This window comes from Silene latifolia, chromosome 9 (assembly GCF_048544455.1).
Source record: "Silene latifolia isolate original U9 population chromosome 9, ASM4854445v1, whole genome shotgun sequence".
NCBI classification, from domain to species: Eukaryota; Viridiplantae; Streptophyta; class Magnoliopsida; order Caryophyllales; family Caryophyllaceae; genus Silene; species Silene latifolia.
In genome coordinates this window covers 89,082,732-89,154,820 of record NC_133534.1, presented here as the reverse complement: position 1 = coordinate 89,154,820, position 72,089 = coordinate 89,082,732, and the positions used below count along the sequence as shown (strand labels likewise).

Sequence of the window (72,089 nt, the reverse complement as noted above, 5' to 3'; positions counted from 1 at the left end):
TCCTCTTCTTGCCAATGCCCGACATCAATTTTGCCCACCCGGAATGATTTTTCACCGTCTTGCTTCCTCCTTCCACTTGCTCCTCCTCGTTATCCTCCTCCTCTTCCTCATCTTCATCCTCCCCTCCTTTTCCTCTACGGGCCTCCTCCTCCTATACATCATCAAGGTCCATACCTTCCGCTGCCGCGGATGTTTCCGCCTCATTCCACCTCCTTGGTAGACATTGCCAAAATAGATCCCGACATCACCCATATAGGGGTCACGTAAGTGTCCTACACCGAAAGGGATGTTGCTTTCCCAATCCGATGGTTTGATACAATTGGCTTTATAGACTCCGGTGGTGTCTCCGTGTCCTGACCAAAAGCTAGGGAGGTGGGCGGGTCGTACTCCTTGGTAATAAGTCGCCTCGTGCATGTCTCTCTACATAAGGTCGGTGTTCACTCAGTGGATTAGGTACGACATGGAATAGTTGGAGTCAAAGGCGGGTTGGTTTTAGCCGAAGTTCCCGGCATAAGTTGGGGCCATCATTGACGTAGTCATAGAATGGGGTAATGAGGTGGGAGCTTGCTCAACAGGATCACGAGGTGTGGAAGGTGGTGGAGGGGTCTCCCATTCCATGTTAACATCCTCAAGGTCAAATGTAAGGTTACTAGGGGAGGTGTACCGTTGGGCCTTGGGGGGGGGGGGGGTGATCCGTCCCTCTCCAAGGGGGAAGTCCGAGGCAGTCTCACACCGGCGAGGAGCTTCATGTGACATTGTTAATCAACTCTCCAGGAATAGGTATCCTTCTTCACCCTATCCACAACCCAATACTTACCTTCAATCACGCAAGGTCAAAATAAACAACTCCCCTAGACATGGGTGCATCCACCGTCCCCGGTTCATACGATAGAACGTTCTTGGCTAACCGAGTTACCAAGGCCCCACAATCTAAGGAGCACTTGTCCGACTCGGTCATTCTCTCAAGGGCAAGACACACCGTAGATACGACATTAAAGTAAAAACGCTCTTCACGACGGGTGTTAAGGTAATAAGAACTCAAGATCAACACCTTAGTGGAGTTCAGTTTGCTCGGGTCTTTCCTCCCATAGAGGACGTTGGTCAAGGAGCGCAAGAAAATCTTTAGGACGGGGTGTTCGATATCACTAGTCTTCATGTTACGCACACCGACTTTTTTCTTACTTGTATAGAGATGAAAATACTTCGAAGCTTTCATGTCCTTTTCAACCTTATTGTGGTAACCTATGACTCGCTTACCCACTCCCAAATGACCGGCAAAGGCATCACTACCTAGGTTGAAGGTGGTATTCTTAAGTCTAAAACTCACATCATGGGTTTCCTTATCATAGGTGAAGGAGCTCAAAAACTCGAGAGTGAGGTTATGGTAGAGTATCTCCTCTAAGTTGTACAATCCTTCCAAACCAAGAACCATACAGATGTCATATAGCTCCTTCTCTATTCCTAAGGCCCACAAGGTACTTACCGACGTGCACTATGTTGGGGCCATCCTCCTAGTGTCTAGGACCTCAAAGTTACTCCGGTGATCCTCACTCTCATATGATATGGTCGGGTAGCCCGGGAGGGTGATAGTGGGAGGTGCCTCTTGTTGTGGTGGGCGGGCAGTCCTTCCACGGCCGGTTTTAGTGTTCCTTGACATGCTACAAGAGAGAATCACACACAAGATATGGAATGGGAAAGGTAAGAAGTTGAAGTCAATCTTGAATATGGATAAAATTTTCAATACTCCTCAAGTTGGTGGGTGACAAGAAAAAAGAATCCAAATATACTTCTCTTTGTATTTTAACCAACATTTCAAACTTTTATCATGTTACAAACTCATTTACGGAAATTGAAATTCTTGTGATATAATATGGTTTAAAACATGACTTTAATCACATGCACTACTCTTGTTTATCATCCAACTATTCCAATTTGACACAACCATGAGACGCTACACTAGACTCTTACCATATTGGCGATTTGCTGAAACCTTGAAAATTTTAACACTTTAAAGTCTTAACTTAAGAGGTTACATGTTACGAAAATTAACTTAATTCGTTAAAATCGATTAAAGTAAGAATTAGCTTGGTAACATTTAAAAGAAATCTGGGCAAGTGAAATGCTTCTTTAGCCATTTTTAAAGTCCTTAGATCGGAAAAAAAAAATTAAATGTAAGGCTACTTCAAGTATCATGGGTTTGAAGTTTTGAGGAGTCATGAGTAAGCAACACAAGTAGTAAGCATAAAAATTTAAATTTTGACATGCTTAGTGTCGGGTTTTCAAGAATTTGACCACAATTTAAGAGAAAATTTTCCTTAATTCATTCCATAGCATAGTAACAACTACCAAATTTACAATCCAACAATATAGTAAAATCATCCTTAAGACACAAAAATACATTTGTTCATGGGAGTTTTTAAGAGAAGTTGGAAAATTTCACCCATGTTTTAAGACGAAATTTGTTTCATTTTGGGACCACATACTACATTATTAACCAAGAGAGGCGATTATATCATGTTTTACCCATAGAAATCGAAGTTTGGGCATGACTCACCTACAATTTGAAATTTTTAGACGAACTTTTAAGACGAAATTTGCACATATTAAACAAGATCCATCCATAACAACAAAGGTTAAGCCTTTGTTGTTCCATTAGACACAACAACAAGCACCAAAATCCCATTATTGACTCAAGAACACCATTTTCGTGTTCATCAATGGTGGACAAAATTTCATCACAAAAATTTGATTTTTATCAACAATAATGGTGTAAAAAGTTTACTAATATCGTGAATTAAGTAAAATGGGTAACTAATCAACATAACTCAAATGATTTAAGAGTAGATCTAAAGAAAACTCAAATTGGGGAAAAGATGGAAGAGGATGAATATGCCGACCTTGACAAATTAATGGAACTAGGTGAGAAAAGTGGAGTACTAAAATGAATCCCAAGCAAAATTGAACAACAATGGAGGTTTTTCGGGAATTTTGATGAGGAAAGAGATGAAGATGTGAAGATATGAAGATAAAAATGAAAAGTGAAGGAGATAAGGGCTTTTAGTCGAGTAGTCCAACCCGTGTGAACCCACTCGGTCGAGTACAACTCTACTTAGTCGAGTAGAAGGCCCACTCCGTCGAGTGACGTTTTTCACAGAATGTACCACCTCCTGGATTTAGGTCCACTCGGTCGAGTCAAGGGTCCACTCGGTCGAGCGATTGTTTACTCGGTCGAGTTGTTACTCGCACTCGGTCAAGTGATTCCGTTGGGCCCAAATTCTCAATAAAGTCCTATCGACAGATCTCCTGCAAGACAATACGAGGTTCCGGAGTCCACCGTCTATCTGTGACCAATCCCGAGTTAGCTCATGCGACATCAAAGTCGCCGTTTCTTATCTATTACTTCCATACTCGCACTTACTCTACCAAAATCGTCAGAAATTATACGCTAGCGGTAGTACTATCAGGCATTAGATAAACACACGATATGAATCAAGAGAATAAAATTTTCATCTTTCAAAATGTGCCGCGACATGTAAATCTCCTTATCCAATCTTCGGTATCTTACCACACACATGTGAAAGCTCATAATATGCAAGAATCTATCAATAACCACATCATTCATGTAATCAGATGACATTGTATATATCGTTCACCCTTACTTGTAACCACCCATGTAGTTACAAACTGAGGCAATAGGCACTAGTTTTGATATGAGGGCGCCCACTCATCCAAAAATGATCTCCTATTCTACTCATGTCTGGTTCAATTTATTAGACAAACCTAGGTTCATTTTAATTCATTGGTTTAGGTTCCCAAATCGAAGCTCTGAAAACACTTTGTAACAATCCCTTCTTAGCCGGCCGAGGTAATTGGGAGATGATACCATCTCGGTTTCCCGAGGCGGTGAATCGGAGGTACAATAAAGAAACATTTAATATAAATAAAGTATGTAATGGATTACATGACCATAAATGAATAAATGAAAGAATACAACTTATGACTACTATCTAGGTTATCTACCAATTATCCAAGTACAGGACTCCAAGTCAAAAGCGTGTCCCGTCTCCCGCGTGACACCAAACAACATGTACTCAACCTGCTCCCCATATGATCGGAAATATGATATGGATCGAATCAGGCCATACCGGAAATAGGTAAGAATTACAGGGACACACAACACGTCAGTTTCAATAATTAAACATACGACACAACATGATAGGGAAATATGCAATATGCCAATAACATGAATGAGATACTTCAAACAACCACCACGGTACCGTGACACGCCCAGACATACCGACAACTGAACTGGTACCAGGACACTCCCAGACATACCAACAACCACAAATAGGTACCGGGTCTAGAAGCCAACTAGATCCCCTGCCAGACGTCGTGTTTTAACCACACGAGTCCTTCCGTAACTCAAGCCATTAACGTGCACATCCTTCTTGGAGTGGAAAACTCCAAGAGGCGACTCAAGTGTAAGATGGTCTCCCAAACATCTTATGTCTCCTTAATAACCAAGTAATACCACCAATGATCTCCAACACAACAGAACAATGACCATACATGGAAAATGCAACACAACACTAATTATATGACTCATCATAAATTCAATCCAAACATATCATGGATAAAACATCCTCAAATATCATAATGTTAACCCCACCGACTCCTACATAAAAGGATGATGCAAGGCACACAAATATGCATACAAAATATTGAAATCGAGTTGGATGAACCTACCTTTTCGCATTCTTCACAAGCTACTTGGTTCCGACTCTACTACGTCTCATAAAACCATCTCATAAGACCGTCTTACCCTAAACAATTACACAACACTATCACAATTCATTTTATGCTTATCATAATATGAAACCCTTTATTATTAGTCACTAATTACTGACATTATATTAGCTAAAACTTAATTAATCTCTCTTACTAAACCCTAACTTGAGATTAACATAAGACAAAGGGGAAAAGGCGAGATTTTGACTTACAAAGGTAGATCGGGGATTAGGAGAGGTGTTCCATCATCAATCCAAGCTTGAAGGCCAAGGGGGAAGGTTAAGGGAGAATTTAGAGAGAGCGGAGAGTGTTTTAGAGTAAGAAGGAAGGAGAAGAAGAATGAAGAGGATAAGGGTTTGGATAAGATGGAATTCCGAAATATCATTTCTCGGGTACAACACAGTGCCACTTGACCGAGTGACCGGTTCACTCGACCGAGTGACACTAACTCGGTCGAGTATACTCTTTACTCGACCGAGTGTCACTCACTTGATCTGCTAGAGATTCTACTCGGTCTACTGGAAGTCTACTAGGTCTAGTTTAGGTCTTACTTGGTCTCGTCGAAGGGGTGATCTGTTACTTCCGAGTATACGTGGGTCCCCTCATGTGTCTCTAGGTCCTTTTGTGGATCCCAAAATATCTGATTATTACATCTATGAAAATCAATTCCCATTTCCATTCGGGCACCACAAGTGACTGAATCTTACCTTTTGATCTATGCTGCTCCCCTTTGACTCTCTGGCAAGTCAAACACCTAGCCACAAACTCCGCTACCTCTTTCTTCATACCGCACCAACAAAACGTCTTCTTCGAGTCCTTATAGAGCTTGTCACCTCCCGGATGTATCGAATAAGGAGTGCAATGATCCTCCGTCATAATGAGTTTCTTTAACTTGGCATCATTAGGTACACACCACATCCCATCGAATTGGACACTCCAACCTGTATTGATCAAAAATCTTGAAACAGTACTCTTCCCTACCCTAGTCTTCCACTCCTTAATCTTGGGATCAAGCACCTATTTCCTTTTGATGTCATCATAAAGTTTAGTCTCGATATTCGAATCCCTAATGGCATCTCCATTGTGAATCATATGAATCCTCATCTTTTCCATTTCGTCTTTCAATATCATCAATGATATGGCAGTGCTTAACGAATGCACACTCTTCCTACTCAAGGCATCTAGAACCACATTAGCCTTCCCCTCATGATATATGATCTCCATATCATACTCCCTGTGGACATGGCCACCTACACACCGAGTCGATCTGTCGGACGTATATCGGTCTCTTGAAAGCCACGCTCGGCCGCGTAAAAATGCTTTCGATCAGATCGATTAGAGATGTTCGGAGTCACCACCAAGCATTTGTGGGATGCTTGGAACCCGTTCAAAACCACTTTATACCTCGAACAAACGAAGCACAAAGCAGTGTTTGACATAGGTACTAAAGATAAGGAATCGTCCCTCTTTAGCATCCTATCTCTAGAATGACTCTCGTACGCCCTGAATAAGGTCGTCCACTATCCAATGTTTCTGAGTAAGAGGTGAAGTTATGTATTGGGAAGCCCTTTAATCAGACACCCAATCCCGCCCGCGGTAGCGGCCTCTACTGATCGATCTTGGTTGGTTGAATGCAAAAGCTGATAAAACGGTTTAAATGCATGAATGTACATCCAATAATTTAAACCTAACATGTGAGAGCTTTCTAAGTCGGTTGATTTAATCCAAGTATCAAGTATAAGATGTCGAGTTGGATTTATGATTGATTTTCAAGCAAGACGGAAATTAAACATCCATTCACCGTATCAAGTTTATGGTGCATAACGTGATCCATTTGTCTTAGTAAGGCGTTTTGCAACTATGATTTTTGAATGAGCAAATTAGTCGTCGGATCCGTTCTATATCCGGGTTAACCGGAGTCGGGACCGTCCTAGACTAATGCTGGAAAGGGAACAGACCCTGCACCAGGGAGTCAGATGAGGCGCGAGCCTATTGGCGATGTAAGGGGGTCTCCCCTGGTTTGAAAATAGGAAAAGAAACGACCTGTTTAGGCGCGGGTCAGTCAACGTTATAAGACGCATTCTGACCATTGAAAAACATTTATAAAACGTGTTGAAAAATGGGTATTTGAACCCGTTTTGGTTTGAAAGGGTCGTTTAGACTGTATTTGTTGATTTGAGGAACGAGACTCGAATAATCATCATTATTTTGATGATATTCGGTGTCGGGTTCGACTTGACAAGCTTGACATGAATAGTTTTGAAAATAATTATGAACTAATTGTTTTAAGTTTGTTTGAATATAATTAGTCAATACTCATCATCGTACTTTGGTTAAAATCTGACATGGTATGTAGAACCAAGGATGACTTTGTGTTGGTGACTAATACATTTATTTTGGAAATGTAAAGAAATGAAATAAAAGGCTTTAAATTACCTTTTAAATGTAATTAACCAAATATTATCACCGAAACACGGATTCAACGGTCATGGTATTAAGAACCAAGGGTGAAAAATGTTTTATGGTTAAAACTTGTAAAAAGGAAATAAAATGGGTTTGAAAATATTTGAAATGGTAAAAACTGATTACAAATGTGAAAATAAATTAAAGAGGAAAGACGAGAACAAACACGGTTGAGTCTGACCTGGACACCCCATTGAGGCGCGAGCCTCTACGCATAACAAGGGGCTTATGTCTCAGGCCAAAACTCAGTTTTGGCTCGTCTAACCTATATTTGGATCATGTTTTGCGTGATATAACATGTTGTAGTCATTAAACAAGTAAAGACATGATAAAAGAAGGATTTTTACACCCTCATACTTACATGCTTGGTTATGGCGAGAAACCGACGTAAGTGTATCAACTCGTTTGGTTGGAAAAGACTCGGTTTAAAACCGTTTCAGTAAGTAAAAAAGAGTGTTTTATTAAGTTTAGTGCTGGTGAGTGGTCGAGATGGTCGGTCAAGTGATTTAATGCACGATGACGGTACCAAACAATGTGTAAGGCTTGTATTCACGATCGGTAGGTCGAGACTAGAATTTTAAGGGAGAAAGAGGGGGCGGACACTCGCGTAAGTTCTCAAATGGTGGCATTTGAGGGATATTTATAGGAAATGGGTGGTTGTGTGAGTTTTGAGCTATGTGGCCACCTGGGCTGCTCAAAGAGGCGCGACCAACGTCGCGGGTCTTCGAGGTGTCTTGTCGCTTTCACACAAATACAATCATGATTTGTTCTATCCTAGGTTTTGTATGCACATGTTTGGTATTTGACCATACATGAATCCGGGAAATCATAACATGGAAGAATTTGAATGGTTTTTTTTTTTTTTTTGTGTTTGACTCGGTTTGACTCGTTGTTGGAGTCGGGATTTGAATTTTTGAGTCGGTTTTTGGTCCTGTGTCGGTTTTGACTCTAGTTAGTGTCATTGCGACCCCATCGTCATGCATTAAACACTCCATGTACTTTTGAAAAGTTTTGAAATTTTTTATTATCGAAATCGTTTTAAGTTTTCCGACGTTAAGTTGTACACGAACTGTCGATATAACGCCGCGATTCCAAAGCATGTTGTAGTCCGATAATCATCGGGTGTTTGTTAGAGTCTCAACAGATAATGGGTATCTATAGAGCCCCCACCTTTACTGAGGCTTCGATAGGGCGAAAGTCAAAGTAGAGCCCTTAGGTCAATCGAAGATTACAACCTGGAGACCCGAGCGACGTCGAGGCGGCTCAAAAGGATTCGGGCCAAGGACCTGTCGTCGGAAAGGGCGACGCCAAGGCGACTTGAGGGTATGAGCTAAGGACCTATCGTCGGGAACAGTTTAGAGTCTGTCGACTATCTGTATGGGTCGTTTAAAGTTCGTTAGACTACGTACAAAGGCTCGCCAGCCATAAGAAGGAGTCATACCTGAGGCATCTTCGGATATGTCCTTGCGCGTTTGCAGACAAAGGCTCGCCAGCCATAAGAAGGAGTCAAACCTGAGGCATCTTCGGATATGTCCTTGCGCGTTTGCAGACAAAGGCTCGCCAGCTAGGGTGCGTTGTAAGGCTCGCCAGCCATGGTGCGTAAATGAGGAGGGCTCGCCAGTCGCGGTGCGTTGTAAGGCTCGCCAGCCATGGTGCGTACATGAGGAGGGCTCACCAGCCGCGGTGCGTTGTAAGGCTCGCCTGCCATGGTGCATATATGAGGAGGGCTCGCCAGCCACGGTGCTTTGTACGGCTCGCCAGCCATGGTGCATATATGAGGAGGGCTCGCCAGCCGCGGTGCGTTGTAAGGCGCGCCAGCCATGGTGCGTACATGAGGAGGGCTCGCCAGCCGCGGTGCGTTGTAAGGCTCGCCAGCTGTGGTACGTATATATGGAGGGCTCGCCAGCCGCAGTGCTTTATAAGGCTCGCCAGCCATGGTGCGTACAAGAGGAGAGCTCGCCAGCCGCGGTGCGTTGTAAGGTTCGCCAGCCATGGTGCGTATATTAGGAGGGCTCGCCAGCCGCGGTGCGTTATAAGGCTCGCTAGCCATGGTGCGTATATGAGGAGGGCTCGCCAGCCGCGGTGCGTTGTAAGGCTCCCCAGTCATGGTGCGTATATGAGGAGGGCTCGCCAGCCGCGGTGCGTTGTAAGGCTCGCCAGCCATGGTGGGGTCGGTTGATCGACCGTGAGAATAGCCGCGTTGGATGGGCTTGTTTTGAAATAGCAGACTCTTAATGCCTCCGTGGAAATAGTGAATTTTTAATTTCACTATTATGCTTTTGAAGTGACGGTTTATGTTGCCGCCATTGACATTTGAAGAAATAGTGAATTTGAATTTTCACTATTATTTTTGAAGTGACGGTTTATGTTGCCACTGTTGACATGTGAAGGAAATAGTGAATTTTAAATTTTCACTATTAATTTTGAAGTTGAAATGGCGGTTTCCATCGACGTTTTTTGAAATTTGAAGGAAACGTGAATTTTGAATTTTCACTATTATTGTTGAAATGACGGTTTGAATTGTCGTCGCTTGAATAGTGAATTTTGAATTTTCACTATTATTGTTGAAGTTGAAAGGGCAGTTTCAATCGCCATTTTTTTGAATTTTGAAGGAATAGTGAATTTTAAATTTTCACTATTATTGTTGAAATGACTGTTTGAATTGCGGTCGTTTGAATAGTGAATTTTGAATTTTCACTGTTATTGTTGAAGTTGAAAGGGCGGATTCAATCGCCGTTTTTTTGAATTTTGAAGGAATAGTGAATTTTGAATTTTCACTATTATTTCGAGATGACGGTTTTAGTTGCCGTCGTTTGAATTTCAGGTTTGATATAAGAAATTGGGCCAAAACCCAAAATTTCGCTGAATAAAGCAGGGAGCACCCTATTGAGGCGCGAGCTATTTGGCGAGGTAAAGGCGGTTTCCCTATTTTTCTGTAAAAGACGCGAGATTGGTTTGCTCGCCATTCTCATTTCGCCTTCTTCATCCTCTCGACAAAACAAACAAAAACCGCCATTGTTGGTCTTCTTGCTTGTTCCAGTCCGTGCCATCGTCAACATGTCATCTCAAGGTTTGTATTTCCTCTTGAATCCATTTGAATTTGTTGGTCTTTTGATTGATTGAATTAGGGCGGAATTTGATACCCTTAAAATCGATTTGGGCGTTTTTGTTTGAGCCTATTTCGAGTGAAATTGATGATTGCATTAGGTTAGAAACCTGTTTAGGATTATAGGGGTGCTTTTAGTTTGCATTTTGGTCCATATTCTCGCTCCCTATGCTCGAAAAACGTGAGTGAGGCGAAGAAACCGTCTCATTTCACAAAATAAGCGCCTGTTTGGGCTTGAATTGAGTCAGTTTGCCTTGAAATTGACCTCATTGGTAGTTTAGGTCGCTTTGAGGCGTGATAAAATCACGTTGCCTTGTCGTGATCGTATTTTGAAATTTTGACCGGTTTCTGCTCAAATTGGCGTAGGAATTGCCTTTTTGAGTGGTAGGAAAATACCCCATTGTATCAGGAATGGATTTTGGTTTGTTGGCGGACCTTGTCTGGGTTTTGAGGTGCCGTTTTTGTTGTGGTTGTTTTGACTCGTCGTTTTTTTTGTGCGTTTTTGTAAATTGTTTTGTTTGGTTGGGTTCGGGCGGGATTGCCCATGTTCTGCTTTGGAGTTTTTTTTTCCCTTTTTTTTTTTGGATTTGTCCATTTCATGCCGTCGTAATGCCGAAATTTTGGCTGACGTTCTTTGGTTGCAGGAGAGTGTTCGGGACAGGCTGCGTCCCTTGCTGTGAATTTTGAGGAGCTGTTTTGGACAGGGCCGGTTAGTACTCCGGCCAGTGCGCCTGCCGTGACAGTGGAGGACGCCTCCGAGGAGGAGGGACCCCTCGAGGAGACTGTTGAAGCTGAGAGGACCATTGAGGAGCCCGTTGTTGGGGCTGCTAGTGCTGAGAGAGCCGATAGGGCTCGGGAGGAGCCTGTTGTTGAGGCTGCTCACGCTGAGAGAGCTCAGACAGGGTCTGAGGCTGGTACCTCTGGGAGGAGGGTTACCAAGAGGAGGCGGGTTCCTCGACCGACCAGACGGACGTTGCAGAACGTCACTAGGGTCGTTGAGATGCCTCCCATCTGTCACGTTAAGTCACGTGGTCAGAAGAGACGGAGGGCGGAGATGGTTGAGGACGATGCTCACGTCGCGGGTTGGGAGGCCAGACGTGTTACAGCCCCGCGGGGGTTGAACCTGCGGGCGGCGCCTACTTGGGCCGAGGGTTTCGACGGTAGCCAGTTGCTGCTTCGATTGGACAGGCACATCTCCTACCGTGCTCATGAGGGCTTGGTGAGTCGTGTCACCTGATTGAACTTTCGTCACTTTTTCGATGTATCAGACCTGGATAGGTGTTCTGACGTTTTTGGTTTTTAATTTCAGGAGATCGACAACATGAGGACTTTCTCGGGCTTTACTATGTGCCTAGGTTTTTACGACGTTCTCCGAGCCGGTAAGAGGGCGTTGATAGAGAGGTCGGCTTTTGGACCGTTGGTGGCCGCTTGGCGGGACATTCATCGGTCTTCGATTAGGTCGAACCAGTGTCTGATCTGCGCCATGTTGGATCGGTACTGGGATACGACGTTGTCGTTTCACATAGAGTTTGGGGAGGTCGGTGTGACCTTAGAGGATTTTGCCATGATATCCTTCCTCCCTTGTGGCGAGACACCTGTTGAGTTTGGAGAGGGGGTCTTCTCTTGCGGTTACTCGTCTGATCGGTACTGTTTTGCCTGAGCCTTCAGACGTTACTCCGTACCTGATAGCGAGCTCGTACGTGAGAGACCACTTCTGAGGGAGGGTGGTGGGTTATGCTCCGCCGCCGTTGGCGAGTCTGGAGGCTGAGGCTAGAGCTGACGCACAGGAGGCGCGGTTGTGGCTGTGGTACTTCTTGGGTGCCACGTACTTTGGTGACAAGGGTGAGCGCTTGTCGACCAAGGTACTTCCTCTTCTTGCTGGCCTTGACACTTTGGGTCAGTTCGACTGGGTCACGCCGGCTTTGGCGAGTTTTATCCGGTATATGCACGCGGCGGTACGTCCGAAGGCAGTGGGGGATGGTAGTGCCCCTGCTCTGGTTGGTCCCGGCCACATCCTGGAGGTACGAGCGTTTCTTGTAGTTTTGAGTTTGAATTTGATTTTGATTTTGATTTTGATTTTGGCAATTTTTGAGAGATTGATTGATTTGTGTTTGCTGTGTTTGGTTACAGGCTTGTTTGTACGCTTACTTCGTCCCTTTGCGTCCGGGGACTACATGTGGTGTCCCCTCGACTTACCCTGCCATGAGGGCTTAGACGGTGGCTCGGAAGAATTCGATTAAGTCGACATACGAGTGGTGTAGGCGTCGTGTGAACGTCCTTCGAGTTGCTGACGTAAGTTGTTGTTCCTTCTTCCTTCTTCTTTATAGAAATAGATAGAGATAGGATGACCAGGTAGCTTAGGAAGCCCCCAATCGATTGAGTAGCTTTGTCTTGAATGCGGTTTGTCGGGTGGCCTTGGGAGCACTACACGGAGGTGTCGGCCGCTGTCAGGGAGCGTTAACGGCCTTGCAGCTCCGAGCGTTTGTACCTGGAGACGGCGATCGAGCCGGTTTGGTACCTGGGCGAGCGTTTTGCTCGTTAGTGCCTTACTCAGACTTTCGTGGTGTCGGTCGACCCGCCTAGGGTGTTGTTCCAGGAGTCGACCCCCGACGAGGTTGAGGAGCACCTTCACGGTCAGGGACGTGAGGATCTGTTGCTACGGGATGTCGACTACGACACCTTTCGGTTGTCGAGGCTTGCATGGTACCCGATCAAGGTATGTTTTCCTCTGTTCTTTTGTTTTCATTGCCTCTTTTAATTGTAGGGTTTGTTACCTTTGATGCGGACCCGAATTGAAGGGAGTATGCGGATGAGGACTCAGCCCCCAGTTTTCCCGGCGGAGACCACCTTTCAGGGGCCGGGTGGCGAGGAGCTACAGCTGCACTTCCCAGAGCATGCGGTTACTGAGGTGACCGACGTTCGCATGGAGTTGAGGTTGGTCATTCTGAGGGTGAGTTCATGACCTGAACATTTTTCCTTATTTATGTTTTGCCTTGCATTGTATTGAAGGACCTTTTTGGCTGTAGGTAACGACCGCTAGTCATCAGGCTTTGTGGCAGATGGCTAACCGCTGGAGGGCGCAAGCAGGTGACCTGGCTACGAGGGAGGCTCGGCTTACTCAGGTACTTTTTGTGTGTTGTTTTTGTGTATTTTGTGTTGCATTTTACGTTTTTAGACCTTAATGATCTGTATTGTGTTTTGCAGGGTACTGCGGATCCGACGGAGCTTGCTCGGGTCCGTGCTGAGTTGGATACAACCAGGTCGATGATCGAGGCCCAGGAGTTGAGGCGTCATGAGGACGTGCTGCGGAGCCGAGATGCGGAGATTGCCTCTCTCTGGGCTCAGTTGGCTGCGGCTAAGGGTGGGCATAATCCGGTCCGGACCGGAAAAATGGACCGGTCCGGACCGGAATCTAGTGGACCGGAACCGGAATTAAAAATTCCGGTCCGGTCTCTGGTCCACCATTTTCCAAGATTCCGGTTTCCGGTCCGGTCCGGTATTTTCCGGTCCGGACCGGTTTGGACCAGAATGCCCGGAATTATTGTTATTTGCATTTTTTTTCTTAAAATTGTATTTTTATTCCGGTCCAACCGGTCCAATCCGGTCCAATGGACCGGAATTTTTTGACCGGAATTTGAAAAAGTGGGTAATTCCGGTCCAATCGGTCCGGTCCGGTCTTGGACCAGAATTTTTCTGGTCCGGTCCCGGTCCGGAATTTTTGTAATCCGGTCCGGTCCCGGTCCATGAATTTTGTCGATTCCGGTTCCGGTCCGGTCCGGTTTTGGACCGGTGCCCACCCCTAGCTGCGGCGGAGGAGCTTCACCTCGAGATGGAGCACGAGACGCTGGAGAGTTCTCCGGAGAGGGAGTCTGAGCAGATGGTAGTGTCTGCCTTGGCTGCGACTCCTCGCGAGACCGGGACTGGTCCGACGGGAGGCGCTAAGTAGTTGTAGTAGCTTGTCTGTGTCTTGGACTCTTGTTTGTACACATTTATATTTTGCATGAGGCGGTTTGTATATATTTGTTTTTGGATTGTGGTTCATTTTGTGATTTTTGGCTTTTTTTGTGTTGTGTTTCGGAGGAGCGCTATCGGTTGTCAATTCCCCCTTTGCATTACACTAGTTCCTGCATCGTTAGTGTAGAAAACAGGCAATAGGTAGCACGTATGCGTAAACGTAAACACGTAACAAGCACTTGATTTAACCGCGATGACACGAAGTTAAAAATTGAAAATCGAAATTTGAAATGACATTTTGAAAAATTCCACGACGAGTCGTCGTGTTTGGATTTCAAAAGGAATTAATTTGAAAATTGAGCAATTAACTCGTGTCGTGAATTAAATTGCATCGAAATTGATTTGTGACTCGAAATATTCAAACTCAGACCGTCAGGGATGAATTTTAGAATAGATTTTTGCGTGTGTATTTGATTTTATTTTTGTGAGAACAAGACTCAGATTTGTGAATGCTTGAAATTTTGAGGAAAACTGACGCCGTGTTATCAATTTTCGATTTTTATTTTTGCTGGGAAAATTGCGAAAGAGGTAAAAATTTTCGGAATTTCGACTGACATGTAAAATAATTGGAATTTCGACTGACATGGAAACGATCCATTGCGGATCGGGGCGACTAGCCCTTCCTCCTTTAAAAAAGAAAGAAAAATCCGTATGTTTAAAGCTGCGTCATGGAAACCGCGTCGGATTTCGTAAAACGCGAAAGCAAGAAAATGTCAGCGTGAGGAAACACAAAATATCCTGGACCATCCCGAAGAGGCGCGAGCATTCCGGCGGGAGGTTTGAGGTGTGAGGAGAAAACATAACTTGAAAAGGACAATTCAAGGTAGGAATCCTGAAAACAAGCCCAAAGAGGCGCGAGCAGCTTGGCGATAGAAGCCAGCTCTCCCTTTTTTCTGAAAAACACGCTGATTGTTTTGTATAAATAGGGATGTTTGTGCTTCATTGTTTCATCATCCGAAACACAAAAACATCTCTAAAAAACTCTCCTTCCTCTTCCACAAAAATATTTCATGGATGCCTTTGAGAATGCGTTGCAACAATGGTGCCGGGATTTGTCACCTCCCGAAAAGTATGAACTCATTTGCATGGGACTTGGTCAATTTTTTGTGCTCTGTCAAGTTAAGGTGCAATCCTCATTTCTTGAAGCATGCTCCCGGTTTTGGGATTCGAAACATCAAGTTTTTGTTTTCCCGAAAAGTGAAATTTGTCCACTAGCCGAAGAAGTTGGAGCCATTGGTGGGTGGCCGGGTTGTGTTCCGGTGCTTCCTCCAACTCGGTTGTGCTACAAGGCGAAATTTCGTTCAATGTTGGGTTTGTCGACAAGTCAAGTCAACTTCCTTCTTGTTCCACATGGTGTGGATATGTAAGCTCTTATCAACATCTTTTCAAACCGATTAGATTCCAATGTTTCGGAGGTGGCTAGGAGAAGGGCTCTTTCCTTTTGCCTTGTCCATGTATACCTCTTTGTTGATGCTTTGAAGAAGGAGGGGCCGAAATGCTATGGTAGCATGACCCTTGTATATGTGGTTGAGCAAATGGAGCAAGGTAGAGATCCATCATGGTTGGTGTTTGGCGAGATCATCCAAGCTTTGGACAAGGAAGGCTCTTGTGGAGAAGATCCCTCATTTGGATCCCCAAGGTCCTCCAAGTGTGGCTATTGGTGAGGCTAAGGTACGTACAGCCTCTAGTTGATTCTTCTTCTTATTCCTTCCGTCACCTTACTATGAGGAAGAAGTTGTACTCGGATAGTTTTGCTTCCACCGAGGCTTATTGGGCCGCAAGATTGGCGGAAGAGGGTGGTCCTCATATCCATTGGGTGGTGCCATGATGGCACTTGAGGTCCTTAATAGGGTTGCCCGCTTCGGGTGCTAGTCCTCGTTCTTTGATGGTGGTGGGTTTGAAGGTTGCTTCTTTCATTTATCCCGAAAGGCTCATGAGGCAAATGGGGCGTCAACAAAAGGTGCTCGCTCAAGATACCTTTGTCCAAGAGAATGTTTTCCGGAACTCCGAGCTTGTGGAGGTCTTCGAAAGATGGTGGGCCACTCGGCCACTTTGGGAGGTACCAAACCCCGTTGCCACGACATGGGTGACTCCTACTTATGTCAAGTGGTTAAGAGCTTCGTCCTTGGAAGAGAGGTCCAAATACAGTAAGGACGAGGTTTTCGACTTGAAGTATCGAGAGGTTGGCAAGGCCAACCGTGCCTTCTTTGAGGATTATGTTGATGGAGTTAGCCCGGATGTGATGAGGCTACCAAAGAGGAGAAGCTCGGGTCCCAAAAATGTAGTGGGCCATGCATAGGCTCGTTTCGGGCCGAATATGCGGTCTTGCACTAGACCAGAGGCCGTTGCCATCGTAGATCCGTTGAGGATCCATCCCGAAGAGGGGGCTTAAGCTAGGCGGGCCAACAAGAAGAACAAGGGGAAAATGTATCCCGAGGGAAAAGGCGAAAAGGCAAGGGTAGAATGGAAGAGTGAAGACCTCCATTACCCATTTTATTATTATGTTGTATTAGTGTTGTGAGTTTTTATTATGTTGTACTAGCTATGTTTTGTGTGTTTTGTGCTAGTTTTATTATGTGAGGTGTTTTAGTCGACACCTTTGTTTTGACATGTTGTAGACTCGTCGAGCTTTATTTGTTGTTGAATTTGTAATCCCTCCCATTATTAATTAAATAAGAGGATTGCTCGTGTCAAAAATTGTGATCACTTGTTTCTTTCATCCATTTTGTAAAGGCAATTCGGTTTGAATCATCCTAAACGTTTGCAGTTGGGAAAGTGGGATTTTTGTAGTAAGGGAGAAAGGCTTATTTTTTGTATTTTGTGGGGAAAAGGGAATGTCATTCCGTCTCCCTTTTTTGATGGGGATGTTTTTCGTATGTGGGTTTTTTTTTAATATGGGGATGGTTGTATCCTTCTTGTATAATAAAGGACTGCCTACGTATCCACCTGAAGAGGTAAAATCAAACCATAATCGTAGTTTGAAATGTTTTATAAATTTGATCGGGTTTTGTGGTTGTATCCCTCATGTATAAGAGGGACTGCCTACGTATCCACCTGAAGAGGTGAAATCAAACCATGCTCGTAGTTCAGGGTGTTTTGGGAATTTAATTGGGTTTTGTGGTTGTATCCCTCATGTATAAGAGGGGCTGCCTATGTATCCACCTGAAGAGGTAAAATCCAACCATGCTCGTAGTTGAGGGGTTTTTGTTTTAGTGCAAATGGATATTGCCTTTGGCAGATTAAAGGACATTCGAAACGGGCAAGGTGCCGCAACTTAGACTCGATAAAACATGCAATTTCAAATCAGAACGCGTTGACGAACTTGACTTTAAAAGGGTTAGGCGGACGCTAGTTGTAAAACTAGGGTTAGGTCGTTGGCTGCTACGGTTCAAGGGTAGTATTTCTTGAGTTTGTCCAGGTTGGTCGGGTTTGTAAAATCCTCCCTTTCTGGGTCACTTAGTCTTCCCCCCCCCCCGAAAGTATTTTCTTGACCGGGTATGGCCCGGCTCAGTTGGGTTTGAATTTTCCCCTCGGATCGATGGGGTAATGGTTCTCGGACCGACTTGAGGACCAAGTCGCCTTCTCGGATATTCCTGGGTTTAACCTTCTTGTTGAATGCCCGTTGTATATGTCGTTGGCATAGCTGAACGTTGTGCAAGGCGTTGAGCCGCCGCTCGTCTTGAAGAGTGTGTTGCTCGTACTTTCGACGGGTCCATTCCGCCTCAGGGACCTGACTCTCTAGTAGGATGCGTAGAGAAGGGACCTGTAACTCTACCAGTTGAACCGCCTCCATACCGTATGTTAGTTAGAAGGGTGTGGCGCCTGTCGGTGTTCGAATGGAGGTTCGGTATCCCCAGAGTGCGAATAGGAGTTTGCTTAGCTAATCGCGGTAGTTGTCTTGCATTTTCTTGATAATGGTGACAAGAGTTTTGTTAGCTGCCTCCACCACTCCGGTGGTTTGGGGACGGTAGGGGGATGATCGATGTCGTTTGATCTTGTATTTGTCCAGCAAGCCCTGAGTTTCCGCCCGGAAGTGAGAGCCTTGATCGCTGATGATTTCATGAGGTACCCCATAACGGCAGATGATGTTGTTGTGGATGAACTTGGCCACTCGTTTGGCGCTCAAGACTGCATATGACTGCGCTTCCACCCATTTGGTGAAGTAGTCGATGGCGACGAGGACGAAGCAATGCCCCTTAGTGCCTATCGGGTTGACTTTCCCGATGATGGCGATGCCCCAGGTTGAGAAAGGCCAGGGTGATGTCATGGTATATAAAAGGGATGGTGGTATGTGTTGTATGTTGGTGAAGATTTCGCAATTGTGGCAATGTTTGACGTAGTTATGGCAATCGGCTTCCATGGTGGTGCAATAGTAGCCTAGCCGCATGATCTTCCGGGTAAGCATCATTGCGCTCCTTTGAGGGCCACATTCTCCGCCGTGAACCTTTCCCATGACTTTTTTTGCCTTTTGATGGTCAATGCAAAGGAGGAGAATTCCTTGGGGTGTTCTTTTGTATAGTTGATTTTGGTTTATCACGAATTGAGATGCAAGTAAACGAATGGCTCTTTGTCCTCTTGGATCAGAGTTGGGAGGGAATTCGTTTTTGGTTTTTTAGTTGAGGATGGTTTGGTACCAGGGTTCGGCATGGTTTTCCTCGTCGTTATTGATGGCGCAAATGTGAGCTGGCTCGCTCCTTGTCTCGACACATAGGGGCATCGACGTCATGTCGTTAGATATATTGACGAGCGCGGCGAGTTTTGCCAGGGCATCAGCAAATTGATTTTCCTCTCGTGGCAAGTGGAAGTAGTCGACTTGGTCAAAGAACTCGCCCTCTTGATTGATTTTCGCTCGGCAGGGAGTTAAGCTGTCACTTCGGATTTTCCATGATCTGGACACCTGATTGATGATGAGCGAGGAATCGCCGTGGACCCTCAGTCTCTTGATGCCAAGTGTGATGGCTTCTTGTAGGCCGATGAGGCATGCTTCACCTTCAGCGGCATTGTTGGTGACGGCGAAGTCTAGTTTGACCGAGATCGGAACATGTTCTCCATCTGTGATATTATAAGGATTTCTACCCCGAAGCCTCTCAGATTAGATGCACCATCGAAGGATAGGTCCCATGCGTCGGTGTCGGCGCAAAGGATTTCTTCGTCAGGAAGTGACCATGTGTCGGTCGTTGGATCCTGGCTGGCGGGATTCTTTGCTAGGAAATCGGTGGCAGCTCTTCCTTTGATAACCTTGAGGGGCACAAACTTGAGATCAAATTCGGACAGCATGAGTGTCCACCTAGACAGCTTTCCGTTTAGTATAGGCTTTTCGAAGATGTATTTGACCGGGTCCATCTTGGAGTAGATGTGGACCGTGTAGCTGAGCATTTAATGCCGCAACTTATTTGTTGACCATACTAGGGCAAGGCATCTCTTTTCCAGCTGGGTGTACCTTGTCTTGTCCTCAATGAACTTTTTGTTGATGTAGTAGATGGCTCGTTCTTCGTTGTCGACTGTTTGTGCTAACATTGCTCCCATGGTTGTGTCGGTGACAGTCAGGTATAGGGATAAAGGAATCCCCGGTTGAGGTGGCATGAGGACAGGAGGTTTGCATAGGATTTCCTTTATCCTGTCGAAGGCTTTTTGACAATCGTCGTCCCAATCGGTGTGATCAGAGGCGCGAAGTTTCTTGAATATTGGTTCACAGATCATGGCGAGCTTGGCAATGAAGCGGCTGATGTATTGAACCTGACCGATAAATCCCCGAATCTCCGTCTCATTCTTAGGCCGTGGCATTTGTTGAAGGGCTTTGATTTTGGTTGGATCAATCTCAATGCCTCTTTTGCTGACGACATGTCCCAAGAGTTTTCCGGAGGTGACCCCGAATGCACATTTCTGAGGACTCAGTCTCATGTTATATTTGATCGGTCCGTTTCGTGTTCACAATTTAAGGTGTGGTCGTTGGGTCACGTCCGAATCAAAACACAATTTATAGCTTCACAAACAACTCTACAATTAGTAAAGAGGCAAGTAAAGGTCGGATCCCAAGGGACGGGTATTGAAATGAGATTTCTATTGCAACTAGTGGTGTCTTAGGGGTGTCACAAATTGGGTTGATGTAGAAGGTCACTAAACTAAAATATCTATGGAAATAAACAAGCAAGATGAATTAAAGAGTTGTAAACAATTGATTAAAAAGCACTAGGGTGTCATGGGATCATAGGGGAATCATGGGAATTGATCATACAAACATGTTCTCAAATTATAAGCAAGCAATTATTGTTGTGATGGATTGAGTTGGGTTATATCTTACAATCCTAGGAAAGTTTGGGTCCCGGAGCCGAATCGATTAGATTGTACAACACCTACAAGTCGACTTAATCTTCCCTACTCAACAACATGCATGGTCTAATGAGACTCGAGTTGGTTTATGTCTTACAAGTCTCATTGAAAAGATAGGTGATGGGTAAAAAATGCAAGGATTCATAGGCTCGCATTTCATCAAACATAACATGTGCATGAGTTGAGATCAAAACAAGCAAGCAAATAAAGCATGAAAGCATATTAATTTAAGCATGAATCATTCCCCATGTTGGTTTCCCCTAATCACCCATTAACCCTAGCTAAGAGACTACTCACTCATTATCATGTTCATCATGCTAGCAAGGTTGTCAATCATACCAACAAAATGAAACATGATGAATAAATGAAAGTAATTAACAATAATTAAAAAGGGATTTAGAGAATTATACATACTAATGATTCCAATAATAAAGCAAAGATAAAAGAAGTACTTGATGCTTGATTGAGAGGTTGTCAATCTCCTAATAATAACCCAAATAATCTTCAATTACCCAAAACAAAGGATGAACAAAAGAGAGATTAAGGAAATAAAACTTGTATTATAACTTGATTAATTGTTGATTACAAAATTAAAGAGAGATTTGATTGGTATTAACTACTCTAAGAATTGATAAGAAGAACATGCTCTTCTAATTAGACTAATGGGGTATTTATAGTGGAAATTAGGGGGATGCATTAGGGTTAACTAAGGGCTAAACTAGTAATTACACTTTTTTTGATTGAGCAGGGAGGAGCCGGTATTTTTCGAAGGAAGGGCTTCTTTCTTTGTACCTTGGAGAAGACGAAATTGCGCTGTAGAGGAATCCGAGCGGATTAGTGTCGGGACGGGCGGATTCTGACGGTGGAACACGAGCGGATTCAGGAGAATCCGGGCGGATTGTGGTGGCTAAACCCGAGCGTCTTGGTGGAAAACCGCACGGATTGTGCATGGTGAGGATGGCCGGATTGTAGTCAATCCGCATGGATTGTAGTCAATCCGCACGGATTGTTCTTCAGCAAGATTTCTTCTTCTTTTCTTCCCTGTTTTTCATAAATTCCTTGGGGATTTCCTTGGGGACTCAAGGATCCTTTCTCAACATTGCTCATCTACTATAATATGTACAAAGGCCTTCTAATCTTGTCTCTCCTTGATGCTTGGTCATTGGATTCGATCAATTTAGTCTCGTTTTGCCATGAAAATGCAAGATTATTACTCCTTTCCTACCAAGGGATCAAAACCTCAAAGAATATGCAAAACAAAGAACTAAAGATAAGAAATGACCCAAATATGCACTAAAAAGCATGGGAACAAGGCTAATTCGGGGGCTAAATATGTGCTAATTATGGTCACATCAAATATCCCCTAACCGAACCTTTGCTCGTCCCGAGTAAAGAGGTGACAAAAACTAGGACCATTATTTAAACTAACCTAATAACATGAGACAATTAGCGGGTCTCACTCCGCCCCTTTAACTCTGTAACACCCCCATACTCCAAGTGCCTTACCAGGACCACTCAGGTATAAGGATGCTACCATCTCGGTTACCCGAGGCATGATAATCATAAGACAATGAAGAAACATACTTTATTAAATAAGTTTAAGTGATTACATTACAAAACAAACTGTAAGCGAAATACAACTGTTCTCAAACTATAAACCAACTGAAAGGAACTGTTCTAATAAACACAGCGGAAGACTAAAGACTCTGATATGTGATGACTCCATCCCCAGCTAGATCCCACGCGTATCCAAGATATACCTGCCAAGCAACTGCTCACCACCCCCAAATGGATCACCACAGTTTTTAAAACATTTAAACGGGGTCAGTACTAATCACACAACTCAATATACATCAACAATAAGATAAACAGACAGCTTAACTGTCACACACACAACCACACCAATTCCAACAATCTCAATCACGACGTCCACTGGACCAGCCCACAGCGATGGGGGACCGCACCGTTCCCACCTAAGCCCCGCTCATCATACCGAGCGATAACCCTGTCCCATTAATGTGCACATCCCCTTCCGTGGCGGGTTCCACGAAGGGCGAAACTAGGGCGTGAAGCCACTCCCGCAAGTGACTCCACTCAGCCGAGAACGCATCTCGAGAACCATAGGCAACCAATCACAATCACAAAATCAACAATCGTCAATCTATCAACAAAGTGAACAATCACAATCACAACAGTCACAATACAATTACTATATCAAACAATCAATCTTAACACATCAACAATCATCCCATTATGGGACTATTACTGAGTAGGAAATCCTACCTGGAAAGCATAATTATCGAGACGGTCTCTACAATTTGTATCAAAAAGGCTCTTCTACAAAACCTCCTCCTATCATACAAACATACAAACACTACCGAATCACAATCTACACAAAAACCCCCAAATCCCTAAATTAGGGTTTAACCAAATCAAGGGAAAAACAATAAAAAGGGTACATAGATCTTACCCTCGACGCAAGGAACTCAACGGTACGAATAACGACAAGAACTGACCGTCTGAACTCCGGGAATTGCTAAGAATGCGATTAGGAAGATGAACTGGTTGCTTTCTCTCTTAAACAAGGTTTTAGGTTTTGTAAAAGTGATTTAAAACAATGACGACGAAACTTAAATACCTTAATCGCATAATTAACAAAACCCGAGAAAACTCCCCGTAAAACCGGACACTCGATCGAGTACCCAAGGTACTCGATCGAGTACTCGATCGAGTACCCCACTACTCGATCGAGTACCCAACAGGTCAGAAACTATTTTATTTCGCAAAACTCCCTTACTCGACAGAGTAAGGCCTACTCGATAGAGTACCCCAAGACTCATAAATACGGAGTATTACAGTCTTCCCTCCTTAAAAAGAACTTCGTCCCCGAAGTTCAACCCATACTCTAAAAACAAACATACTAACTCGATCAAGACACAACAACGTGACTAAGAACTCAAAACGAAACTCCAACCCAAACATGAACTCGTAACGCCAACTCCACTAACTATTCCTACCTCCACAACATGGCTCCATAATATATTATCCAGAGCAATTCCAATATCAAAATACCCATAACATCAAATGGAATGTTACATTCTACCACCCTTAAAAGGAACTTCGTCCTCGAAGTTTACTCAGACTCATAACATCATCCTCCAACTGTCAACGCTATATAAACTATTCTCATACTCCAAAGCATCACACTATTACAAGCACGGCCATGGCCTTTTATAAGTATTATCCACAAAACAAAGCAACCTTTTATTCGACATCAAGACTCAAACTTCCAAATATATTACCATATGCACACCCATCAAAATCTCTTTTATCACATCCTACTCCTCTTAAGATAAATGTTACGTCCTCGTAACTCACTAATACTAAATCCTAGATACATCTCATTACCCTCTTTACCACCACATGTGCAAGATAACCGTTTATAAACCAAACACTCACCATTCTTATATTCAAGGCTCCCATGCATAAACATTTCTCATTCCTCAACTCATTCGGCATAGCACCTAACCTATACCATAAACTCGTAGCAAAATCACCATACTAACTCTCCATTATTACAGCAAAACAACATACCTCTCTATGTAAAACACCTACCTCCCAAACGCATAACTCACGATCCCCACTCGTTACGTACACTCACCCTAGATCCTCAAGTTCTTTCATTCATTACCGCAAGACTCATACATAACTTAACACGACACTTATTATTCAACACCCTACACTCACTGTCTCAACAAAGGATTATGAACCACCTGCATATATTAGATCATTACCACACATGTTCTACGAATCACTTGCCATTATCATGTCCACTAAAGCCTTATTTAGAACAAGATCAAAATTATCAGAACAACCTCTCACAACCGTATTCCATTAAAAGAATATCACTTTGTACCATGACACAACAACGAAGACATATACAACTCTATTCCATATCATACTCTACCCTCATTCTCAAACTTAACCTGATAAAGAAAACACCAATGATCAAGACGAATGTCTATCTGTCCAAACTGAAACTCACAGGAAACAACAACAAACGAAACAACAATCTATGTATAATTGGTATGTACTTTCGAAACTCGAATCATAATCATCCTGCCTACTCCATCACAACCGGTGACGGCATCACAACACCGCCACCAACAGCCACACCAGCAAAAAATACCCGCATCACCACACTAAATATCGTGCCCGGATCACCACCCGAGGCACCACAACCGCATCGATAGACATCACAACATACACAATCCCATAAGTACTGACTCAACATAACTTCTTGAAGAAGAAAAACTTACTCAAATCCACTTTGTTAAATCACAAAGCAACATATTATATGAATTAAACAGATAATAACCTCATGAATATCATTCCCTTGCATCACGGAATCAACATATATCATGAATACATACAAGTATAACCAGTCATGCCAGATCAATCAAATTATTACCCTTTTGAATATCATTCAATTAAATTACCGTGTTCAACATATATTGCAGAACATTCAGATAACAACATTATAACTATCACACCATACCACTTCTTGTGAGGTCAGAACCTCACACAAACATTTATAGACATCATAGAACCATAATCACATCCAACTAGTCAATCCTGATCACGTAAGTTACCACTCGATAAGGTTACTTGTCGCCCGAGCTTAACTAATATGCCCCTCATAATATATTTTCCCGCTCGCATAACCATCACCTCATGCCAAGTATAACCATACCATTAATATTCAACCACTAGCGCTCGCCTCATATAACCACATCTTATACTTTCTTACAAACATTCATATCAATCCTAGCCTTTACAAAATCAACCTCTCTAAGACTCAAATGTCTTTCTTATCTATCATCACCCTTAACCACTAGTGACAACACCACAATACCACCACTGCTCGTATATCAAACCTCTTACACTCATATCAAAATAACACGGTTTTTCTCCTATCTTTGGTTAACATCCCAAATAACGAACATCAAACCCATCAACAAAATTACCTCAACATTATACCCAATCTTTTATTTGTATTGTCATCCAACTCTCCACCAAATATCTCGTATCCTGCCAATGCTCCACCAACTTATTACTCCCTTAATTCCTCGAAACTCATTATCAATCATGTTGTCCTGAAACTTCTATATAATCATTAACTAATATCCTCATGATAATATCATAAATCTCGACGATTCCTTACTTCTATATCACATAACTCTGGTCAACATTTTTCTCAGCTTACTTTTCTCCTTCTTTTCTCTTTACACTCAACAATAACAATTAATAGCTCAACTCCTTATTCCTTCTAGCTAACTCTTTAGTAATCCAGTTACCCTTTCGTTGCTCCAAAACTCAAATTCCATTATTTTCTACCGACATCATCTCACTCTTTCTTACCATGGATCTTCTCTTATTCTGCTCTTACTCACACTTAACATAAATCAGTCCAGACCACCTCATGCTATTACTCACCCTGATCTCTCATGACTTACTTGCTCAATGAAGTCACACATTAGTTTCGTTTCTTAATGAACCAAATCTCCCAAACTCACTCACTATCTGCAAATCTACGTCGCGACATGCCTCCATTAAGTTCGCTATATACCATTCTTCTCAATTCCTCTAAAACGACCTTTCATTACATATATTCTTACTCAACTCTATTTCTAACCATCTCCCTCCATAATTCGTTATACATCTCTGGTTGCTACTATCCACATCCTTTCTTTCAATCTTTTCATTCTCACGTTCCTTAAACTTGCATCACTCTTTGCCCACATTCACTTATTCTTACATTACTCAACACACAATCATATCACTCATCCCGTCTCACAAAACATGCTCTATGCCTCAATTAAGCCATACCAATCTCCCTTTTCTTTTTCCACTATCTATCACAACACATAGAACTCATGTCCTCCCACCGAACTCCTACTCACCACAGGTGCCACTCACTACACCATAAGATTGGGTAACTTACGCATCAGGATCAATATACATATAAAACGGTGCATAAAGAAGCAAAATATTACCTTTGAATTAAACATAATATGCAACAAATGTCAAAATATAAGCATATGACCCAAAACAGGGGTCACTAGATCGAGTACAGGCCACTCGATCGAGTAAGGGACTTACTCGATCGAGTAGGTGAAGATCAGAAGCACGTAAAACAAATTACCAGGGACACTCGATCGAGTAACTGACGTACTCGATCGAGTACCCCACTACTCGATCGAGTACCAAGGCTACTCGATCGAGTACCTACGCATTTCTCAGCACTGTCCAGTTTTCGTAAAACAGTCATAACTCACTCATTACTTGGTCGTTTTGGGCGTGTGACCTATCGTTAGAATCGTAAAAGGACAAGCTATCACCTCCAATTGGAATCACTTCAAAATCATTTATGCATCTCAAGTTATAACAGTTTAAAGACAACTTTGCTATAATCAGACGACATAACTATTTGATTTTTACTTCCAAATAGCTTAAACAACAACCAAGCAAACAAAACCAGTCCAAAACTCATAAAACCAGTATTCATAATCATATGTTACTATTTTCAAAAGCCAAGCAACAACATTCATCATGCACATAATTTATCTAACTTGCCAATTATGACTTACCCACATGTTTTTATTCTATCACTTTTCCGTAAACAAAATCACAAATACATGACATCAAGTCCCCTATTCACATGTTACTAGCATAACAACATTATAAAATAACTTTCATTATATAACATGCTTAATCGGAACCATGTTACCATACCACGATGATTCATCTTTTTCCACTAATTCATCCATCATACCACATATTTATCCACCATATTCGTTCAACATATTCACCCAGCACATGTTCATTTCACACTCCCAACCTTCTGTACTATTACTCAACACGACAACAACAACATGTATACTTACACATCGCTTTATATATATATATATAGACAAAACACTTTTCCTTACATAATTATAACATGTCAAATTACATGTATCAATAATTATACTTTCATGCTTTACAATCAACCAACATACAATTCACGTCATTATCATCTTTCATCCATCAATTCATACAACATACTACTACATAGATACACACAGCACACAATAAGCACATAACGATCCCGACACATATCCCATGGTGACCGGTTCAAAATTGTAGGGCGAGTTCGCGACTTTAGGACGTCTCCCAAGTCTTTGCATTAGCTCCTACAACCTTTACCCCGGGTTCATTTTAATTGACTCCCTAGATTCATTAGATTCATTGGTTACAGGTTTCGGGATCGTCGCTCTGATACCATTTGTAACACCCCCATACTCCAAGTGCCTTACCAGGACCACTCAGGTATAAGGATGCTACCATCTCGGTTACCCGAGGCATGATAATCATAAGACAATGAAGAAACATACTTTATTAAATAAGTTTAAGTGATTACATTACAAAACCAACTCGTAAGCGAAATACAAATCTGTTCTCAAACTATAAACCAACCGAAAGGAACTGTTCTAATAAACACAAATGGAAGACTAAAGACTCGATATGTGATGACTTCATCCCCACTAGATCCCACGCGTATCCAAGATATACCCGCTTAAAAACTCGCTCACCACCCCGAATGGATCACCACGCTTTTAAAACATTTAAACGGGGTCAATACTAATCACACAACTCAATATACATCAACAATAAGATAAACAGACAGCTTAACTGTCACACACACAACCACACCAATTCCAACAATCTCAATCACCGACTGTCCACTGGACCCCCGCCATGGGGACCGCAGCCGTTCCCACCTAAGCCCCGCTCATCATACCGAGCGATAACCCCGTCCCATTAATGTGCACATCCCCTTCCGTGGCGGGTTCCACGAAGGGCGAAACTAGGGCGTGAAGCCACTCCCGCAAGTGACTCCACTCAGCCGAGAACGCATCTCGAGAACCATAGGCAACCAATCACAATCACAAAATCAACAATCGTCAATCTATCAACAAAGTGAACAATCACAATCACAACAGTCACAATACAATTACTATATCAAACAATCAATCTTAACACATCAACAATCATCCCATTATGGGACTAATACTGAGTAGGAAATCCTACCTGGAAAGCATATTTATCAGACGGTCTCTACAGCTGTATCAAAAAGGCTCTTCTACAAAACCTCCTCCTATCATACAAACATACAAACACTACCGAATCACAATCTACACAAAAACCCTCAAATCCCTAAATTAGGGTTTAACCAAATCAAGGGAAAAACAATAAAAAGGGTACATAGATCTTACCCTCGACGCAAGGAACTCAACGGTACGAATAACGACAAGAACTGACCGTCTGAACTCCGGGAATTGCTAAGAATGCGATTAGGAAGATGAACTGGTTGCTTTCTCTCTTAAACAATGTTTTAGGTTTTGTAAAAGTGATTTAAAACAATGACGACGAAACTTAAATACCTTAATCGCATAATTAACAAAACCCGAGAAAACTCCCCGTAAAACCGGACACTCGATCGAGTACCCAAGGTACTCGATCGAGTACCCCCTTACTCGATCGAGTACCCCAGCTACTCGATCGAGTACCCAACAGGTCAGAAACTATTTTATTTCGCAAAACTCCCTTACTCGACAGAGTAAGGCCTACTCGATAGAGTACCCCAAGACTCATAAATACGGAGTATTACAAACTCACAACAAGACAACCATGAGATAGGATGCCTTCTTCCAAGGCAAGGTGGGTCTTGCCAAAATGGCGACACATCCAAACATTAAGCACAAAAAATCAGATAATGGATGCATCTACAAAAGAATAGCCACTTCCTTGTCAAGCGGCGGAGGCACTAAGGAGTAACAAATTTAAGAGCATGTAATCCTTCATAAATACTAGTTCAACAAATTACTAAGGCTAAGAGGATGGCACTAAATCACCTCCAAATGGTGTTAAACTAGACTACTTTCGTCCTCAATTTCCAAATGATTCCTGACACGTCTGTCGCGTACCTGTCAAAAATAAACCAACTGGTTCCAACTAACTAATATAGCTAGGGAAGTCGGGTCGAATCCACAGAGAGGTAGGAACTTTTCTACTAAACTAAGTTCGCCAAAGTAACCAAAATGGGGGTTTAATAATTGTGATTTCGTAACTAATAATCAGGTTGAGTTTAACAGATAAAAGAGAATAGCTAAGACAAGCGGTTCGCCATAATCATCAGGTTGAGTAATCTAGGTCTCAGGTTAATGTAGTACAGTCCAAGGGGTAGCGAACGTCACCTTTCGGTCCTTAATTCACCCTAAAGTGTAAACAGTTTAACTTTCGCCCTCGCTGCAATACTCTATTATTCGCTACTAGTCTCCCCCTTCCAACCTTTCGGTCCAGGTCAAGGTCCACTAAGAATAAAGGTCTAATTGCGTCGACTCAATTAGGCAATTACAGTTATTTGTAGCATTTTAACAACAAAGACGGTACCGATATTAACCTAGTAATTCGATTACTCTCCCTTCAAATCATGGGTCCCCTATAGTCTTAGCATAGGGATTTAGCTACTCATAATTACCAAATTAACGAAAACAATAACTAGACAATTCAAACTAAACATGATGAATAAACTAAATGATTAAACGATTATCAAGTAAGAGGGAAAGGGATTAAAAGCAATAAAAACGATAAAGAAATAATTAAATTGACAATACCAAATCCGAGTAACAAGGTAGAGAGTAGAATTCCCAAAGAACAGTGACCAAAGTAAGAGGAGAAAATGTACGTAGTAAAAGTGATCGGAGTCACGTAGTGTACTCCTCAGTCTTATACTGTAAAATGTTTAAAACCTAATCTATGGACTGATTAACAAAGCCCATAAAAGATTAGGCGGAAAAGACTAAAAGCACACGAAATCCTCTCGATCGAGTAGAGATATCACTCGATCGAGCTCCAAGTCACTCGATCGAGCTAGGGTAACCTCTCGATCGAACACTGCATGTTGGTCCTCCTCGATCGACTCCTTCAGCTGGTCGATCGACCAGCCTTGAGTATGTAAAGCATTCGATCGAGCACCAAAGTACTCGATCGAGCTACATAGGCGCATTCAGGACTTGAATTCCTTCCTTAACTCAGCTCATACGTCCTCCAAGTGTAAGATTCCTTAACTCCGGCTCCTTATTTCCCATGAATGCACACAATTGGGACAATTAAGGCTCGATTTAGCTCCTCCTCGGTCAATTCCTGCAAATTACAATAAACAGACCAAAGTAGAATATTCGGGGGTATTTGTAGCCAGATGCTACATAAAAAGCACGGAAATGCGTGTAAAAATGAGGTAAAAACCTTATATAAAAGACACGCATCAAATCTCCCCAAACCAAACCTTTGCTTGTCCCCAAGCAAATATGAATGCAACTAAGGGTGAACAAAAGAACGGGACCAACGCATCAGCTACAAATCATCCAATAGAACCAATTTAATGCAACAAAACGACAAAGTGGCAACTGAAAAGTGCAAACGAGTTAAATTAATGTTTCAATCTTACTGAACCGTCGACCTTGCAAGGTTCAAAGATGTCGGACTCTCACGGGTCGCTCGTCACTCAAAAATCAGGCACGAGGTGAGTATATATGTGAAAGATAGGAAGAAGTAAGACACTCACCTAACTCGACCTATAAGAACATGCATGCAATTAACATGAATAGAGCCTCTACAACCGTACATACGCATTCCAACCACACTAATGACCAAGACACGTGCCGAGGACTTACATTTGGGTTAGTGAGGTAATGGGTAAGAAGGGGCTAAAATGAATTTGGATACGTGGGGTTAATAGCCAGGCTAGCAACAACGGATCCAAATATAGACTGCATCCCAACTTCGTACTCATATCAGCAAGATGAAACGGTGCAAAATTATGCACTAAACTCACAAAACACCAAAAAGTCGTCAACTCCCCATAAAATATAAATAAGGCATGGGAGTGTGAAACATTGATCAATTCTCATTCTTTTTCATTCCTCTTTTTTTTTCATTTTGAATTTTCTTTTTTTCTTTCTGTCTCTTTTTCGTTTTTTTTTCTTTTCTTTTCACTTTTTTTTTCATTTTCACAACTCAACACATTTTTCTTCTTTCTTTCCCTTCAATTCTTCCACCTATTCCGAGATCAGACGAAACAACCAAATTGCAATAACATATTCCAAGAACTACTCGTTACTAGCTCAGCTAGGGTAGGAAATATTATAGAAAGTAGTTGATGGGCAAAAAGGGCAATTTGGCTATGTGAGGCTCGTGGGTAAAATGAAATAAGGGGGATTGCCTCTCCTAACACGTGTCACCATCCACAGACCGAATGCATACAGGTATTAAGAAGACTAGACTCATGCTTATGCAAATTAATGTTACATGTCTTAAAGAGAGTACTACTCACATTCTAAAAGAAACCAGTCATGAATGACACCAGTTTAATAAGCTCGAACCTCAGAATGTATTGTAGCTTGCCGACATAAAGAATCAAGTCTATTCGTTCAGATAAAAGAGAAACAAAAACTCGTAGATTGTGCACATAATCATGCCAGCTGAATGTCAAGAATATGCAGGGCTGAAGTAAAGATTCAAAGTAGCGTCAGTGTTCAAACGTTCCGACTCAAATTAAACATGAAAAGTGAAATGAAATTTTTTTGAAAATTTTTGAATTTCATGATTTTTTTTGGAATTAATTAAAACAACAATGCATGCGGAAATAAATAAATTCAAACAAGCAAAAATGCAAGAAACATGCAGACACAGATATGGATGCATACCTCCCCAAACCAAACCGTACAATGCCCTCATTGTACCGAAAATAGGAGAAGAAATGCAAACTAAAAAGAAAAGGAGGAGTGGAGTCGGAAAACTTACAAAACGTCAAATAGCGGGACCTCCCCAAACCGACCATGAACATGGGAGGTCAAAGAAAGTCAAACAGCGGCCTTGCAGATGTAAAAACAGCGGCTGGAAGTCGTAGCCACTCGATCGACCACCTGGAGCAGCTCGATCGAGTGAACAGTGTATGGAGAGGGTTCGATCGAATGACGAGCCGCTCGATCGAGTAGGCCTTGTTATGGATCTGGTCGATCGAGGACAACATCCCTCGATCGAGTAGCAGCCTCGTCAGTAAGCGCTCGATCGAGGTCAAAAACCCTTCGATCGACTACTTTTAGCCTGCAAAGGACGCATGATAGCAAGGAAAAACAGAAATTGTTCCAAAAGCAGCGTCTAAATGTTAACTTAAAGTTTAAAGGGAAGCAAATAAGCGGAAAAACAAAAGTTCAACAAAAGCTACAATTAAAACTGTCCGGGCTGCCTCCCGGAGAGCGCTGGTTTAATAGGTCCCGCACGACCTTTCTGGTATCAAGTTACTGGCGCGTCGAGCTCGTCGAAGTGCAAGACTTCAACGGGGTTGTCCGCTTCACTCGCCTCATAGTAATGCTTCACGTATTGGCCATTTACCTTGAATCTGTGGCCCTCGGAGTCTTCAAGTTCTACGGATCCAAACTTAGTGACGGCTGTCACCGTATATGGACCAGTCCATCTGGACTTCAGCTTGCCAGGAAACAGTCTCAACCGGGCATTAAACAGCAACACCTTCTGCCCCACATGGAACTCCCGAGGTAAGATCCTCTTGTCATGCCATCTCTTCGTCTTTTCCTTGTAAATGCGTGAGCTGTCATAGGCATTAAGCCTAAACTCCTCCAATTCATCAAGCTGCAAAAGACGATTCTGACCACACAGCTTAGGATCATAATTAAGCTCACGAATTGCCCACCAGGCCTTACACTCCAGCTCAACAGGTAAGTGACACGATTTCCCATAAACTAACCTATAAGGTGATGCACCAATTGGTGTCTTAAAGGCAGTTCTATAAGCCCATAATGTGTCATCTAGCTTAAGACTCCAGTCTTTCCGTGATTTAGAAACTACTTTAGACAAGATCTCTTTCAGCTCGCGATTAGAGACCTCTACCTGACCACTAGTTTGGGGATGATACCCCAAACCACGCCGGTGTTGGACACCAACTCTAGACAGTATGGAAGTGAGTTTCTTTTCCTTAAAATGCATCCCCCCATCACTAATGACGACCCTAGGGACACCAAAACGGGGGAATATGATCTTCTTGAACATTTTAATCACGGTCTTACCATCGCAATGGGGTGAAGCAATTGCCTCAACCCATTTTGACACATAGTCTACAGCTACTAAAATGTACCTGTTACCTTTACTGGATGGGAACGGTCCTTGGAAATCGATGCCCCAGACATCGAAAACCTCAACCTCTAGGATGCCGTTTTGTGGCATCTCATGTCTCTTCGAAATGTTCCCTGATCGTTGGCATGCATCACAAGCTGAAACAAAAGACTTGGCGTCGAAACAAAGAAGGCCAAGAAAAACCAGATGAAGTACCTTAGCCACGGTGTGCGATGGACCGTGGTGACCACCATATGAAGAGGAGTGACAGCCTTCCAGGACTATTTTGGTCTCCCATCTGCGGAATACACCGTCTGTAGAGACCGTCGCACATTCCTTAAACAGGTAAGGATCATCCCAGAAGTACTGTTTAGCGTTATAGAGGAAACGCTTCTTCTGATGAGAAGAAAGATCGGGCGGCAGCTTGCCACGACAACGGTTAGCTATATGTGCATACCAGGGCTCCTGGTCAACAATAGACGATATAGCGACAATTAAAGTATCGTCAGGGAAAGAATCATCAATAGGGAGAGAATCTTCCCCTTCTTGTCGCATCAGCCGCGACAAGTGATCAGCTACAACGTTCTCAGCTCCTTTCTTGTCTTTGATCTGCAAATCAAACTCCTGAAGAAGGAGTATCCATCTCAGTAGCCGCGGTTTGGCCTCCTTCTTAGCAAGGAGATGCCTCAAAGCTGCATGGTCAGTAAAAACAGTGACTTCTGACCCAACTAAATAAGTACGAAACTTCTCTAAGGCATAAACTACAGCTAAGAGCTCCTTCTCAGTGGTAGTGTACTTCACTTGAGCCTCATCCAGAGTTCGGCTCGCATAGTAAATAGCATTCAAGGCTTTGTCTTTCCTCTGACCTAGCACCGCTCCTAATGCATAGTCACTCGCGTCGCACATGATCTCGAACGGCAAGTCCCAATTGGGAGGCTGTATGATCGGCGCGGAGACTAAGGCCTGCTTTAACCTGTTAAAAGCAGAAAGACAAGCGTCAGTAAAAACGAAAGGGGCATCTTTAAGCAATAGTTGTGTAAGTGGTTTAGCAATTTTGGAGAAATCCTTGATAAACCGGCGATAAAAGCCAGCGTGACCAAGGAAGCTCCTCACCCCCTTAACATTAACAGGAGGTGGTAATTGCTGAATCACTTCCACCTTTGCTTTGTCAACTTCTATTCCCCTATCAGAGACTAAGTGCCCTAAGACAACTCCCTCGTTGACCATAAAGTGGCACTTCTCCCGATTCAAAGACCAGGTTAACCTCAATACAAATGACGCAACACTTTCTCAAGGTTAGACAGACAGTCAGAAAAATCACTTCCATATACACTAAAGTCATCCATAAAGACTTCCATGATAGACTCAATATACTCTGAAAATATCCCCATCATACACCTTTGGAAGGTGGCAGGGGCGTTGCACAAACCAAAAGGCATTCTCGCGTGCAAAAACGCCCTTGGGACAGGTAAATGTAGTCTTGGCTTGATCGTGCGGGTGGATAGGGATCTGAAAGAACCCCGAATACCCATCTAAATAGCAGAAAAATTTATGAGAAGCTAACCTTTCTACCATCTGATCAATAAAAGGAAGGGGGAAGTGGTCTTTCTTGGTGGCGGCATTCAACTGTCCCGTAGTCTATGCACATCCGCCAACCAATCACTACTCGGGTAGGTATTAATTCATTCTTCTCATTCTTAACTACAATTGTCCCTCCTTTCTTCGGGACTACCTGTACTGGGCTTACCCATCTAGAATTACCTACCGAATAGATAATACCGCATCTAGCGACTTCATTACCTCGGCCATCACAACATCCTGCATCTTCTCGGTTCACCGACGCCGACCACATCGCAAGGCTTGTGATCCTCCTCCAGCTCTATCCTGTGCATACAAATATCGGGACTAATCCCCGTGATATCATCCAGTGAATAGCCCATTGCCTTCCTGTTTTTCTTAAGTACGGCTAACAAGGAAGTTAGCTGATCATCACTAAGCTTGGCACTAACGATGACGGATACCTTTGCTCGTATCGTCTAAAAAAGCATATTTAAGATGAGATGGGAGAGGCTTACGTTCCGGTACCTTTACCTCAATGGAGCAAAGAGTGCTGATCATTTGCTCCACCTGCTCTCCGTCATGCTCATCCAAATCATCAACAAGTAAATCCAATGCAGCGTCATCGTCCTCTGGGCTATCTGCACACTCATCAAAAAGCATGAGAGCTTCCAGTGGGTCCTTCATAAAAGAACCCGACCAGAAGTCATAAATAGACTCATCAATGATATCGACCGAATAGCAAGTGTCCTCTATCATTGGGTGGGCTAAAGTCCTGGGCAAACTGAATGTGATAGCGTCATCCCCTCTCGCAAGAGTCGACGCCCTTGTCGACATCAATGACAGACCCAAATGTACAAAGGAACGGTCTTCCTAAAATAATTTGGGTCCGGGTGTCCTCAGTTATATCCAAAACAATGAAATCTACGGGGATGTAAAGCTTGCCTATTTTCACAGGCACATCCTCCAAGACACCTAAGGGTCTCCTAACAGATCTATCGGCCATCTGTAGGGTAATGTTAGTCACCTTGAAGTGACTCATCTTCAATTGCTTGCAAACAAGAAGGGCATGACACCGACACCGGCACCCAAATCACAAAGGGCGTTATCAATAACCAAATTACCTATGACACAGGTAATAGAAAAGCTGCCCGGGTCTTTCATTTTTGGAGGGGCCTTATTTAACAGTAGGTTACTAGACTCTTCCATAAACGAAATCGTCTCAAATTCGCTCAAATTCCTCTTACGCGTCACAATATCCTTCATAAATTTAGCGTAAGTAGGAACCTGAGTGACAAGTTCAGAGAAAGGAACAGTTACCTGAAGGTTCTTCACGATATCCACGAACTTACCGTACTGTTGCTCGATCCTTGCGTCCGTAAGACGACTTGGGAAGGGTACCTTGGTAGCAATGAGCGGTTCCGCAACCTTTCCTTTACCCTTATCAATGCGTGACATCTCCACAGCAGGGGAAGGTGACACGGTGGTGGTACTGGGTAGTAAATTGGAATTTCCGCCACTTACAGCACTGGATCGAACACTTCCACTGGTCGATCGACCAGCTTCCTCTTCAACATCACTCGATCGACCTGTCTTGATGCTCGATCGAGTGTCTTCTTCAGCATGGTTATTCGATCGACCAACTTGGGGTTCTGTACCTTTCGATCGACCGCCACTGTCACTCGATCGAGTGACTGGATGATTAGAGCTGCTCGATCGAGTGGATGAACTGCTCGATCGAGTGGTGACTTCACACGCAGCAAGCATTTCCTGCAGGAACTCGTCTAAATCATCGTCTGAATCATCATTAGCTGCCAATATTTTGTCTTCCTCATGATGGAAGTTCATTGCACTGGCTGGGTCACAAATTGGAAAAAACTTGGCTTGATCCGTGGCTGTGTCACCGTGTGCGACTTGTTCCTTCAATTCGATATAATCGAGTCGATTTACGTGACATACTCAAGATAATGGACTTCAACTCGGCAATTTCTTCTCTTGAAGAGGGAGAAGCCGGTCGTGATACTGGCGTAGAAGGGGCGGCAACGCTCTTTATCTCTTCATATAGCTGGGAGAAAGGAACTCCCTGCTTGAACTTCTTATATGCGAGAGCGCGCTCTATACTCGCTACACATTCGTAGAGATCGTGCCCTTCTTCACCACATCTTCCACATGGCTCTGTATGCTCTGTAATCGTAGGCATCTTGGCAAACGGCTAACCTGCAAACTTATCAAAACTTGCAGAAAATGAGATCAGCCTCAAGGAATAAATTCCTTGAGACAAAAGACAAACTTAAATTAAGCAACAAAATTGCGCCACCTCCCCGGCAACGGCGCCAAAATTTGACACGTCTGTCGCGTACCTGTCAAAAATAAACCAACTGGTTCCAACTAACTAATATAGCTAGGGAAGTCGGGTCGAATCCACAGAGAGGTAGGAACTTTTCTACTAAACTAAGTTCGCCAAAGTAACCAAAATGGGGGTTTAATAATTGTGATTTCTAAACTAATAGAGTAAAAAGAAAGAGAAATAAAGGAAGGAGTTTAACAGATAAAAGAGAATAGCTAAGACAAGCGGTTCGCCATAATCATCAGGTTGAGTAATCTAGGTCTCAGGTTAATGCAGTACAGTCCAAGGGGTAGCGAACGTCACCTTTCGGTCCTTAATTCACCCTAAAGTGTAAACAGTTTAACTTTCGCCCTCGCTGCAATACTCTATTATTCGCTACTAGTCTCCCCCTTCCAACCTTTCGGTCCAGGTCAAGGTCCACTAAGAATAAAGGTCTAATTGCGTCGACTCAATTAGGCAATTACAGTTATTTGTAGCATTTTAACAACAAAGACGGTACCGATATTAACCTAGTAATTCGATTACTCTCCCTTCAAATCATGGGTCCCCTATAGTCTTAGCATAGGGATTTAGCTACTCATAATTACCAAATTAACGAAAACAATAACTAGACAATTCAAACTAAACATGATGAATAAACTAAATGATTAAACGATTATCAAGTAAGAGGGAAAGGGATTAAAAGCAATAAAAACGATAAAGAAATAATTAAATTGACAATACCAAATCCGAGTAACAAGGTAGAGAGTAGAATTCCCAAAGAACAGTGACCAAAGTAAGAGGAGAAAATGTACGTAGTAAAAGTGATCGGAGTCACGTAGTGTACTCCTCAGTCTTATACTGTAAAATGTTTAAAACCTAATCTATGGACTGATTAACAAAGCCCATAAAAGATTAGGCGGAAAAGACTAAAAGCACACGAAATCCTCTCGATCGAGTAGAGATATCACTCGATCGAGCTCCAAGTCACTCGATCGAGCTAGGGTAACCTCTCGATCGAACACTGCATGCTGGTCCTCCTCGATCGACTCCTTCAGCTGGTCGATCGACCAGCCTTGAGTATGTAAAGCATTCGATCGAGCACCAAAGTACTCGATCGAGCTACATAGACGCATTCAGGACTTGAATTCCTTCCTTAACTCAGCTCATACGTCCTCCAAGTGTAAGATTCCTTAACTCCGGCTCCTTATTTCCCATGAATGCACACAATTGGGACAATTAAGGCTCGATTTAGCTCCTCCTCGGTCAATTCCTGCAAATTACAATAAACAGACCAAAGTAGAATATTCGGGGGTATTTGTAGCCAGATGCTACATAAAAAGCACGGAAATGCGTGTAAAAATGAGGTAAAAACCTTATATAAAAGACACGCATCAATTCCGTCAAGAGCGATCGGATGGTGGTGGAATGATGATCCCTATGATGCTAGTAGCATATGACATGACAAGTCTCGAATTCTCTACAAAAGTAAAGGTCATGGATCGTCCCAAGCTCGACAAAGTGGCTTGACAAAAAGGCTTTTTGGGAATGAAATGCTCAAATCTTTATACACAACGAGTGGATAAGACTAGTATTCAAAATTGTCCTCATTTCACTTTCACATTTCAAAAATTTTAGATGGGGTTTGTCCCTTCCGGGCTAGTGTCCTTTGCTTTCGCCAATCGCTTATTAGGCAACCGGTTAACCTCTAGACAATAGCTTTTCGGGGTGATATTCACTCTGTCTCTGGGCGGCCGAATTCACAACCGTGTGGGGGGCCAATTCAATGGATCCCGCTCCAAAGCACATCGAAGTGGTACGCCTCCATCAAAACAATTTAAATTTCTCAACATTCAACAATTCATAACATTTGAGGTTTCCTTGGCATTAAATTACTTCCACATGACAAAATTCTTTGAAATGAGCACTTCAAGCTTATTGATAGAAAATATTTTTGGGTTGCCTTACCACAAGGTCAATCAAGGTCACCTAGACAAGTTAACCAAGTCCACATCGCATCACGGGGTTGGATAGGTAACTCACATGCAAACCCTTGACTAGGCTTTGGGTCATGGGTCAAAAGACACTAGTATGACACTATCTAGGGTGTTTTACAACCATTCTAGTAGGCAAAGTCTTAAGTTGAACAAGTATTTGTAATGGCTTAGTTGCTCTTGTCAAAGTTCCTAATTAGGCATTTTTCAAAACTTTTATCTAAATGCAACTATATTCTATGATGCAACTACTATAAACATCCTAATGCAAGTGATTCTATCAATTAATATGGCATATAAATTAAATGCAAGTCCTAAGTTAACATTGTTATACCGCATCAAACAAAATAAAGCCACATAGTCATTAACATAAAGAGGAAAAAGGAGATTGGAAAGATCATACCATGCAGTCTTCAATATCCTCATGTCTCGGATGCGGCGTAGTCAATCAATGTGAACAAGGATAGAACAAACACAATATATACAAAACAATGTATACACAAGACTATAAAAGGAAATAAACATGTTTTTGGGTTTTCAATTTTCAAATTTTTATGATTTTCGAAATTTTTCAATTTTTTTGGATTTTTTGAATAAGAGTTAAGTGTTATAATTCCCATCCCCACACTAATATGGGCATTGTCCTCAATGGCCAAAATGATGGAAATTATGCAAAGATGATGCATGATTTCTATACTAAATGCAATCTACACTAGTCTACACTATATGATGCATGGTTTTTGTTATGACGGAGAGGATAATTTAGATTACCTCCCGTTGTGTATGCATTAACTTCCCCAAACCGAGTTAGACACTACTGCTAATGTCCAAGGATGGGTGTAGTTCATGCACACACTATGCAATGCATGAAACTAATTTGTCATTTTGGATTTTGAAAGTGGGAACAATAAAATGAGAACACCTCAATGGTACCGAGGTATGAGTCCTCTATGGTGCTAGGACTACTCCAACAATGATCAAGAAAATAATTAAAACAAAGAGAGAAATAGACAAACCATGAGAGGGTAGGAGCCTCCAAGGCTTGCTAATCTTCCATCATATCATCACCATCATCACTTTCTTCATTAGAAGTGGTCACATTGCCACTTCCCTCTTCATTTGCTTCTTCACTTTCTTCTTCTCCTTGCTCATCATCTTGCTCACCATCCTCTTCTCCTTCTTCACTTGCTTCTTCATCAATGTTATCATCAACCTCTTCATTACCGACAACCTCATTGTCACCCGAAACGACCCTAGATGCACCCGGAAATAGGACTTCTCTATCCGCCCAACTAGGCAAAGGACATGATGGATCAAGTAGTCCTTGCCTAGCTAAGTGTAGGACGGGTGGATATTGAGCCAAGTAAGAATTTTTCCGATCCTCAAAGGCTTGCTTGTGCATTGCTTGCATGAGAAGAGTCAAGTAATCATTTCTTGCTTCAACACCTTCCGGCTTGAACTCTTGGTACTCAAAACGGTAAGGTGGTGTGACAATGGAAGAGGAGGGCATTTCAAGTTCACCCTTTTGTTGTCAGATAATATACTCGGCCTCTTTTGAAAAGAGGAAGTAGATAATTGGTCCGGTGGACGCTTAGACGATAAATCTTTGAAGGCAAAGTAAACGATCTAGCCTCACTAGTGAGCCATCCATACTCGGTGTCAAGAGGATTATGGGCAACCCACTTGTACTTGTGTATCATAGTATGCATATCAACAAGATGACCACCCTCCTTTGCTTTATACTTATTATCCTTGTTGAAGTTAGGATCAAAGTATTTAGCTAGGACAGTGACTAGGCCGCCATTGACAATAACGGTAGTGCCTTTCTTCCCACAATCAATGTTGAGCCATCTATCTACCAAAAGCCTTAAAGAGTTGAAAGGCTTGGTGTGGACTCTTACAATGTTCAAAGCCGATTCAAGAAGAATAAAATCAAGTTTGGTGAAATGGTTGGTATCTTTCCTTGCAATAATGGTGTTTCCTATGACCTTGTGCCATACCCTTATGCCCGGATGGTGGACTAAAAGAGCACGACTCGCATGAAAATCCTCAAATTTCCTTCCGGAAATTGCCTCCCAAAGAGGGTCGGGGTCATACTTTCCATAATTCTTAAAATAACTCGGTTCATCACTAAGACCCAAATTTTCACCCAATTTCCTAAAGGAAATGCGTCTACTAACATTAGTTAGACGAAACTCGAGGTTCACCCTAGTCTCAATTTTGGTGACTTTAAAAGAACTCAAAAATTCCAAGGTAGGGGGGGGGGGGTATGTCAATTCTTTTGATTCAAACAATTTCTCCAACCCCATTGCTTTGAAAAAGGCTCTAGTTTGCTCAAGGACACCCAACTTTTCTAAGGTATCTTCACAAATAAACTTGGTGGATTGAAGTGATTTCCTAGAAAACTTGGCAAAAGTATCTCTATGGGTTTCGGAAATAAAAGTTACCTCCGGATAATGCAAAAGTTGATCAATTTCCGGAGTCGTAGATGTTGTTGCTCCCATAGAAGGTTGTTGTTGTTGTTGCACTTCCAAGTTTGGGGTTGCTACCACCATAGCCAATGCTTTCTTTGCTTGAAGAGCCTTTTGCCTTTGTGAAAGTGTCTTAGCCTTTGGTGCCTTTGTTGCCTTTGTTGCTCCCTTAGTCCTTGCCATTGATGAATTAACCAAGAAAAGAATGAAAAATCTTCAATTTGTAGTGTACCCAAATCGATTTAAAGGTGAAAGGCTTTGCCTTTATGAATTCAAAAATCGACTCAAAGGTTGAAGATTTTGTGCTTGGTTTTGATTTTTATTAAAAAAGGAGTGATTGATTTGTTGTTAAAAGGATGATTTGATTTGATTTTGGTGAATGTAGTTGAGGAATTTTGTTTTTGTGATGGAGAGGATGAGGGTTTTGATGTTTTTGAGTAGTGTTATGAATGAATGAATGAAGGTAGGAGGGGTTTTATAAAGCCCGAAAAAATTCGAACTGCAGGGGCAATACGTGCGGTTTCTGCCCAAAACGGGCGGATTATGCACTTTCTGGGTTGGGGAAAACTCGCCTAAAGACGGGCGTCTTTAAGAGAAGACGCTCGGATTTGCTGACACGGGACGGACGGATTCTTCAGAAGACGGACGGATTTCAGTCCAGGAATTTTTCTTGTTTTCCTCAGCAGAGAAGACGGGCGTCTTCCTCACAAGACGGGCGGATTTTCTGAGACGAGCGGATTGCAGTTCAGGACGCCCAGATTCTCTTACAGTAAAAAATCTTTCAAAAATTCAGCTCATAGGGACGTGCGTCTTATACCCAATACGCTCGGATTATCGGTAGACGGGGCAGATTCTCTTGAATCCGCTCGGATTCGGCCCCTTTGTACCCGGATTCAGTTCTATCCGTGTACAATGCATATCCCTTATCATTCTTCCATTCTTCTTTATATCTTGTGTTCTTCATTGTGGGGGCACTACTAAGGCATGGATAGCCTAGGCAATTGCCATCCCCACACTAAGCTAGAGCACTACACATCAATTGAAATTATTAGTCCCTCCCTCACTTCTCTCAAACATGACAATTATCTTGATCAAAGTAAATAAAAATCCAAAGATGACAAAAAAAATGCAAGAATTGAAATGCGAGTTAGGGAGTTAGAAATATTTACAAACGGTGGTTTAGGGAGGACTCCACCAAACTCTCATTCTTGATGAGATGTCAAGGGGGCATGTTCAAGGTGTTGTAGATGTTGCTCAACACCTTGAAAAAGTAATCAAAAGCTTGTTCATTATCATGGTAGAGGTCTTCATTAGACTTTGGCCCTTGTTGTCGGTCTTGATCGATGGCATTACCAATGTAGGGATTAAAAATCCCTTCAAATTCGTTGTCCCAAAGACCACAAACTTCATTAAGTTGATCATTGAAAATCTCTTTATTTGATGGAGACAACTCTCCCAAATTCCTCTCTTGGCCAATGAGGCCATCCTGTTCTTCTTTGATTGATTTTGATGAGCTTTGCAAGCTCTCCTTGTCACAATTCACTTGCTCTTTGAATGGAGCATCTTCAATTTTCTTCTTCCATTGGAGTTCCGATTTCTTCCTCTCATCCTTTCGGCTATAATGATCAATCATGAAACACGGTTCATCCAAACGAGGAGCTCTCATAGTCTTGTCAAGATTAAAGGTTATGCTTTCATCTCCCACTTCTATAGTGAGCTCACCATGTTTCACATCAATCACCGCACCCGCGGTGTGTAGGAATCGTCTTCCTAGAATGATTGGAATGTTGGAATCTTCCTCCATATCAACAATGACAAAGTCCACCGGGATGAAAAACTTCCCAATTCGCACGGGGACATCTTCCCATATCCCTAATGGTGTCTTCGTCGATCTATCGGCCATTTGGAGTGTGATGTTGGTGCATTTAAGCTCTCCCATCCCAAACCTTTTACTCACCGAGTACGGCATAACACTCACACTAGCCCCTAGATCACATAAGGCTTTGTTGATCATTGTGTCGGCAATGGTACACGGTATTGAGAAGCTTCCCGGATCCTTTATTTTTGGAGGTGAACTCCCTTGAAGTATTGCACTACTCACCTTAGTGAAGGCGATAGTCTCAAGTTTCCGGATTGATTTCTTCTTTGTGAGGATATCTTTCATGTATTTCGCATAGGCCGGTACGTGATTTATTAATTCCGTGAAAGGAATTGAGACTTCCAAATTCTTCACAATTTCCATGAACTTTCCAAGTTGATCATCAAATTTGGGCTTGGCTTGACGACTTGGAAAAGGAAGTCTAATCACAATGGGCTTCTTCTCCTTGACCTTGTCTTCATTTCTCTTTGAAATTTCTTCTTTTGATGTTTCTCCATCTTTGGAGTTTTGCACAATTTCTTCCTTATCACTAGCTTCCACAACTTCATCCTCAACTTGCTTCTTCGGTGCTTCATACCTTGTACCACTTCTCAAGTGAATGGCACTAACCGTTTTATGTCTTGGGGGATTACTTTGAGGTGGTAATTGCCCCTTTTGTCTTTGTGAGCTTGAAGATGCTAGTTGAGTCAATTGTGTTTCCAACATCTTGGTGTGAGCTAGAATGTTGTTGATGGTGGTTTCCTTTGCTTGACTATCTTTTTGCATTTGAGTGAAAAATTCTTGTTGATTCTTTTGCATTTGGAGGACCGCTTTTTGGACATCAAAACCTTGGTCATTTTGGTGATTGTATGGATTTTGATTTTGGTAACCTTGGTTTTGATTGTAAAAGGAACTTTGATTTTGGTTTCGCATGGGTGGTGGAGTGTATGTTGTTTGAGGGTTTTGAACATTTTGGCTTTTGTATGAGAGATTTAGGTGAAACTTGGAGTTTTCATTGTAATAGTTGGAATAAGGGGTACCACTCTTGTATGCTTGGAAACCATTCACTTGTTCATTTGTTTCCCTACATTCACTTTGGTCATGTCCCAAAGTTCCACAATTCTCACATATCTCACTTGGGATTGATGAGGATGCCGTCATGGCATTAACATGATGCTTTGGTGATTTTGAGACTTCTTCAAGTCTAGCCATAGCCTTTTCAAACTTCAAATTGATTGTGTCAATATGAGCACTAAGTTGAGCACCCAATTGAGTAACTGAGTCCACTTCATGCTTTCCTCCTCTAGTAGCCTTGCGAGGTCTACAATATTGTGAGTTATGGACCGCCATTTCCTCAATTTTGTTCCATGTTTGATTGTCATCAACTTCGGTGAACATTCCATTTGATCCCATGTTGAGAATGTTCCTTGAATCTTCATATAAACCGTTCCAAAATTGTTGTACCAAGAACCATTCGCTAAGTCCATGGTGAGGACATGAGCGACAAATTCCCTTGAACCGCTCCCAAGCTTCATACAAAGATTTTTCATCCCTTTGCTTAAAACCCGTAATTTGAGCTCTTAGCATGTTAGTCTTTTCCGGTGGGTAGAATTTTTTGTAGAAAGCTAGAGCCAACTTCTTCCAAGAATCTATTCCGAGAGTGGCCTTGTCAAGGCCCTTCAACCATTGTTTTGCGGTGCCGATTAGAGAAAAAGGAAGTAATACCCATCGAATTTGGTCTTGAGTCACACCGGTTTGAGAGATTGCATCACAATAGTCGCAAAAGGTTTCCATATGAGAATGAGGGTCTTCACTAGGCATCCCCCCAAATTGGCTCCTTTTGACTAATTGGATAAAGGCGGATTTGGCAATAAAATTTCCGGTTAGATGTTGTGGTGTAGGAGTACCATTGGGTAGGTTCTCCTCGGTTGGTACGGAATGTGATGAGAATTTAGGCATTGTAGGTTGATTTTGTGGGGTATTGTGTAATGGGTTCTCCTCTCCTTCTATTGCGAAAGGGTTGATGAACTCAATAGTTGGTTGAACAACCTCACTAATACCTCTCAAATTCCTCCTAGCAAATCTCCTATTGTTCGTCAAGGTTCTTTCAATTTCACGGTCAAAAGGTAACAAATCACCTTGTGACCTTCTAGACATGCAAAATATCAAACAACTCGAAAACAATTAGAACAAACCTTGAGGGGTTTTACTTCCCCAAGGCGAAGAAAGACACAACTAATAACAATAAAAGGAAATCTAAATCAAGTAAACACCGTCCCCGACAACGGCGCCATTTTTGATCGGTCCGTTTCGTGTTCACAATTTAAGGTGTGGTCGTTGGGTCACGTCCGAATCAAAACACAATTTATAGCTTCACAAACAACTCTACAATTAGTAAAGAGGCAAGTAAAGGTCGGATCCCAAGGGACGGGTATTGAAATGAGATTACTATTGCAACTAGTGGTGTCTTAGGGGTGTCACAAATTGGGTTGATGTAGAAGGTCACTAAACTAAAATATCTATGGAAATAAACAAGCAAGATGAATTAAAGAGTTGTAAACAATTGATTAAAAAGCACTACGGTGTCATGGGATCATAGGGGAATCATGGGAATTGATCATACAAACATGTTCTCAAATTATAAGCAAGCAATTATTGTTGTGATGGATTGAGTTGGGTTATATCTTACAATCCTAGGAAAGTTTGGGTCCCGGAGCCGAATCAATTAGATTGTACAACACCTACAAGTCGACTTAATCTTCCCTACTCAACAACATGCATGGTCTAATGAGATTCGAGTTGGTTTATGTCTTACAAGTCTCATTGAAAAGATAGGTGATGGGTAAAAAATGCAAGGATTCGTAGGCTCGCATTTCATTAAACATAACATGTGCATGAGTTGAGATCAAAACAAGCAAGCAAATAAAGCATGAAAGCATATTAATTTAAGCATGAATCATTCCCCATGTTGGTTTCCCCTAATCACCCATTAACCCTAGCTAAGAGACTACTCACTCATTATCATGTTCATCATGCTAGCAAGGTTGTCAATCATACCAACAAAATGAAACATGATGAATAAATGAAAGTAATTAACAATAATTAAAAAGGGATTAAGAGAATTATACCTACTAATGATTCCAATAATAAAGCAAAGATAAAAGAAGTACTTGATGCTTGATTGAGAGGTCGTCAATCTCCCAATAATAACCCAAATAATCTTCAATTACCCAAAACAAAGGATGAACAAAAGAGAGATTAAGGAAATAAAACTTGTATTATAACTTGATTAATTGTTGATTACAAAATTAAAGAGAGATTTGATTGGTATTAACTACTCTAAGAATTGATAAGAAGAACATGCTCTTCTAATTAGACTAATGGGGTATTTATAGTGGAAATTAGGGGATGCATTAGGGTTAACTAAGGGCTAAACTAGTAATTACACTTTTTTTGATTGAGCAGGGAGGAGCCGGTATTTTTCGAAGGAAGGGCTTCTTTCTTTGTAGCTTGGAGAAGACGAAATTGCGCTGTAGAGGAATCCGAGCGGATTAGTGTCGGGACGGGGCGGATTCTGACGGTGGAACACGAGGGGATTCAGGAGAATCCGGGTGGATTGTGGTGGCTAAACCCGAGCGTCTTGGTGGAAAACCGCACGGATTGTGCATGGTGAGGACGGCCGGATTGTAGTCAATCCGCACGGATTGTTCTTCAGCAAGATTTCTTCTTCTTTTCTTCCCTTTTCTTCATAAATTCCTTTGGGATTTCCTTGGGGACTCAAGGATCCTTTCTCAACATTGCTCATCTACTATAATATGTACAAAGGCCTTCTAATCTTGTCTCTCCTTGATGCTTGGTCATTGGATTCGATCAATTTAGTCTCGTTTTGCCATGAAAATGCAAGATTCTTACTCCTTTCCTACCAAGGGATCAAAATCTCAAAGAATATGCAAAACAAAGAACTAAAGATAAGAAATGACTTAAATATGCACTAAAAAGCATGGGAAAAAGGCTAATTCGGGGGCTAAATATGTGCTAATTATGGTCACATCAATATTTCCGCAGACGAGCGAAGAATTTTCAACGGGCACTGATGTGGCCGTCCCATTCTCTTGACTTGACAATCATGTCATCGACATATACCTCTACCTCCCTGTGCATCATATCATGTAGGAGAGTGTTAGCGGTACTTTGATAGGTTGCTCCGGCGTTGATGAGACCGAAAGGCATGACCGTGTAGCTGTAACACCCCCATACTCCGAGTGCCTTACCAGGACCACTCAGGTATAAAGATGTTACCATCTCGGTTCCCCGAGACAATGATAATCATAATACAATAAAGAAACGACATTTAAATAGTAATAGTTTAGTGAATAAAATACAATCCAAAACAAATACCCAAAATACGGGTTACAAGTTCTCAAAACAACTATCTCATCAACTAAATCAAATGTCTGACAAACTACTCATGCGACAGCGGAAGACTCTATCATCTGAAGGTGACACATCCCAGCTAGCCCGTGTATCTCAACTCATACCTGCTCAACAACTGCTCACCATCCCCGAATGGATCACCACAGTTTTTAAAACAATAAACGGGGTCAGTACTAATCACACAATTTATATAATCCAACAACACAACAAACAACACAGCTCAATCGGCACAGATGTACTCCGAACTCCATCACCAACTCCACAATACTGACTACACACTAAAGTGTGTAGCCCTGCCAGAGTACCCATCGCGACAGGTTACTCCTCGCCGCCGATGGGGACCGCAGCCGTTCCGACCTAAGCCCCGCTCATCTCCGTTGAGCGAATAACCCAAATCCATTAATGTGCACATCCCTTCGTGGCGGGTTCTACGAAAGGCGAATAATGGGCGTGAAGCCACTCCCGCAAGTGACTCCACTCGGCCCAGGGACGCACCCCAAGAACCCCAGGACGATACAAACAATCACAACTACTAATCAAAGATCAAAACCAACAATTCTTCACAATACTCGTATGATAACAATCAACAATCACAAATCACCACCAACACATTATGGGACTAATACTGAGTAGGGAAACCCTACCTGGAAAGTAACACAGTCAGACGATCTCAACAACTGTTATCAAAAAGCCTCTTCTACGAATCCTCCTCTTAACATAACATCACATACATCACTAACAACACAAAACCAACACAAATCCCCAATTCCCAAAATTAGGGTTTAACAAGACTTAATTAAATATAACGAATTCGGTACGTAGATCATACCCTCAACGCAAGGATCACAAAGAAGTAAAGAAAGGTGAATTCCGACCTTCCAAGCTCCGGGATTTGTCAATAATGCGATGAATGCGAATTACGTAGGTTGAAATCTCTTTTGAAAGTAATTAGGTTTGTAAAAGTGTATTATGAAAGTGACGGAAGTGTTTATATATTAAATCGCATTATTAACAAAACCCGACAAATCATCCCCCCGTAAACCGGCTACTCGATCGAGTAACTGACGTACTCGATCGAGTACCCAACAGGTCAGAAACTATTTTAAAACGCAAAACACACTTACTCGACAGAGTAAGGCCCACTCGATAGAGTACCTAAAGACTCACAAAACCGTAGTATTACAGTCTTCCCTCCTTAAAAAGAACTTCGTCCCCGAAGTTCAAACCACAACAAAACAAAGACATACTACTATACTCCCGACACAACAACCAGAGCAAAACTAAATCATAAGAACATGCTACCAACCAAACTCAACCCGACTCAACCACTACAAGACATACCGACACAACACAAAAAGGGTGTAAAAACTCTTAAAAACTCTTTGCGATCATCTCCTACCCTCCTAAAAGAAACAAGGTTACGTCCCCGTAACCATACATACCTGATCAAAAAGAAAAGGGTAACGCTCTCTCATGGCCTCTTCTGCCTCCCATGTAGCTTCCTCAGTCTTGTGATTAGACCAAAGGATTTTGAGCAAAATTGTCTCACCTCTCCTAGTCTTCGGAACCTTCCGGTCAAGAATCTGCTTAGGTACCTCAAGATAGGACAAGTACTCATCTAGCTTTATGCTCTCTGCATCTAACACATGTGACGGATCACTCACATACTTGCGCAACTGGGACACATGAAACACATTATGCACCCTCTCCAACACAGCTGGTAAAGCCAAACGATAAGCTACCTCTCCAACCCATTCTAAGATCTCATCAGGCCCTATGAACTTCTGACTCAAATTGCCTTTCTTCCCAAATCTCATAACCCCACGCATAAGAGACACTTTTAGAAGAACCTTGTCCCCAACCTGAAACTCTATATCCCGGCGATTTAATCTGCATAACTCTTTTGCCTATCGTGAGCCGCTCTCATCCTTTCCCTGATCATCTTAATCTGCTCAACCATCTCATGTACCATCTCTAGTCTTAGAACCACTGCCTCAGCACTGTCGTCCCAACAAATCGGACTCCTACATCTCCTCCCATATAAGGCCTCAAACGGTGCCATGCTAATACTAGTGTGATAGCTGTTGTTGTAAGAAAACTCTATCAAATCTAACCTCTATTCCCAGCTACCACCAAAGTCCATCACACAAGCTCGTAACATATCCTCTAGAGTCGTGATTTTTCTCTCAGCCTGACGGTCTGTCGCACGATGAAATGTTGTACTCATCTTTAACGTTGTTCCCAAATATTCGTGCAACTCTTTCCAAAACTTTGAGATAAATCTCGCATCTCTGTCAGATACTATGTCCTTAGGGACTCCATGCAACTTTAGCACATTTTTCCGATAAGCCATAGCAAATTGTGCCTTAGTCCATGTATCTTTCATTGGCACAAAATGAGCTGACTTGGTCAGTCGATCAACTATTACCCTAATCATGTTGTTACCCTGTTGACTCTTCGGCAAACCCACGATAAAATCCATAGAAATGGATTCCCACTTCCACTCAGGTACCTCTAAAGACTGAATCTTACCTTGTGGTCATCGTTATTCCCCTTTAACTCTTTGGCATGTCAAACAACGGGCAATAAACTCAGCTGTTTCTTTCTTTATCCCAGGCCACCAGAATGTGTTCTTTAGATCTTTGTACAACTTGTCACCACCTGGATGTACTGAATACGGTGTACAATGTGCCTCTGTCATGATTGTCTTTTTCAGCTCCTCATCATTATGGACACACCACCTCCCATCAAACCTCAGACTACCATCTGTATGAATAGAGAATCGAGACACTGTCCCTTTCTCTACTCCAGCTCTTCACTCAACCATCTTAGGATCCAATACTTGTTTACCTCGAATATCATCATAAAGATCAGGCTGCACCGTCAAATCTCTCATGGCATCCCCTCTCTGCATCACATGTATCCCAAACCTCCCCACCTCATCTCTCAATCTCATCAAAGATAAAGTTGTACACAACGAATGTACACTCTTTCTACTCAAGGCATCTGCAACAACATTGGCTTTCCCTTCATGGTAGATAATATCCATGTCATAATCGCCAATCAGCTCCATCCACCTCTTATGTCTCATATTCAACTCCTTTTGAGTGAAGATGTACTTGAGACTGTTGTGATCAGAAAATACCTTAAAGGTCGCCCCATAAAGGTAATGTCTCCAAATCTTGAGAGCAAACACCACTGCACCCAACTCTAGATCGTGTGTAGGATAATTCTCCTCGTGAGGCTCCATTTGCCTAGAAGCATAGGCAATCACTTTACCGTTCTGCATCAACACACATCCCAACCCATTCTTTGAGGCATCTGTATAAACCTCAAAGTTCTCAATCCCTTCAGGCAATGCTAAGATAGGAGCTGTGGTCAAACGCTCCTTTAATGTTTGGAACGCCGTCTCACAACTCTCATCCCAACGAAACCTGTTCTCTTTCCTCATCAAAGCTGTCATAGGTCTAGCAATCTTGGAGAAATCCTTCACGAACCGTCTATAATATCAAGCTAAACCCAAGAAACTCCTGATCTCAGCAACGTTCTTCGGTGCTTCCCACCTTGTCACTGCCTTAATCTTTGTCGGATCCACAGCTACCCCATCCTTAGAGATCACATGCCCCAGAAAAGCAACTCTCTCTAACCAGAACTCACACTTGGACAGCTTAGCATATAACTCATGCTCCCTCATGGTCTGCAACACAATCCTCATATGCTCCTCATGCTCCTCCTTAGTCTTGGAATAGACTAATATGTCATCGATAAACACCACCACAAACTTGTCAAAAAACTGTCTGAAGATTCTGGTCCTCAAATCCATGAACACAGCCGGTGCATTAGACAACCCAAAAGGCATCACCACATACTCATAATGGCCATACCTCGACGTGAAAGTTGTCTTTGGTATGTCCACCTCTCTAATCTTCACCTGATGGTACCCCGACATCAAATCAATCTTGGAAAAGACTGATGCACCACTCAACTGATCAAACAGGTCATCTATCCTTGGCAAAGGATACTTGTTCTTCACCGTCACCCGATTCAGCTCCCTGTAGTCTATGCACAACCTCAAGCTTCCATTTTCTTCTTCACAAAAAGAATTGGTGCTCCCCACGGTGATACACTAGGTCTAATGTTCCCCTTCTCTATCAGATCATCTAACTGTTTCCTTAGCTCCTCCATCTCTTTAGCACCCATCCGACACGGTGCCTTAGAAATCAACCCCGTCCCCGGTTTCAACTCAACCGTGAAATTTATCTCCCTCTTCGGTGGCAACCCCGGAATCTCCTCCGGAAAGACATCTGAAAACCCACCCACCACTGGTATCTGATCAACTGTCGGGCTCTCTATCCGGTCATCTCTCACATGGCACAAGATCAAAGGGCATCCCTTCCTCAGATAGGACTTCAAGGTCACAGCTGCAATCAACTTAACTTTAGGTTTGACCACAAACCCACGATAAGACACATTAACGCCCTTAGGACCTCTCAAAGACACTTTCTTTTGATGACAGTCTATCTTAGCTTTGTACTTCCGCAACCAATCCATCCCGACTATCATCTCAAAATCGTCTAAAGGAAACTCTAGCAAGTCTACAGGTAGGTCAACTTGGCCAACTATCATAGATACAACCCAATACAACCTCCCACATGACACAGACTCACCCGAAGGTATAAAAACTTTCTCACTTACAAACTCATACGCCCTCAAACCCAACCATTTAACATGACTCGAAGATATAAACGACTGAGATGCCCCCTAATCAAACAAAACAAAGGTATGGATATCGTTAATAAGAAAAGTACCAGTGATAACATGTACGTCGTCCTCAGCTGCTTTCTTGTCCATCATAAACAGCTTTCTACTGGACTTTTGTCCACCTCCTTGGACAGTAGTGGCTGATGTGGTCGGCTTAGCACCCAACCCCTGATTGTTGTTCTTGTCGTAGCTGGTTTCTGATAAGAATTACCGCCATTGCGGTTACCTCCCCCCTGGTTGCTCTGACCTCCCCGGTTAGACCATGAACCAGCCGGTCTGTTGCTCGCATAACTCTGTGCCGGTCCCTGAGAATAGGTCCCCTGAGCCGGTCTTTGAAAAGCCTCTGGTACACTCGTGCACTCATGTCTCTTGTGGCCTATACCGCCACAGCCAAAGCAAGTCATCCCCCAACTACTACTACCGCTCCCACGGCCACGCCCAAAGGAAGCCCCAGCACTGAACCCGAACCAGAAGAAAACGCTCTAGCCTGACTTAGTTCCCTTTCTTGTAATTAGATTGGCCACCACCTTCACTCTCAGCCTTTCTTTTCTCACTACCTCTCTCTCGGGCCATCTCCACCAACCTCTCAGCTCTCCCAGCCCTCTCATAAACTTCCTTAACATCAGTAAGGACTCCCACGTGTAACTTTTCCATAATCCTGGGTGTCAACCCTGTCTCAAATCTCAGCGCTAGGTTCTCCTCACTCAAACCCATGTCCTTAGCATTTCTAGACTTCTCATTAAACTGCCTGTAGTACTCAGCTATCGACATGTCAGATGTCATCTTAAACCCATCAAACTCCTCCCTCAGCTTACTCCCTACACGCTTAGGTACAAACTCTTTCCTCATATCTCCCTAGCACTCACCATCATCTTATCCCACCATTCACCAGCCGCTTCCCTCAAGTATAACGCAGCTTGTTCTACTTTCATCTCAACAGGACAATGTACCAGATCCAGAATGTTCTCCATCTCGCGATGCCAATTGTCAAGAAGATTTTTCTCCCCGGTCCCTTTATACTCTTTTGGGTTGAACCTCGCTATATAAAGACTGATCTTAGAGTGATCAACCTCTTTATCCTTCCCCACTCTCTTTAAGGCGTCCGTAAGAGCATCTTGATGCTCCAACATCTTAACTATATCATCGATGTTCATGCCCTCAGCTCTCGCATACAAAGCGGTTTTCTTTGATGGCATCTTGAAACTATATAAGAAAGGGTAGATATAAACATACGTACTATAACCCAAAACACAAAAACAAACTGCCCATGACCCACTCGATCGAATGCCTAAACCTACTCGATCGAGTAGCGGCAACTCGATCGAGTGCCCACCATACTCGATCGAGTGCCCCAACTTCAGACAAAAAACAGACCTTCTGATCTCTAACATACTCGACCGAGTAGCATAGCCACTCGATCGAGTGCCCCCTACTCGATCGAGTGCCCCTATGTACTCAATCGAGTACCCAAAAACACGATTCTTGTTATAAAAACGTCAAAATACCCAATCGATCGAGTACCTGACCTATTCGATCAATTGCCCCCTACTCGATCGAGTCATGCTGACTCGTACATACTACCCACATGTTATCTCTCATAACCCAACATACTATGCAACTTCATAATCCCAACATTATAATATAACAACGCATGCATTTCTACACGATTCTTCATATAATCAACAAAATAATCTACTTCATGTTATTAAATGCCACATAATGAACAACCATCATGCTTCTTTATTCAAACCAGCATATGTACACACTCCACCAAATTTTCATTCACAATTTCAATCTTCTACTCCCAACATTGAACAATTCACAACATGCATCATTACGTTCACATAAGCTGACAAAAACCACATACGACCTTGACACATACCCCCCCCATGTGACCGGTTCAAAATTGTAGGGCGAGTTCGCGACTTTAGGACGTCTCCCAAGCCTTTGCATTAGCTCGTACAACCTTTACCCCGGGTTCATTTTAATTGACTCCCTACATTCATTATATTCATTAGTTACAGGTTTCAGGATCGTCGCTCTGATACCATTTTGTAACACCCCCATACTCCGAGTGCCTTACCAGGACCACTCAGGTATAAAGATGTTACCATCTCGGTTCCCCGAGGCAATGATAATCATAAGACAATAATGAAACGACATTTAAATAGTAATAGTTTAGTGAATAAAATACAATCCAAACCAAATACCCAAAATACGGGTTACAAGTTCTCAAAACAACTATCTCATCAACTAAATCAAATGTCTGACAAACTACTCATTCTACAGCGGAAGACTCTATTATCTGAAGGTGATGTGGGGTAATATCCGTATAATACCCTATAAAATTAGGACTATAACGCAAATTTTATATGTGATTATTGTCATAAAACGAAAAACATGAGAAGAACGATAAAGCATAAGAAATAACCTTCGGTCCTAGTGCAATTCGGCAATGAGAGATCAAAGTAGACCTCCTCCTAATTGTTGCACCCAAGATCGTCTAAGACTATGCCCTTGTGCTAGAAATGTGTTCTCTAATTGCCTTGCAATATTGAGAGAACTTGTGTGAGTTTTTCTTAGATGTGAGATCTTGGTTTCAGAGAAAAATAATCTCCAAAACCCTAGGTTTTTTACAAATGAAAATGCTTAGGTTAACAAAAGAGAGAGAGCCTCTCTTTTGTTCTTTTGTTTCGGCCAAACCGAGTCCAAGGGGAGGAAATGGGCTTTCATTTCCTCTTCATCTTAACTCGTAGTCTGACATGCAATTCGCTAAATGTATATGACGCGGTTTCATTATAAACTGTCATCGGTTATCGGTTATTAAAGCATCAACTAATTACACGGATTAGTTGAATTATTAATACATGTCCGACAAAGACAATATCGTATAATTAATTTATCCAACATACATTAATCAAATATAAATCGCTTATATTTAATTTACGAATTAACCGCTTAATTCGTCTTAGCCAATTTTTATTTAATCCGTATTAAATAAAATATCTCAACATCACATTTTGACTAATTACTAGTCAAATAACTCGGACTAACTGGTTAGTCAATTTTGGCATCAACATGACTGTATTTTCATACCGTCACATCTCTCAAACGTATCCTATAGGTGTGACTTTTAGGGACCAGTTGATCACCGCCATCTGTATGACAATAACGTCAAACTTATCTAGCAAGCCAACCGTTATTGATAAACGTGGACCAACTGATAATAATACAAAAGTATACCCTTTGATCCTTTTAGAGATTTATAAGTCCTTGCACTACCTGTAAAGGACACCAGCCCCAACAAGCTCCCACTTGTCCGTACAAGTGTATGTGCAATGACGTTATCCGCACTAACTGAAGGACACCACCTCCAACAAACTCCCACTTGTCCGTACAAGTGTATGTGCGATAACCGATTCTCATATTCATTTAAAAGTTCTCCCACTCAATGTAAAACAATTTGCAGATCCGGATCCGCAAAGGTCGTATTTTACAATCGATCTGGATCAAGAGTGGTTTCCCCGACTAGAGAGTAACTTAACTGATAAAACGAATCCGTATCCGAGCATGGCCATGCATTTCGATTCTGACTCCTCGAGTGGCCCTGAGAAATATCGAGTACCTGATAAAGGCTGAATATTTCCTACAACTCGACTCCTTCCGATCTAAGCACAGCATGAAATGACCCAAAAAAAATCCACTTGGCCCCCTGTTACGGATGACCGTGAGAAAGAAACCAAAGTCACCCAAAATCTGCCTTAGTCTCAAGAGACAGTCGATAGTAAAAAGAATCGACTCTTAGGATCACCATGGAGGTCCTATCCACGACCTGGCACCGAATGTTATAAAACATTTAGGACTCCACGTCGATGTCACAATTGTGTCCTACGAGATATCCGTATAACTCGCCTCTCGTGATTGGTCATCAACCGGTTGACTTATGGCTCGTTGAACCCACCATCAACCAACGTCACAAAATAATTGCCAGAGTTATCAGCTCATGTGGGCAATTAAGGACTGAAAAATATAATGTTTGTTCAGTTCACTTTGTGGTGTTCAAAATTGTCGTACAAATCCACATGAAAAACAAAATATATAAATATCAAAACGATGATGTCGTATAGAGTACAAAAGAGAATGAATCTAATCCATAAAAGAGTACTACAACTTAGGAACACGTTTAATTCCCATGGAATTAACGTGCCCTTCATGCTTATCTTGTCGTAATGGTTTAGTGAGAGGATCTGCTATGTTATCATCTATAGCAATCTTTTCTATCACTACTTCCTTTTGCTCCACGTAATCTCGGATTAGATGAGCTTTCCGTTGTACATGTCTAGACTTGTTGCTAGACTTAGGCTCCTTAGCTTGGAAGATGGCACCACTATTGTCGCAATAGATGGTTATCGGGTCATTCGAACTACGCACTACGGATAGTCCATGTAAGAATTGACGCATCCATATCGCTTCCTTTGTAGCTTCAGACGCGGCATAGTACTCGGACTCAGTCGTAGCATCTGCTGTAACAGTTTGTTTGGAACTCTTCCAGCTGACTGCAGCGCCATTAAGAGTAAAAACGAATCCAGACTGAGATTTCGAGTCATCTCGATCCGTTTGGAAGATAGCATCTGCGTAACCGGTTGCGTATAGCTTTTGAGGGCCTCCATAATTCAATGCCCAATCTTTAGTCCTCCGTAGGTACTTAAGAATGTTCTTGACAGCCAGCTAATGTGATTCACCTGGATGCTATTGGAATCGACTTGTCATACTCAATGCATATGCCACGTCGGGACGTGTGCATATCATGGCATACATGATTGATCCTATAACCGAGGCATAAGGAATCCGTGTCATGCGCTCTTTCTCTTCCGGTGTCTCTGGTGCCTGAGACTTGCTCAAATGCACCCCTGGAGCCATAGGAAGAAACCCCTTCTTGGAGTTAGTCATGCTGAATCTCTCTAGGACTTTGTCTATGTAAGACTCTGATCGAGAGATAACATCCGTCGTGATCTATCTCGATAGATACGGATGCCTAGAATTCTTTGTGCCTCACCCAGATCTTTCATCTGGAAATGGTTTTTCAACCATACTTTCACCGAAGTTAGGAGAGGTATGTCATTCCCAATCAGGAGTATGTCGTCAACATACAATATTAGGAAAACAATCTTGCTCCCACTCGACTTGATATAAAGACATGGTTCCTCGACCGATCGAATGAATCCATTTTCTTTTATCACTTGGTCGAAGCGATGATTCCAACTCCGAGATGCTTGCTTAAGTCCATAAATGGAACGCTTAAGCTTGCACACTTTCTTAGGATGTTCTGGATCGATGAAACCTTCGGGTTGTACCATGTACAACTCTTCCTCCAAAAAGCCGTTTAAGAAGGCGGTTTTCACATCCATCTGCCAAATTTCATAGTCATGAAAAGCGGCAATCGCTAAGATAATCCGAATGGAACGCAGCATGACTACGGGTGCAAAAATTTCATCGTAGTGCAAACCTGGCACTTGGGTGAAACCTTTAGCAACTAGTCGTGCTTTATAGATATCCTGTTGACCTTCCACAGAATGCTTTATGTTGTAAAGCCATTTGCATTGAAGGGGACGAACCTTAGCAGGTAGGTCAACAAGATCCCATACGTTGTTCTCATACATGGAGTCCATCTCGGATTGCATGGCTTCTAGCCATAGCTTAGAGTCAGAACTAGTCATGGCACCTTTATAGGTCGCGGGTTCACTACTCGTTAAGAGTAGAATGTCATCTATGTCATGTTCCTCGACCATACCAATGTATCTGTCCGGAGGAATAGAGACTCTTCTCGACCTCCTAGGTTCCTCAGGAATATTCACCGCAGCCGGGATTGAAGGAATTGGTTCCTCCAATGGTTGCTCGGTATTTGTTCGGAACCTCCGACAGTCGAAGGTTCTATCACTCTTTGCATTCTCGAGAAATTCCTTCTCTAAGAATGTCGCACTAGCCGCAACAAAAACACGTTGTTCGGTTGGCGAATAGAAGTAATGACCAAGTGTTCCTTTAGGATAACCTATAAAGTATGTCTTGACCGATCGCGGGCCGAGCTTATCCTCGTGTCTCCACTTGACATAAGCCTCGCAGCCCCAAACCCGTATAAAGGACAAGTTAGGGACCGTTCCCTTCCATAGTTCATATGGATTCTTGTCAACAGCTTTAGACGGACTTCGGTTAAGTATTAGAGCAGCTGACAGAAGAGCATAACCCCATAATGAGTCAGGCAACACGGTGTGACTCATCATAGATCGAACCATATCAAGTAAAGTTCGATTTCTCCGTTCGGACACACCATTCAATTGAGGTGTTCCGGTGGAGTTAACGTAAGGCAATCCCACAATCTTTGAGGTGTTGATCAAACTCGTGAGAAAGATACTCGCCACCACGATCTGAACGTAGTGTTTTAATCTTTCTACCCAATAGGTTATGTACCCTATTCTGGTATTCTTTGAATTTCTCAAAGGATTCACTTTTATGCTTCATTAAGTAGACATAGCCATATCTACTTAAATCGTCCGTGAAAGTGATGAAATACCTATAGCCTTCTCGTGCGGTGATTGACATAGGTCCACATACATCCGTGTGTATGAGTCCTAATAGGTCAGCAGCGCGCATTCCAACACCTTTGAAGGAAATCCGAGTCATCTTACCGATGAGACATGATTCACACGTGCCAAATGATTGAAAATCAAAGGCCGAGATAGCTCCATTTTTGATGAGCTGTTTTACGCGTTTCTCATTAATGTGTCCCATACGGCAGTGCCATAGATACGTTTGATCTTTGTCACCAACCTTTAACTTTTTATTCATTACGTGTAATATTTCGGTGGTCTGATCTAAAACATAAATTCCGTTCATGGAGACTGCCTTGCCATAAATCATATCGTGTAATGAGAAAATGCAAGAATTATTCTCTATTACAAATGAAAATCCAAGTTTGTCAAGTGCAGAAACTGAAATAATGTTTTTAGAAAGACTGGGTACATAATAGCAGTTATATAAAGATAACTCAAATCCGCTAGGAAGCTGGATCACATATGTTCCCCTCGAGACGGCAGCCACTCGTGCTCCATTCCCGACACGCAGGTCCACCTCACCCTTTACGAGGGGTTCGATGTTTCGGAGCCCCTGCACATGATTACACAGATGAGAAACACAACCAGTATCAAGTACCCAAGTTCCGTAATTTGCGTGGTTAATCTCAATCATATGAATAAAAGTAGAAGAGGATGAAGACATACCAACAGGTTTAACACGACCTGCCTTTAAGTCCTCATGATAAACATGACATGTACGCCTCCAATGCCCAGTCTTGTGGCAATGATGGCATTCCATGTTATCATTCTTGCTCTTTGTCGCGCCTGATGAGGTGCTCGACTCACCAGGCCCACTCTTACCTGAACCCGACTTCTTAAACTTCGGTTTACCTACTGCTAGGTTTGCCTGAGCTTTGCCCTTACCTTTCCCCTTGTTTGTCACAACGAGAACATCCTGTTTCAAGCTCCCACTGAACTTCATGTCCTTCTCGGTCTGTACGAGAAGGGAGTGCAGTTCATGGGGACTTTTCTTCAAATCATTCATGTAGTAATTCGCTCTAAAGAGCGCAAAACCATCGTGGAGTGAATGAAGCATGCGGTCAATCACGATGTTCTCGCTGATTTTACAATCAAGCGTCTCTAGTCTCTCGACATTCTCAATCATGCTGAGAATGTGTGGGCTAACCGGTTGGCCCTTCTAGAGTCTCGCATCAAAGAAGCGAGTGGTATGCTCATAGGTCACGATTCTCGGTGCTTTCGAGAATTCCTTGGTGAGCGTGGTGAAAATCTTGTTTGCACCTTGGGCTATGAAGCGTTTCTGCAAATTGGATTCCATTGCAAAAATGAGTACGTTTTTAATCGCACCCGCTTCCATGACGAAGTCGCTATACGTGGAGACCTCGTGAACTCGAGCCGTAGGGCCTGGAGCTGGCGGGAGGGGCTCAATCAGATACTTGAGTTTCCCGTCAGCAGTGGCAGCATTCCGTAATGCCGCCTCCCATTCCGCGAAGTTTGATCCATCATTCTTCAGTCTAGTAGACTGATTCAAATGATTCATAAAGATCCGAAGCCAGGACTCACGGTCCAACGTGGCACTTGGCATTGGGTCATCGAGGATGCCAGCCATTATGTTATTAGCAGTTAAAAAAACGTGATCTACGCTGAAAAAGAAAGAAAAAACAAAAACGAAATAAGCAACTCATCGAGGTGATTTAAGTCTATTTAAAATTCATTTTAATCGTGTAGACTCATTGCACTTGCATAATTGATCTTCCTCAAGAATAATACAAGTGATCCCAAGACTCAATTTCTATAAATTGATAAGCCAACTGTTTAGCTAATTCTTCCGTAAGAATTCTTGGTCGATAGATTTCCGTAAATCCTATCTATAGTCCACCATGATCACAGGATCATACGAGTGACCATAGTGTTGAGATAAAATAGGTCAATCAGTTCCAACTTACCCGACGTAGAAGGGGTCATATTATGCCTACCGACGAAGAAGGGACTCATTGGAGTTTGACCTATAAAGACTATTCTCAATTTTGTTTATACGAGGAAGATCCCATCAACTAAATTATAATTCATATTAAGTGAACGAATAACTAGCGTCTGCGTGAATGAATTAATTTGGGTGATGGCTTATAATCATGTGACATAAGAATGTCAAAGAAAACTAACTCGTGACCTCTATATGTGTCAGTTTTCATGCAATAATTAGGTGGTTTAGTTTTTAGGCGGAATATGATGCATATTATCGTTACGAAAATAAATAAATAAATGCAATACGTAAATAAAAATTCCTAGTGTGGCCTATCCTAATAAAAAGAACATAAAACAACTTTGGAATCCACCGTTGGACCCGAGAAGCTTGTCTTGATGTTCCATCTTGATCCAAGTAGCGGGAGTGAGCATCCGGTCTCCATCTTTGGTCTTCTCAAAAAATACAATTTAAAAATTTACAAATATAAACCTATTTACATTCTAAATACAAAAACTGTAATTACAAGTGAAAAGTCCAAAACGGAGATACGAGATCTCAAAATACAACCAAGACCGTGTTCCATCATTACGGTAACACGTTCTACTAAGGCCACACTAAGTTACAACTGTTTGTAAAATTGAATAAATACGTAATAAAAGGCATTCAAGACATTCAACAATAACGAAAAAAAATGCATCAACTAAAAAAAATTTATTCGTGACATAATTCCGTAATTATGTTAAATTTATCCAAACCACCTTTTAACAATTAAAATTATGTGACAAAACCTCTTTATCAACTTAATTTTAATTCGTGATAATCCGTTACTTTAAATCGTTTTAAAGTAACCAAATTGTTCGTGGGTGAACCGTTTCACTATCAAGCGAATGCATAAATCCGTATTATGCACATGTTAAGGCCCAAAAAAAAAAACAAAACTCAAAATTTTTTTTTTTTTTTCCTTCACGTCTGCCGTGAACAGTACAAATTTTTTTATTAAAATTACAATATGCAAAGAATAAAATAAAAACAAATCATGAACAATGCAACCGTGTAAACTGGACACGGTTCCCTAAGCAAAAACAGGCCGTGACAAAATGCCGAGACCTAAACAACCACACGGTTTTATCATTTTTAAGCAAAAAATTATCGATTTGATAAAAACCAATTGCGATATCACCTAATCCGTATAGAAATGAAATAGCAATTGATAGATCTTTAACATATTACAATGAATATCGATTACAAAATAATATGCAAAGATCAAAACGATAACAAAAACAAAAGGCACGAAATTTCAAGAAAAACAGCCGTGTAAAAATAAGGACACGGTTTCCAAGAAAAAAAAATATCCGTGCAACAAAAAAAAATTCAGCCGTGTGGAATTTTTTGCATCAAAAATTAATCGATCCATTTCGTTTGATGAAAAACACATAGAAAAATTTACGTGGCCTCGCTCTGATACCACTTGTGGGGTAATATCCGTATAATACCCTATAAAATTAGGACTATAACGCAAATTTTATATGTGATTATTGTCATAAAACGAAAAACATGAGAAGAACGATAAAGCATAATAAATAACCTTCGGTCCTAGTGCAATTCGGCAATGAGAGATCAAAGTAGACCTCCTCCTAATTGTTGCACCCAAGATCGTCTAAGACTATGCCCTTGTGCTAGAAATGTGTTCTCTAATTGCCTTGCAATATTGAGAGAACTTGTGTGAGTTTTTCTTAGATGTGAGATCTTGGTTTCAGAGAAAAATAATCTCCAAAACCCTAGGTTTTTTACAAATGAAAATGCTTAGGTTAACAAAAGAGAGAGAGCCTCTCTTTTGTTCTTTTGTTTCGGCCAAACCGAGTCCAAGGGGAGGAAATGGGCTTTCATTTCCTCTTCATCTTAACTCGTAGTCCGACATGCAATTCGCTAAATGTATATGACGCGGTTTCATTATAAACTGTCATCGGTTATCGGTTATTAAAGCATCAACTAATTACACGGATTAGTTGAATTATTAATACATGTCCGACAAAGACAATATCGTATAATTAATTTATCCAATATACATTAATCAAATATAAATCGCTTATATTTAATTTACGAATTAACCGCTTAATTCGTCTTAGCCAATTTTTATTTAATCCGTATTAAATAAAATATCTCAACATCACATTTTGACTAATTACTAGTCAAATAACTCGGACTAACTGGTTAGTCAATTTTGGCATCAACATGACTGTATTTTCATACCGTCACATCTCTCAAACGTATCCTATAGGTGTGACTTTTAGGGACCAGTTGATCACCGCCATCTGTATGACAATAACGTCAAACTTATCTAGCAAGCCAACCGTTATTGATAAACGTGGACCAACTGATAATAATACAAAAGTATACCCTTTGATCCTTTTAGAGATTTATAAGTCCTTGCACTACCTGTAAAGAACACCAGCCCCAACAGGTGACACATCCCAGATAGCCAATGTATCTCGACTCATACCTGCTCAACAACTGCTCACCATCCCCGAATGGATCACCACAATTTTTAAAACAATAAATGGGGTCAGTACTAATCACACAATTTATATAATCAAACAACACAACAAACAACATAGCTTAATCGGCACAGATGTACTCCGAACTCCATCACCAACTCCACAATACTGACTACAGACTAAAGTGTGTAGCCCTGCCAGAGTACCCATTGCAACAGGTTACTCCTCGCCGCTAGTGGGGGACCGCAACCGTTCCCACCTAAGCCCCGCTTATCTCCGTTGAGCGAATAACCCAAATCCATTAATGTGCACATCCCTTCTGTGGCGGGTTCCACAGAAGGCGAATAATGGGCGTGAAGCCACTCCCGCAAGTGACTCCACTCGGCCCGGGGACGCACTCAAGAACACGAGACGATTCAAACAATCTCAACTACTAATCAGCAATCAAAACCAACAACCGTCACAATACTCGTATGATAAAAATCAACAATCACAAATCACCACCAACACATTATGGGACTAATACTGAGTAGGGAAACCCTACCTGGAAAGCAACACAGTCAGACGATCTCATCAGCTGTTATCAAAAAGCCTCTTCTACGAATCTTCCTCCTAACATAACATCACATACATCACTAACCACACAAAACCAACACAAATCCCCAATTCCCAAAATTAGGGTTTAACAAGACTTAATTAAATATAACTAATTCGGTACGTAGATCTTACCCTCGACGCAAGGATCACAAAGATGTAAAGAAAGGTGAATTCGGACCTTCTAAGCTCCGGGATTTGTCAATAATGTGATGAATGCGAAGTACGTAGGTTGAAATCTCTTTTGAAAGTAATTAGGTTTGTAAAAGTGTATTATGAAAGTGACAAAAGTGTTTATATATTAAATCGCATTATTAACAAAACCCGATAAATCATCCCCCCGTAAACCGGCTAATCGATCAAGTAACTGACGTACTTGATCGAGTGCTGCCTACTCGATCGAGTACCCAACAGGTCAGAAACTATTTTAGAACTCAAAACACACATACTCGACAGAGTAAGGCCCACTCGATAGAGTACCCAGAGACTCACAAAACCGTAGTATTACAGTAGCAATATGTACTCCACTGTGTAGTGAATGCAGTTTTGTGCATGTCCTCCTCAGCCATTTTGATCTGGTTGTACCTAGCATACTCGTCCATGAATGATAGGAGAGCATGTTCGGCAGTATTGTCCCCTGGAATGTCAACATGTGGCAAAGGGAAGTCGTCATTTGGACTCGCCTTGTTCAGATCCCTGAAGTCCACGCAAACTCGAATTCTCCCGTCTTTCTTCGGTACAGGTACAATGTTGACCACCCAGTTGGAGTATTTAGACACTTTGATGAAACCGGCCTTGAACTGTTTATCCACTTCTTCCTTGATTTTCAAGGCCCATTCAGGACGCATCCGACGCAGCTTTTGCTTTACTGGTTTAGCTCCGGGCTTAATGGGTATCTGGTGCTCCGCAATTTCCCTGTCAATCCCAGGCATATCTCTGTAGGACCAGGCGAATACGTCATATTACTTCGTGTAGGAGGTCAATGAACTGTTGTCTTTCCGAGGGGTCCAGGGTTTTCCCTATCCTAAGTTCTTGAGATGTGTTGTCGGTCCTACGTTAATAGGTTCGGTCTCCTCAATGATGGGGGTTCTGGTTTCTCGTTTGTCAAGTTCTTTATCTAAGTGAGGTGGGTAGTCACTCAAGTCAAATTCCTCATAGTCATTAAGAATTGCATTGCAGTTAAATTGAGACGAGTCATAAGCAAACTTAGCGTTCATTAAGTTGTCACTAGTGAAAAGCTCGGAGAGGACAGACATCTCGCGGTCGGTCAGAGGCGACACAACAGAAGAGGTGGCCTCTGGAACAGGCTACAGGTTGTCACCTTCCATGGGAGTGGGGATGACCCTAGTGGACTCAGCCTCTGAATCAGCCACAAGTTTGTGATAAAATAGCGGGAAGGGGACCTTGACTGGGTCATTAGGAGGGCTAGGAGCTATGACAGACTCTGATTCTGACTCAGACTCAGATTCTTTTTCACTTCCCTCTTTGAACATACGGCCTTCTCCAGTTGTGATCTTGAGAATGCGACCTTGGCGATCGGACCACTTGACGGTTTTCCTCCAGCCCTGCGTAGCTTTCTCCGGGTCAGTGTCGGAGATCAAGGCGGTTGGATCAAATTGGTTGTCTTTCAGAGCGATGTTGATGATGTCCTCATAGTCGAGGTTCTTGATGTTATCCTCTCCAAAGAGGAGAGTGACAGCTTGTCCGTCGAGATATGGGGATGGCTTAGACTCGGTTGATGCAGCTTCGGTGTTGTCGGGGATGAAGTAGCTGTGGGAAATAATCTGTATACTTCCCTTAAAATTAAGGATTATAACGAATTTATAAGATGATTACGTGTCAAAAAATTAATTGCATAAACAAAAGTATAGAATGACGAAACAACCTTCGATCCTAGCAAAATCGGCCTAAGAACAATATCGCAATGATATTCAGCTATCAGTTGCACCCAAGATGATATGAGATATGCCCTTTGCTTCTTGCTAGAATCGATCCCCAAATTTTTGTTGTGTTTTACTTTGATGAGAGGAGGCTAGGTCAAAAGGGAATTAGGGTAGAAAAAATAATCTCTACACTCCTCTTATGTAACCGAAATAAGAGTGAAATGACCCATAAAAAATCTACTTAGTCTCCAGTTACGGCAGACCATGAGAAAGAAACCAAAGTCACCCAAAAACTGCCTTAATCTCAAGAGACAGTCGATAGTCAAAAGAATCGACTCTAGGAACACAATGGATGTCCTATCCACGACCTGGCACCGAATGTTTTAAAACATTTAGGACTCCATTACGTTGTCACAAAAATTTGTCCTACGAGGTATCGTTATAATCTCGCATTTGTGATCGATCAGTCAACCGTTTGACTTATGGCTCGTTGAACCCACCATCAATCGACTGCACAATATAATAGCCAGAGTTATCAGCTCATTAAGGCGATTACGGACCAAACAAAATATAATGTAATTTAGTTCACTTTGTGGCGTTCAATGTTGTTGGTACAATCCACATGAAAAATAAAATATTATAAAAACGATGAAGTTATAAATAGTATATGAAAAAAGATAATGTATCAAATCCATAATCAACTACTACAACTCAGGAACACGTTTAATTCCCATGGAAATAACGTGCCCTTCATGCTTATCAAAATTCAACGGTTTTGTGAGAGGGTCTGCGATGTTATCATCCGAAGTTATCTTGTCAATCACTATCTCTTCTTGCTCCACGTAATAACGGATCAGGTGAGCTTTCCGATGTACATGTCTAGATTTGTTGCTAGACTTAGGCTCCTTAACCTGGAAGATGGCACCTCTATTGTCACAATAGATGGTGATCGGGTCATTCGAACTAGGAACTATCGTAAGTCCTTGTAAGAATTGACGCATCCATATCGCTTCCTTTGCTGCCTCCGAAGCGGCATAGTACTCGGATTCAGTAGTAGAATCTGCTACAACACTCTGTTTGGAACTTTTCCAGCTGACCGCAGCACTATTAAGAGTGAAGACGAACCCGGACTAAGATTTTGAATCATCTCGATCCGTTTGGAAGCTAGCATCTGCCTAACCGATTGCGCATAGATTAGTATCGCCTCCATAAGTCAACACCCTATCCTTAGTCCTCCGTAGGTACTTAAGGATATTTTTAACAGTCATCCAGTGTGTTTCACCTGGATTCTTTTGGTACCGACTCGTCATACTCAATGCATATGCCACGTCTGGACGTGTGCATATCATGGCATACATGATTGATCGTATTGCAGATGCATTAGGAACACGACTCATGCGCTCAATCCCTTCAGGCGTCGTGGGTGACTGAGACTTGCTCAACTGCATCCCAGACGTCATTGGAAGGTTCCCCTTCTTGGAGTTGGTCATGCTGAACCTTTCAACAATCTTATCCAAATAAGACTCCTGACTCAATGATAACGTCCATCGTGATTTATCTCGATAGATATGGATTCCCAAAATGCGTTATGCCTCACCCAGATCTTTCATCTTGAAATGGTTCTTCAACCATCCTTTAACCGAAGATAAGAGAGGAATGTCATTCCCAATCAAGAGTATGTCATCGACATACAATATCAAGAAAACAATCTTGCTCCCACTCGACTTGATATATAAGCATGGTTCCTCGACCGATCGAGTGAAACCATACTCTTTTATCACCTGGTCAAAACGATGATTCCAACTCCGAGAAGCTTGCTTAAGTCCATAAATGGAGCGCTTAAGCTTGCATACTTTCTTAGGATGTTCCGGATCTATGAAACCTTCGGGTTGCACCATGTAAAACTCTTCCTCCAAATAACCGTTTAAGAAGGCGGTTTTCACATCCATTTGCCAAATTTCATAGTCATGAAAGGCGGCAATCGCTAAGATTATCGGAATGGAACGTAGCAAGACTACAGGTGCAAAAATCTCATCATAATGCAATCCGTGCACTTGAGTGAAACCTTTTGCCACTAGTCGTGCCTTATAGGTATCTGGTTGCGCGTCTACAGAATGCTTTATTTTGTAAAGCCATTTGCACTGTAGAGGTTTTACCTTATTAGGTAAATCAACAAGATCCCATACGTCATTCTCATACATGGAGTCCATCTCGAATTGCATGGCTTCGAGCCATAGCTTTTAGTCGGAACAGGCCATAACACCTTTACAGGTAGCGGGTTCATTACTCTGTAGGAGCAAAACGTCATTCTCCTCGACCATACCAATGTATCTGTCCGGAGGATTAGAGACTATACCCGACCTCCTAGGTTCCTCAGAAATATTAACCGTATCATCAGTTGGAGGAACAACTTCCTCCATCTGTTCCTCGGTTGTTGGTTCTGAAATCTCCGACAGCTCAAAGGTTCTATTACTTGTCTTGTTCTCGAGAAATTCTTTCTCTAAGAACGTCGCACTAGCCGTAACAAAAACCCGATGTTCGGTAGGCGAATAGAAGTAATGACCAAAAGTTCCTTTTGGATAACCTATAAAGTATGTCTTGACCAATCGCGGGCCGAGCTTATCCTCGTGTCTCCACTTGACATAAGCTCGCAGCCCCAAACCCGAATAAAGGACAATTTAGGGACCGTTCCTTCCACATTTCATATGGAGTCCTGTCGACAGCTTTAGTCGGACTTCGGTTAAGTATAAGAGCAGCTGACAAAAGAGCAAAACCTCATAATGAATCAGGTACTACCGTGTGACTCATCATGGATCGAACCATATCAAGTAAGTTTCGATTTCTCCATTCGGACACACCATTTAATTGAGGTGTTCCACGTGGAGTTAACTGCAAAACGATTCCACAGTCTTTAAGGTGTTGATCAAACTCATTTGAAAGATATTCGCCACCCCGATCTGAACGGAGTGCTTTAACCTTTCTACCCAGTTGTTTCTCAACCCTGTTCCTGGTATTCCTTGAATTTCTCAAAGGACTCACTTTTATGCTTCATCAAGTAGACATATCCGTATCTACTCAAATCGTTCGTGAAAGTGATAAAATATCTATAGCCATCTCTAGCGGTAATTGACATAGGTCCACAAACATCAGTATGTATTAGTCCAAATAGGTCACTAGCGCGCATTCCAACACCTTTTAAGGAAATTCGAGTCATTTTGCCAATGAGACATGATTCACACGTGCCATATGTAGAAAAATCGAATGCGGGAATAGTCCCATTATCGACGAGTTTCTTTACACGTTTCTCATTTTTGTGTCCCATTCGACAATGCCATAGATAGGTTTGATCTTTGTCACCAACCTTTAATTTCCTATTATTCACGTGTAATACTTCCGTGGTTTGATCTAAGATGTAAATTCCATTCATGGAAACTGCTTTGCCATAAATCATTTTCATTGAAAGAGAAAATACAACTATTATCCTTTATTAAAAATGAAAATCCGTCTTTATCAAGTACGGAAACTGAAATAATGTTCTTAGACAAACTGGGTACATAGTAACAGTTATTTAAAAAATAACTCAAAACCACTAAGGAGTTGGATTACATATGTTCCCTTCGAGACAGCAGCAACTCTAGCTCCATTCCCGACTCGCAGGTCCACTTCACCCTTTCCGAGAGGTGTGATGTTTCTTAGGCCCTGCAAATGATTACATAGAAGAGAACCACAACCAGTATCAAGTACCCAAGTTCCGAAACTTGCATGGTTAATCTCAATCATATGAATATAAGATGACATACCAACAGGAACGACGCGGCCTGCTTTTATGTCCTCACGGTACACGGGACAGTTCTTCCTCCAATGTCCAGTCTTGTGACAATGGTGGCACTCAATGTCACCGCCCTTGCTCTTTGCCTTGCCCTGTGAGCCACTAGTCTCACCAGGCCCACTCTTACCGTTTCCTGGCTTTTTAAACTTTGGCTTACCTACAGTTAGGTCGCCTGGAGCTTTGGCCTTACCTTTACCCTTGTTGGAAATCGTGAGAACATCCTGCTTCATGTTCCCACTCAATTTCATATCCTTCTCGGTCTGTACGAGAAGTGAGTGTAGCTCATGAGGACTTTTCTTAAAGTCATTCATGTAGTAGTTCGCCTTAAAAAGGGCAAAACCATCATGAAGAGAATGATGCATTCGGTCAATGACTATGCTCTCACTGATTTTGCAATCAAGTGCCAACAATTTCTCGACATTCTCAATCATCTTAAGAATGTGTGGGCTAACCGGTTGGCCCTTTTGGAGTTTCGCATCAAAGAAGCGACAGGTATGCTCATAAGTAACGATTCTCGGTGCTATTGAGAACTCGTTAGTGAGCGTGGTGAAAATCTTGTTTGCACCTTGGGCAATGAAGCGTCTCTGCAAATTGGTTTCCATTGCAAAGATGAGTACGTTCTTTATCGCACCCGCTTCAATGACGAAATCACTATAAGCAAGTGACTCGTTAACTCCTGCATTGGGGCCTGTGTTTACCGGTATTGGCTCAGTTAAGTACTTGAGCTTACCATCAGCAATGGCAGCATTTCGTAGTGCTGCCTCCCAGTCCGCAAAGTTGGACCCATCATTCTTCAGTCGCGTGAACTGATTCATGTTATCCATAAAGATTTTAAGCCAGGACTCGCGTCCAAGTGTGGCACTCGGCATTGGGATTTCCTTATTTCCAGCCATTTGTTGAAACAATATTATCAAAATAATCGTATTCTACACTGCGAAAAGAAGAATAAAAATAATAAGCATATGCATCGTTTTGATTTTAAGTCTTAATGCAAAAACTGTTATAAGCGAAGACGCATGCATTTATACAATTGACCTCCCTCAAGAATTATATAAATGATCCCAAGACTCAATTATCTGTAAATTGATAAGCCAACCTTTTTGGCTAATTCTACTGTTAGAATTCTTGGTCGATAAATTTTTGTAAATTCTATCTTTAGTCCATCATAATCACGAGAAACTCTTCGGACTATAATGTTGAGATAAACTAAGTCAACACAAACTACTTACCCAACGTAGAAGGGGTCATATTATGCCTACCGACGAAGAAGTGATTCATAGTTGTTTGCCCTTATAAAGACTAATCTTAATTTCCGTTTTAGAGGAAGATCCCATCAACTTTATTTTAATTCATTTTAAGTGAACTAATATCTAGCATGCGTGAATGAATAAACTAAGGAG

General features: G+C 42.2%; 1 non-coding gene across 1 annotated transcript; it reads left to right on the top strand.

Moving 5' to 3' along the window:
- Positions 1 to 45,620: 45,620 nt before the first annotated feature.
- Positions 45,621 to 45,727, top strand: LOC141603063 (small nucleolar RNA R71). Its single transcript, XR_012524961.1, has one exon. It is a non-coding gene; the product is annotated as a small nucleolar RNA R71 (small nucleolar RNA).
- The last annotated feature ends 26,362 nt before the right edge of the window (positions 45,728 to 72,089 follow it).